This window comes from Schistocerca americana, unplaced genomic scaffold (genome assembly GCF_021461395.2).
Source record: "Schistocerca americana isolate TAMUIC-IGC-003095 unplaced genomic scaffold, iqSchAmer2.1 HiC_scaffold_164, whole genome shotgun sequence".
Lineage (NCBI taxonomy): Eukaryota > Metazoa > Arthropoda > Insecta > Orthoptera > Acrididae > Schistocerca > Schistocerca americana.
Genome location: NW_025725728.1, coordinates 265,750 through 337,838, shown reverse-complemented (window position 1 = coordinate 337,838; position 72,089 = coordinate 265,750). Strand labels below are relative to the sequence as shown.

General features: G+C 56.7%; 1 protein-coding gene across 1 annotated transcript; it reads right to left on the bottom strand.

The window, feature by feature from the left end:
- Nucleotides 1–32,284: 32,284 nt before the first annotated feature.
- On the bottom strand, nt 32,285–60,409 carry LOC124570421 (AF4/FMR2 family member 1-like). The gene is made up of 3 exons (XM_047131106.1): nt 59,591–60,409; nt 33,018–33,865; nt 32,285–32,699 (listed from the first exon to the last, which is right to left on the bottom strand). The coding sequence occupies exons 1-3, from the start codon at nt 60,407–60,409 to the stop codon at nt 32,285–32,287; spliced, it is 2,082 nt and encodes a 693-aa protein (XP_046987062.1).
- Nucleotides 60,410–72,089: the final 11,680 nt, after the last annotated feature.

The window sequence follows — 72,089 nt, the reverse complement described above, 5'->3', positions numbered from 1 at the left end:
CCCCGCCGACTCCTTCCACATCTCAACGTGCCCCCCGTTGCAAAACATAACACACACACACACAAAGGAACAAAACAAAACAAAGACCAGACACGACTAGACAAGACAGACATCCGAGAAGAACGAACGCAGGCAAGCCAACCAACGTATTCAAACAAAACAACGTGACAGAAAACCAACCGTCGGCCGCCGCCACAAACACGGCGACAATCAACCACGACAACAACAACAACAACAACAACACCGCTTACCGCTACCGCCGCCCACACCCGCCACCGACCCCCGCAATCCAACCACCACGGCACGCAAACAGCATCCCCACGGGCATACAGAAACGCCAGACAGACACCCACACCAAACGCAACACGACAATCAAAACCTTCCCCGACGTGCTTTGATGGCCCTGAGAAGGGCCGTTTTGGGCCGCGCGTCTCTTGCGCGCCACTAGACGACGACGGGGGGTGGGGACGACGGAGTCAAGCGCCAAACCCTTCCTTTCCCATCTCTTTCTCCTCTACTCTACTCTACTTCTTCTTCTTGGGCGAAGCCTTCGCCTTAGACGGCGTCGTCGCCTTCTTCGGGCGCGGCGCCTTCGGCTTCTTCGTCGGAACCTTGGCGGCCTTCTTCGCCTTCGACGGCGACTTGGCCTTGGCCGGCTTGGCCGCAGCCGCCTTCTTCGCACCCGCGGGAGCGGCCGACGCCGCAGACGCCTTCTTGGCGGCGCCCGCCTTCCGACCGGTCGCCGCCTTCACGCCACCAGCCTTCTTTGCGCCGGCCGCACGGGCGCCCTTCTTCTCCTTGCTGGCCGGAGCGGCGCGCTTCTTCTTGGCACCGCCAGCACGAGCCTTGCCGCCCTCGGCCGCCCCCCCGCCGCCGGCGCCGGCAAGCTTGAACGAGCCGGACGCGCCCTTCCCCTTCGTCTGCACCAGCTCGCCCGCCACGACGGCCGACTTGAGGTACTTCTTGATAAACGGCGCCAGCTTCTCCGCGTCCAGCTTGTAGTGCGCGGCTATGTACTTCTTGATCGCCTGCAGCGACGACCCGCCGCGCTCCTTCAGACTCTTGATGGCGGCCGTCACCATCTCAGAGGTGCGCGGGTGCGCAGGCTTGGCGCGCGGCTTCTTCGCAGACGACGCAGACTTGGCCTTCTTCGTAGTGCCGGTGGCGGCGGGTGCCGCAGCAGTCTCGTTCGTAGCCGCCTGATCTGCCATTTCGACGACGCGCGTAACACACAGCGAGAGCGAGCGGGACGGCAGGCACGCAAGCACAGCACAGCAGCAGAGCAGAGAATCACAAGGCCCAGCCAGTGTCGCGGGCGGGCGCGGACGGCCGAGAGAGCGGCCGCCACTCTGCGCGCCGCCGCGCCGCGCCTCCCGCGCTTGCTACCGCCCAACGTCCGACAGCCTGTGCGGAGCAGCCCCAAACCTGCGCCACAACCGCCCGCGCCTTTCAAACCACCGAGGATGGGGCTACACACAGCCACACCACAGTCGCCAACCAGTCGCCACGGCAGCGCCGCAAACCACGGCCAAACTGCAGCTACCGCGCGCTACAGCCTGGGTCGGCCCGCCGAGAATCGCCGCCCCCGCCCAAATGCCGCCCCCACAGCCCCAGCCGACGACCCGCCACAATGGCCAAACCTTCGGCAAAACTCCCACACCGTCGCCGCGGCAGCCCGGCCAGCGCGGCCGGCGCCACAGCCACACAAGCCGAGGCGTGCGGCGATGACGGCCGTGCAAACGCGCCTCCGCCGCCCCATCGCCTTCCGTCGCCCTCCCGCCGTTTCCCGATCGGCCCGCAGCCGTCGGGCCACATCGCGCGCCGTCCTCCTCCTCTCGCCCGCCAACATTCACAGCCGTTTCTCAACAATTGCCCGCCGCAAACGGACGCCGCCTGCGCAACAGGCGCCGCCGCCCCTCGCCGCTTCCGACCCAACCCCTCGACCGAGGCAAACCGCAATCCGAATCTACAGACCAACCCAATCTGCCGTCAAGCACACACGACAGCCGACCTTACACGTTACGCGTTACACATTACGTTTACACGTCTACGTTAGGTTAGGTTAGGTTAGGTGGACGTGGGTTAGGTTAAGGGGACTTGGGTTAGGTTAAGCGTCAAACTTAGGTTAAGCATTCAAACACGTCAGGCGTCAGAGGTTAGGTTAGGTTAGGTTAGGTTAGGTTAGGTTACACGTTAGGTTAAGGGGTCAGTGCTAGGTTAAGAAGCGTCAAACGTAGGTTAAAAAAGCGTTCAAACGTGAGGCGTGAGCCGGACAGCTTACCTTACGTAGACGTTAGGGGCTCACAGGCTGAGCTCACCTCGCCACACCACACCACAGGTTAGGTTCGGTTCGGTTCGCTCGGCTCAGCGTAAAGCGCCGAGGTCAGGGTTACGTTCGTTCACCTTCGGGCGCCACACTTTCGGTTGAAAGGTCGCGACGGGACGACGTCGGCAGGCACGCCGCAAACGAACAAAAACGTACAGACGACGTCGAAAACCGCCGACAGACGGGGGAGCAGCACGACCACGACCAGATACCGAGCGCGAACGAGACACACGCGAACCACCCCCACCGGCCAAAGGGCACCACACAACAACCCAGAGCACCACGTGTCGACACCAGAGCAACCCGCCGCTCACGCGACATGGCTGGCACCGAAGGGCAACCGCCCGCAACTGCGCTTTCCGCGCCGGCCCGGATGCACGTCGTGCTACAACAACACCACTACCGTACACAGCCGCTGTTCACAACATCACTATCAATGGCGCGCCCGCGGCTCGCCGCCGTCGCAGTCGCAGCCCCAACGCCAGCACTTTTGCACCACCATTCACACGCACCGCAACACAGCTCGCCGACACAGCCGAACAAAACAAACACCACACAACAACAGCAACAACGCCGCCGCCTCTACTTGTGCCGGCGACCCACCCCGCCGATGGCGCACCTTTCGCCAGCCGGCAATCGACACACACGCACCCACCCACCGGGGCCCAGTGCAAAAAAAAAACACACAAAAACAAAAAAACAAAACAACACAAACGACACGGGAAGCGCACACCGCCACTTCGCGCGCACGCCACCAACCAGTCGTCGTCTCAAAATAACAAACACAAACAAAATAAACTAACAACTAGGGCAACACAAAACAAAAACGCCTCGCACGAACCGCCCACAAAAAGGACAAGCACACGCACAGCCTCTGCTGACGACCACGACGCAGCGGCACGCTGCTCCTGTCCCGCGCCCCGCGCCCCGCGCCACGCGCCCCGCGCCCCACTCGATTCACAACTCACGCGACACCGTCAACGACGGACTCGCTTCCCGCAACCTACCACCTTTCCGCCACGACGCACAGCCCCAGCCCCACCCGACGACTGCACTTTCACCACCGCCTCCCCCTTCCCCCCCCAAAACACACACACACACACACACACACACACACACACACACACACACAGCCAGCCAAAAACGCACTCGCGACCCACACATGCACGTGCATCGGCACACGCCAACCAGTCAACGTCGACAACCACACGCAAGGCTCGAAACGAAAACGAAACCGGCGTCCTTCCACGTTGCCATCAAGCTACGCGACACAAGACACAAGGAACCAACACAACAGCCGGCCCCACTAATTCCCACTCTCACGCCGCAAAAAGCACACCGAAACCGCCAAACACGCACGCACATTCCCCTTCGCACTGACACCACCGACCGGCTCGCTACCACACACCTCTCGGCAGCCGTTTCACGCCAATTCGCCACACCGCCCACACAGTCGACAAGCGCCCGCCCTGTACGGCACACGCAACGACGCAGCGCAGCAAAGGGCGCCCGCAACACATACCTCTCCGCCGCCCGACGCGCCAACCGCCACACCACACCGCCAGCCACTCGCAAATTGTGCACTGCCACCAGCCACACGTCCAACACGCCGCGCCGCCTCCGGCCACCCGCCAGGGGGCGCTCACGTCCGCGACAACAGCGCGGCCCGCCGGGCCGGGCCGAACCGAACCGAGCCGCCGCTGCTCTGCACTCGGCACGGCCACACCCTGCTGCAGACCGGGCTCGTCCCTCTGTACGCGTCTGCCTGCGCATCAACACAACACGACCTCTTTTTTTTTTTCTCTCTCTACCGCCATCCCTTCTTCTCGCGTTTTACTCGTTGTTGCAGCAGCGGCGCACACCTACACATCCACAGCCCCAGCCGAGCCGGCCTCACCTCAGGGCCCGCCGCCAGCGTCTCCTCCTCGGGCACAGGTGCGGTGCTGTGGCCGCCCATCCAACCGCATTGCTGGCCGTCCAGCCACCAGGCGTTCCCACTGCCGCGAGCCACGCCGCGCACCGACCCTGCTGCAGAAAACGAAGCATAGCCAGAGACCGACCGATACACAAAGCAAGCCGTCGCCTCGCCTCTTGTCCTTCCTGCCTTCCTTCCGCCCCCGCCCCCGCCCTTCTCACACCACCGCCTCTCCACTTTCGCCCCCCCCTCCTTTTTTTTTTGTTTTCTTCTTCTTTCTTTCTTTCTTTCTTTCTTTCTTTCTTTCTTTGGCCCTCTCTCCTTCCCGCCATGGCGGTTACGGCACCGCCTGCAGCGGCAGATTTTTTGCGCCCACACGCCTACTCCTACCACCATTAACCTTGCCTTGCCCTGCCCTGCCCTGCCCTGCCCTGCCCTGCCCATCAACGTCGCAGTCGAACCGACGCTTGCCAACACACTGCCCACGTTCCTTTCTCTTTTCGGCCTACGCCCATTACGCGCCGCCGCCACAGCACCTTCCCTTCCCACAACACACCGACGTCATCACACGCACCCAAAACAGGGGCCACGACCGTGTTCCTCGCCCACTCCCATCCCGCACGGTACGCACATTCCCAACTACTACCGCGCACCCTCCCTTTCCAATCTGTGTGTCTCTGTGTCTGTGTCCTGTCCGCGCGTGACGCCTCTCAACATCCGCCGTCCCCCGTCCCGTTTTCGCCCCCATGCCGTCGTCGCGCCGCCTCCGCCCCTGTCCGCCCCGCACCACACCATACACCGCTGCTTGTCCCGGCCGTTGCCACCAAAGGCGCCGACCGCAAACGCGCCACGCCGCAGCCCCCGTGCGTCTCGCGCTCGCTTGCATCTCCGTGCCGACGCTGCCTCTCTTCCCGCTCGCACTCGACCTCGACAACACAGTCTTTGGCTCCGCCACTGCGTGTTCCGGTGGTACGCACGCTGCAACACGTATGTATTCATTACCAGAGCGATGGCGAGGCATGACAGCATCTCTGTCTGACCAGAGAGTTCTTTATCGCTGCTAGTCGGCGCTTGGACCGCGCCAGACGACAGTAGTGGCACGCACCGGGTCGCCAGGAACAGTTGTTATATATATATTGTAGCGCGAGTCGGGAGAGGTAGTAGTCGGTCGACAGTAGTAGCGGGTGGACGGTTGTACTGAGCGGGCGTCGGCGGCGTGCTCTGCTCGTCTCGCGACTCTGGTCACGGTTCGGGACGATGTATAGTCTATTGTGTTATAATCAAAAGGTGGTGTGACGCTGCATTGCGCAAATCTGATAACGTATGTTCATTGTACTTATTTTGTTCAACAACAAAAGCCCCACTATTACTTTTTTTCTAAAGTAACTTTTGTCTCTTAACGAAAAACATTCACTTTTTAAAGACTACTTCCTATGGCATTTCCCTCCAAGGAGTGCAATTAATTACCAGCCAGCACTCATTCATTGCACACAGCTGTGTAAGCGGTATCTACAATTGAGGAGCGGATATAAATGCAATTTTTTGTTTTTTTTTTTTTTGTTTTTTTTTTTTTTTTTTTTTTTTTTGTGTGTGTGTGTGTGTTGTAACCTCCCAGCAAAATTTAAAATAATGGACAATGTTATTTACGGATGCTAATGGACATTGCGCTAATTGTAACCTCGCCCACAATGAGAGGTATTGAAAATGGCAACAAAAATGTGAAATTCGCAATCTGACTCAAATATAAAGTCTTCACACAACATTTAAAAAAGTCCGTTCAGTGACAAGAAACTTCAATTAAACCGAAATATCGGTCTTTGGCCCTGTGCAAAACAATCAGACTTAAAGTCTTACCTCCGAATAAATGGATGTCACATTTCTGCTCTGGTTGTTGCGCAGCGCTTGGAGGAACTGCATTGCAAATAATAATATTCTCTTTTTTTGTGATTTTAGTGACATTTTTCTTCAAAGAAGTGGAATGAAATGTGAAGTGCAACGAACTCTTTAGTTCAATAAAAAATTAAATGTTTGAAAAATGCTTTTGAAATAAAAATTATTATTGGGGAACTTGTTGGAGAATAATTACAATTTTTCATTATCTAATGATTATATTAATTAACAGTATACCTTATTCACCATCTTGACCAGTGTTGCCGACCGCCTACATCACACAACCGCACTCGGCTGCTACTACTGACCGACCGCTCTGCATGACGACTATTAGCGTACTGCACGCGACGACTACTGACAGAGTACAGCCCTCAACTACACAGAGCTACGGACTCGCAACAACTACTGACTGACTGACTGACTGACTGGGAACCGCTCGCAACACTCGCGCAGTCCAGCGCAAACTCTCTGGTCACAGATGCTACAATGTCTCGCCATCGCTACTATGTTACATACGTGTTTCAGTGTCTTTTTCATTGGGGTAACGATCTTTGGCTCTTTTTATTCTGAATACAGGGCCAAAGGTCAACGCTGCTGCCCTTATACAATTTATCAGGTTTCATTATGTCTGTTGCAATGTTACATACGGTTCACTCTTTCATTAATATTATCGTTGGGTTTGTTTTGTAGGGACGTTAACATTCTGGCACATTTTTATTATCATCATCGGACTCTCTGCTATTTGTGCAGGGAGGTCATACCTGGGTCCATTTCCATTTCCATTTACATTTTAATATTGATAGACTTTTTGTTTTCTTGTTGTTTTTCCTTCTTTTTTGTTGTTGTTTTTTTTTTGTTTTGTTTTTCCCGCTCTCACCACCACCGCCGCATCACGCCTTCCGTTTTCTTGGTTTCTTTTCTGTTCTTCAACTGCTTCAACATCACCGCGCCCCATTTCCACACCACAGCCATCAGCCTCCAAGACGGGCGGGCGCAGTGTGCCATTTCCGGCGCACAAGCACACCCGTACGGTACTCTCCTCGCCCCCACGCCACCAACAACACAGCGACCACGCGGCTTTCAGGCACGGCACGGCACCGGCGAAATGCGCCGCCCCCGCCCCTCCGCGCATCCGTCCGTCTCGCCACGTTCACTGACAGCCGCGTCTGCGGCTACACCACGACAACCACAACACAACACCGCTCCCCTCCCTGGCAACTCACATTGTTTTTCTCCTCCTCTTTTGCACAAACCACAACGCCGAGCACAGGCGCAAGCCACCCACACCGCGCCCCTCCCCGTCCCGTCTTTGGCCGCCGCTCCTCGTTTCCTCGTTTGCCCCCTCCCATCTCCCGAAATGCCATGCCAGCAGCGTTACGCATGCCCCTCCCCTGTCCACACAACACTACCGCCTAACGAACAGCCTTCCGGGCCACATGCAGGGCACGCCCACCTCCAAACACTGCCAATTCACGGACGCACGCACACACACACACACACTCACTTTCTCGACACCTTTCTGTACGGAGGGTGCGTCATCTCGACCGTGACAGAGTGACGGCAACTATCGACGATCCATTTCCCCCCACTGGTAAAACATGTCCACTAACACCTACATACATCATTCAAGTACACAGACAATAGCATACACACAATGGGAGGGCACACGAACATGGACGGCACGGCACTGTCATACACTCTTCCTCAGAACCATATCAACAAACGTTACGTACATCCGGGAAAGCGAAAGCGAAAGCGAAAGCAAAAAAAGCAAAGGCAAAGCCCAATGCAGCCGTCAAAGGTAACGTTCACCACGGCAGACACTTGCAGCCGCGCCGCCGTTAAACGCATTTCAGTGCGGCTCCAATACGCCTCCGACACGGGAGCGTTCCGTTGCTCTACGAATGCGTTTCTCCCCTTTTTCCCTTCCTCTCTCTTTTGCCCCCCCTCCTTGCACTCGTGCCTCATTCCTCACGTTCTGCCCAGACATTCGACCGATCAAAGTCAACCTTTCGTTACCGTTCTCAGCGCGACGGTGTACAACAGTATGACGGGTGTGCCCACGACTTCGGTTCAGTTGCGTGACGCCGGTCTATCGCGCCGATCGACAGTTACTCAGGGGGCGACGGATCGGACCACGTCACCGACACACAAAACACTTTCAAACAAACAAATACATACCGGATGGACACAGACAAACACGTGTACAGACATTCGCCAAACAAACGACCGCCGCCGCCGCCGCCGCCGTCGTCGCGCTTACTGTACTGCACTGGACACGCGTGCATCTTGAATGACGACATCGGTGTGCGTGCGTCGTACGCAATCAGTCAGACACGGCTATCAAACATCAGAGTCGAATGGTACATCATCGTGCGTGTCGCCGTACACGTACAGTACAATACAACAACAATGCGTCTTAATGGCACGTTCATTTCAACGTCACTCACACACCTCCACGCTGCAGTTACGTCGCACCATTGTCAAACTCGGCGTACAGCAAAGGGAATAGTGGGCGGCAAAAAAAAAACAAACCAAACGAAAACATTTCACATTTCACCCTCGCCATGTATGATGTGCAAAAAAAAACAAACCCGCAAACGGCCGTCGTTACGGTGACACAAAAGTCGCCGATCGCACTGTCCCCCCTCGCAGACGGGTAACACACACACACACACACACACACACACACACACACACACACACACACACCAACAACACCAATGGGTCAAAAACCACGCCAACGAGGCGTGCCACCATTCCACGCCACGGCGACCAACCTCGTGGCCGTACCCCGCGCAACACGCTTTGACGCGCCCCCCCCACCCACAATCAAAATGCACACATACATCACAGCCGTCCACACAAACAACAACAACAACAACAACAACAACAACAATTCCGCCCTTCCCGCAAAAGGCAAGTTGGTGGCCCTGAAAAGGGCCGTTTTGCCGCTCTCGCAACGGAGGAGCCTTCTCCATCCTTCCTTCCATTCCAGAGCCACCTCCTTACTTGGAGCTCGTGTACTTGGTCACCGCCTTCGTGCCCTCGCTCACGGCGTGCTTGGCCAGCTCGCCAGGCAGCAACAGCCGCACAGCGGTCTGGATCTCGCGGGACGTGATGGTCGAGCGCTTGTTGTAGTGCGCCAGGCGAGAAGCCTCGGCCGCAATGCGCTCGAAAATGTCGTTCACGAAGCTGTTCATGATGCTCATCGCCTTCGACGAGATGCCCGTGTCAGGGTGCACCTGCTTCAGCACCTTGTAGATGTAGATGGCATAGCTCTCCTTCCTCTTGCGCTTCTTCTTCTTGTCGCCCTTCGAAATGTTCTTCTGCGCCTTGCCAGCCTTCTTGGCGGCCTTCCCGCTAGTCTTGGGCGGCATCTCGAACCAACGTACGGCAGCAGCAACACCAGTAGCAAGCGCTCCGCTCTAGTCAGCGTCTCCCCACACAGTGGCACCCGCCGCCAGCCGCCGCCGCACCTTTACCAGCTCGCCCTGTTGCGGCCGCCGACCAATGGGGCGCGCGCGCAACCGGCCGCCGCACCCGAGCCCATAAAGCACCCCCACCCCGGCTGCGCCGGCACTCGCTGAGTAGCTTCTGGAGAGTGCGGACGCGTGTGCAGGGCTGCGCTAGCACTTTCCCTCTTCGTTGCTACTCAGCCATAGGAACCTGCTTGCGGGTTTAGTCGCTGATTGTCCTAGCGCTTTTGCTGGACGGTTCGGCACTAAGGCTTCCGAGCTCCTGATTTTTTCAAATTTGGAGCGGAGTAGCGTGAAGATTACGGCGCGGGCGGCTGATTTGACAGCTGCTTGTGAGCATAATTGTCGTTGCGGGTTGCGGGCTGTGGGTTGGCGCGCGTTGGTGCGCGTCCTCTTGCTGCCGCTGGCCGCTTTTCCGGCTACGTCGAGCACCTCAGTCGTCACAAGAACTCCTGCTGCCGCAGAGGCTAGCTCTGCCCCCCCTAGCTTAGGGAAATCTGCACGCCAGGGCCTGGTCGCTGGCCAGTTACCCGCGCGTGATAGGCCGATTAGGGTCGGACTCGCCTGCTTGAGACCTAACGGTGCCAACCAAGGCAGCGACCGACACTCCCTTGGCAGCCACTCTCACCGTTTCGGACATGGCACTACCACCGGTCTTACTAACAATAACGAGGCAAGAAAATTCCCCTGGCAGTTACGAGGTCCACAGGACTGACCAGACGGACAGCCAAGGTGAAATAAGCCCCAAATCTCGCCTCTTACTAGCGAACGCGATAGCGGGATTAACGGGGAAGGATAGAAAAAAGTACGAGCGACGTCTCGAGAGGGCACTCAAACCACGCCCAGAGAGCGAAACTACACCAACTCGTCCACGCCCACTAAAAGCGAGCCCCAAGTCAAACAAGAAAAAGACCCCCATGAAAAAGCGAAAGTCGCCGCTGAGGAAAACTTCGTCAAAGACGAGGAAAACTCAGCGCGCGGAAAGACCGGCTAGCCCGAACGAGGCACAGCCGACCGAGTCAGCGCAGGACGCGCCCGAGCAGACAAAGGCCACCACGCGCCCAGGTAACGGAGCGGGCGGCCCCGCGCAGGTACAATGCGCCGAGGCGCGAGGCGAGCACAATGGCCCGGCCGCGTCACCCGGCCCGTCGCGGGAACAAAGCCGCGACGCAGGTACCTCGCCAGCACCGGCGGCCGCCGTGCAGCGCGCTGCTGCGGGCACGCCGCGGCATGAGAATGCAACGGCGGGCGGGCAGCAATGCGCGGACGTGGCTGACGCCGAAGCTACCACACCACACGACGATGACGGTTTCCAGAGGCCCAAAAGAACCGCCGGCCGCTCCCCTGTGCTGCACACAACCTCCCCGGTAGCAACAAGTAACAGGTTCTCCCCCATAGAAGACCCCCCTCACACACAGGACAACACCATCCAGCCAACCGACACAGAAGGAGACACGGAGGAGAGACGATATAGGATCCCTCCTCTTATAATCCATTACAATAAATCGTACTCGGAGTTGTATAACGACATCAATGAAACTCTCGGCGAAAACAAATTCACTGCAAAAACAACCGGGGAGGACCAACTCAAGATCACACTAAAGACAGTCGACGATTACAAAGCGGTGAAGGCCATGCTAAAAGAAAAGCAAACTCACTTCTATACCTTCCCCATAGCGGCCAAAAAGCCAATAAAAATAGTGTTCAGGGGCATGCCGCACAAGACGGACACAGAGGAAATAAAACAATACTTGGAAAGGGAAGGTTTCGAAGTGAGCTCGGTCGTCAAGACAAACCCTAGACGACCGTGGCCGCTACACACAGTCACCCTACCAGACTCCGCCCAGAATCGAAAGATATGGGAAGTGACAATGATCATGCGAGTAACAGTCACGCCGGAGAAACTGAAGAAAAGATCGGGCCCAGGGCGATGTTTCAATTGCCAAAAAGTAGGGCACATGGCTAGGGACTGCGACATGCCTATGAGGTGTGTCAGGTGCGGTGAAAAGCACAAGTATGAGGAATGCCCGGTACCGCAGGGGGAGGGCAAGGAGAAGTGCTGCAATTGTGCAGGCGCGCATCCTGCCAGCTACCTGGGGTGCCCGGAATTCCGCAAAGCTAGGGACCGCCTAAGGGGAAAGCAACCACAGACAGCAGGGGCAAAGCATCGCACCGCACCTCCACCACCGCCACCAAGCCGATATCCAAGATCCACAGCGACAAGGGTGTTTCAATCCAGAACATACTCGTCAGCTGTCAGTGCCCCAACTCGCCCTCCACCACACAACCAGGTTCCTGTCAACGGAGAATCGCCTAGGGAAGCCCCCCCCTACTCACTAGAGCCCAGTCTGCGTGACACGACACAGAACGTCTCGGTAGAACACCTAGCAGCGACCATAAAGGCCCTTCAGGCTCAGGTGAACCAACTGGCAAACATCTTGGCCACCATGACCCAACACCCCGCCGAGCACTTATCGGCAGCAAAGCAGGCGCCGTCATCGGCGATGACTTCAGGAAACCCCACCCCCCGACATGGATAGACGACCTAACATACAAGGTCTAAAAATGTGCGTCTTCAACGCAAACGGTCTATTCCAGCAAGCCCTCGAATTCAGGGAATTCATAAAAGAGGAAGACATTGACATATGCTTAGTGGCCGAAACACACCTGAAGCCAGGTGTAAGAGCATCTGTAGCTAACTACAACTGCTACAGACGCGATCGGCCTACCGCTGGAGGCGGGGTTGCAGTATATGTCAAACGAGGTATTAGACACCATCAAGTGTACCCACCAGCAACTCGCCAAATTGAAACAGTCGCAATAGAAATTGCCACTGTAACAGGGCCCCTCACAGTCGTTGCAGCCTACCGCCCCCCTTCCCAAACGTTAGAAGAAGAGGACATAGCTGCACTAGGGAGAATAAGAGGCAAACTCCTAATAGGAGGAGACCTCAATGCCAAGCACGCAGACTGGCACTCACGAGTAAGCAACAGAGCTGGTCGACAACTGCAACGACTCGCGCGCACCCACCAGTTTCAGGTATGGGGCCCCGAGGAGCCCACCCACTTCCCAAACAACGGAAACAGGGCGGACGTCCTCGACATCGCACTCACGAAACACGTCACGGGTTTCGTGTCTGCCAGTTCGATAAACAGGATGTCGTCGGACCACAATCCAGTTATCCTAGAGGTCGACATGGGAGAATGGCTCTCGCTCCCACAGCGCACCACAAATTACAAACGAACAAACTGGGAACAGTTCAGCAACGGAATAGCTGCTGAACTTGCCCAAGCCCCGCCTCCAACAGCAGAGACTGCTGAACAAGCGCTGGACGACTTCACTAAAGCGATCCTGCAAGCAGCTGAGGAAGCAACGCCTGCGCCAGCGGGAGCCCCCCGCTCCAGGCAGCTCCCACAGCACCTGCTTGCCCAAATAAGACACAAAAATAGGATCGCCAAAGAATGGAAACTTACTAGGAACAAAACCACAAGGAGGCTGCTCAACAGACTACAAAGAGAGTTGAAAGTTACACTCACTGAGTATCGCAACCAGCAATGGTCAGAACGACTATCAACTCTCAAACTAGATGACCACAGCTTGTGGCAAGCCACAAAGCAGTTCACGAGAAGACGCGCAAAAATGCCCCCTCTGCATGGTGAACGTGGACTGCAATTCAGCACTGAAGACAAAGCAAATGCGCTAGCAGACGTGTTCGAAAAACAATTTACGCCAGCAGAGGTACAAGACAGAGAACACGTCGCAATCGTCCGCAGACAACTGGCCACCTTTTTAGAGGCAGACGACGATGAGGAATACACGCCGATCTTCAGTTCCGAAGACGTGGCGAGTGTCATCAAATCGCTGCCAACAAAAAAGGCACCAGGCCACGACCAGCTCACCAACGAACTATTAAAACATATCCCGCCCATGGCAATAACACACTTAACAGATATACTTAACGAAATTACGCGATCGCTAAAATTCCCGACACAGTGGAAACACGCTGAAGTAGTCTCGATCGCAAAACCTGGAAAAGACCCGGTGTTCCCGCAACACTACAGACCAATTAGTCTACTGCCTACCCTCAGTAAACTATATGAGCGCCTCCTCTTAGTACCGATACAGGATCACATCAGTAGAGAGCAAATCCTGCCCAAATTCCAGTTTGGGTTTCGCCCACATCATTCGGCCCCCCAACAAATAATGAGGGTGGTTGAAGCAGCCACAGAAAGCTTCAACCGCAAAGGCTACTGCGGGATAGTCTTACTAGACGTGGCAAAAGCCTTTGATTCTGTTTGGCACACCGGGCTACTCCACAAAATGTACACCCAGGGCTTCCCCGGAAAGATTGTGAAACTTATAAAAAGCTATCTCTCCGGTAGGACATTCTCCGTAAAAGTAGAAACATCACTGTCAAGCAGGAGAAGAATACATGCAGGGGTACCACAGGGTTCGGTTCTTGGACCAACCCTGTACAGTCTCTACACTGCAGACATACCAACCACACTACACGTACAAACAGCACAGTATGCTGATGACACTGCATTCTTCTCCTGCTCAACAAACAGGAACCTGGTCACGAGACGTCTTCAAACCGCCCTGAACAAGACAGACGAATGGGCCAAACAATGGCGAATCTCACTTAACTCCGAGAAAACACAAGCCATGCTGATGACTAGACGTCTCGGTAAACGCCGCCCCCCCAGAAGACCCTACCAAATGCTGCACCTGCAGGGCCAAAACCTCCCCTGGAGAAACTCTGCGAGGTACCTCGGTGTGACACTAGACAAGCGTCTGACTTGGAAGTGCCACATCGAGGAGGTTCGCAAAAAGGCCCTAGGCAGGATGCAGATCCTTTACCCAATACTCAACAGTACAAGTTCCCTTGACCCGAGCACAGGAGTAGCCGTATATCGAAGTCTAATTAGACCGATACTGGAGTATGCGTGCCCAGTATGGGGTTACGCTGCTAGATCGACGGTAGAACGGCTACAAAAAATTCAAAACAGAGCGCTCAGAAGAGCCCTACACACACCGCCGCGCTTCCCGACGGAAGACCTCCACATAGCGGCCGACATTGTAAAATTAAACACGCGATTCCGTACCCTGGCGGAGCAGTTCTACGCCAACGCGGAAAGGTCGCCAAACGATTTAATAAACTCACTTGGTCGGTACAATAACGTACCAGACCGATACAAAAGACCAAAGGCATTACTCGTAGCTTAAAATAAAAAAAAAAAAAAAAATATATATAAATAAATAAATAGAAAACAAAAAAGCCGTCACCACTAGAGTGACAGAAGAGAAACACATAATACTCTAAAGAACAGAATTAACAAAAGATAGGCACATCCAAAAACTAACCAAAAATTGAAGGAAATGTCCGAATAGGACAAAAACCTTCGCAGTAAACATCCTCTCTCTAAAGACAGAGGAAGAAATTAGAGTGTGCTGTGTGCTGCGCCGGCACGCACTCCGCTGCTCGACTCGCTGCCGCTCGCACCGGTCGTTTTCGTTTCCGTTTCGTGTGCACCGTCGCTAGCCCATCGCCATGTCCGGACGCGGAAAGGGAGGCAAAGTCAAGGGCAAGTCAAAGTCCCGCTCAAGCAGGGCTGGGCTCCAGTTCCCGGTCGGCAGAATCCACCGCCTCCTGCGCAAGGGAAACTACGCAGAGCGCGTCGGCGCCGGGGCGCCCGTCTACCTCGCCGCCGTCATGGAGTACCTCGCGGCTGAGGTGCTCGAGCTGGCCGGAAACGCGGCCCGCGACAACAAGAAGACGCGCATCATCCCGCGCCACCTGCAGCTTGCCATCCGCAACGACGAGGAGCTCAACAAGCTCCTGTCGGGCGTCACCATCGCACAGGGTGGTGTCCTGCCCAACATCCAGGCCGTCCTGCTGCCAAAGAAGACCGAGAAGAAGGCCTAAAGGAGGCCAGGCAATCGCAGCGCCGCGTGCTCCCCTGCACGTAACGCGCTTTGCCGGCTCGGCCCACAACAATCGGCCCTTTTCAGGGCCACCACACAAACCTACGTCCAAAGCAAAATTTCAGTCGTCCTCGCCGCACCTTGTTTTGTTTTTTAACTTTGCACTGTCACAGCACAGCCGCCGCCGGCGCACGTCCGCCATCTTGTCGTCCACACAGCCCGTGTGGCCCAACACACACACATTTTGCACGGTCGCAGTCGCCTTCCAAACCGACAACGGCAGCAATAATGACCATTGTTAAAGGGAGGCGTGTCGACACACCGCCCTCCACTCCCGCGCGCAACGGCCGTCGACACGAACGAAACAGCTGATCCGGCCGCCTATGCCCACACGCCTTGCCTCGGAAACCCCAACGCCGCCGCAAACAAACACACAGAGCCAAACCACGCAAGCAAATAATCACCGCCTCTCGCACAACAACACACAGCCCGCCATCTCCGTCGCGATCGATACAAAGACACACAATAACAAACACACAAACGAAGCAGCTCCACACACAGCCAGCCACATGACACGTTTCCTTTCCTTCTCCCCTCCCAGTCACATCACGTCGCTCAAACGGAAAGAAAGAAAGAAAGAAACAAACAAACAAACACACGCAGCAACAACACAGACTCTTTCGCACTTTTCAACTTCCGAACAGTGTGGTGGCCCTGAAAAGGGCCGTTTTCTAGTCTCTCCCACCCACAAGCACGGCCGCGGGAAGGCCAGCGCCCGCTGCGACGCAGCCTAACCGCCGAAACCGTACAGGGTGCGCCCCTGCCTCTTCAGGGCGTACACCACGTCCATGGCCGTCACAGTCTTGCGCTTGGCGTGCTCAGTGTACGTCACCGCGTCGCGGATCACGTTCTCCAGGAACACCTTCAGCACCCCGCGGGTCTCCTCGTAGATCAGACCAGAGATGCGCTTCACGCCGCCCCTGCGAGCCAGGCGGCGGATGGCGGGCTTCGTGATGCCCTGGATGTTGTCGCGCAACACCTTGCGGTGCCGCTTGGCGCCACCCTTGCCGAGCCCCTTTCCTCCCTTGCCGCGGCCTGTCATCCTTCCTTCCTCGGGCAAAGCAAAACGTGCACAAACAGCAGCTGCAGCGGCTGGCGAGTCGGCTACGGTCTGCGCCCAGCGCGCCCGCCGCCCCCCTATATAGACTCTGGCCCGCCCTCCCCCCACCACGCGCAACCGAGGGCATATAAGCGCAGCACGGAGGCGCGCGGGCCCGTTGTCAAGGCAGCACCGGACGCCGCGCCGCACCTAACCTCCACGCACGCCGCTCCGCTACCGCTACCGCCATGGCCCGCACAAAGCAAACGGCCCGCAAGTCCACCGGCGGAAAGGCGCCGCGCAAACAGCTCGCCACCAAGGCGGCGAGGAAGAGCGCGCCCGCCACCGGAGGCGTCAAGAAGCCCCACCGCTACAGGCCGGGCACCGTCGCCCTGCGAGAAATCAGGCGCTACCAGAAGAGCACAGAGCTGCTCATCCGCAAGCTGCCATTCCAGCGCCTAGTGCGCGAGATCGCCCAGGACTTCAAGACCGACCTGCGCTTCCAGAGCTCCGCAGTCATGGCCCTGCAGGAGGCCAGCGAGGCCTACCTCGTCGGCCTCTTCGAAGACACCAACCTGTGCGCAATCCACGCCAAGCGCGTCACCATCATGCCCAAGGACATCCAGCTCGCGCGCCGCATCCGCGGCGAGCGCGCCTAAACCGCGCCGCGGCACCGCACCGCACAAACAAAAACGGCCCTTTTCAGGGCCACTAACATCTCTCCGTCGCGAGCAAACTTTGTCGGTCGCCTGCCTCTCGCCCCGCAACCCAAAAACAAAAACCACCACTTCCCGTCCGTCCGTCCGCCACACCCGCTCACTCTGCCTGCCTGCTACCAGCGCGCAACAATCACACATCATCCCTCCCCGGCGCTCAAAGCGCACAATACCCAACGGCCGACGTCACACCGCACGGGTGGCTGGCTGGCCGGCCGCCGCTTTCGTTTCGAAAACAAAAAAAAAAAAAACCCGCACTCCACTCCGACGGCCAACGGCCAGGCAGGCGCGCTCGCTCGCTCTACACGCCACCGAAATCCCCGCCGACTCCTTCCACATCTCAACGTGCCCCCCGTTGCAAAACATAACACACACACACACAAAGGAACAAAACAAAACAAAGACCAGACACGACTAGACAAGACAGACATCCGAGAAGAACGAACGCAGGCAAGCCAACCAACGTATTCAAACAAAACAACGTGACAGAAAACCAACCGTCGGCCGCCGCCACAAACACGGCGACAATCAACCACGACAACAACAACAACAACAACAACACCGCTTACCGCTACCGCCGCCCACACCCGCCACCGACCCCCGCAATCCAACCACCACGGCACGCAAACAGCATCCCCACGGGCATACAGAAACGCCAGACAGACACCCACACCAAACGCAACACGACAATCAAAACCTTCCCCGACGTGCTTTGATGGCCCTGAGAAGGGCCGTTTTGGGCCGCGCGTCTCTTGCGCGCCACTAGACGACGACGGGGGGTGGGGACGACGGAGTCAAGCGCCAAACCCTTCCTTTCCCATCTCTTTCTCCTCTACTCTACTCTACTTCTTCTTCTTGGGCGAAGCCTTCGCCTTAGACGGCGTCGTCGCCTTCTTCGGGCGCGGCGCCTTCGGCTTCTTCGTCGGAACCTTGGCGGCCTTCTTCGCCTTCGACGGCGACTTGGCCTTGGCCGGCTTGGCCGCAGCCGCCTTCTTCGCACCCGCGGGAGCGGCCGACGCCGCAGACGCCTTCTTGGCGGCGCCCGCCTTCCGACCGGTCGCCGCCTTCACGCCACCAGCCTTCTTTGCGCCGGCCGCACGGGCGCCCTTCTTCTCCTTGCTGGCCGGAGCGGCGCGCTTCTTCTTGGCACCGCCAGCACGAGCCTTGCCGCCCTCGGCCGCCCCCCCGCCGCCGGCGCCGGCAAGCTTGAACGAGCCGGACGCGCCCTTCCCCTTCGTCTGCACCAGCTCGCCCGCCACGACGGCCGACTTGAGGTACTTCTTGATAAACGGCGCCAGCTTCTCCGCGTCCAGCTTGTAGTGCGCGGCTATGTACTTCTTGATCGCCTGCAGCGACGACCCGCCGCGCTCCTTCAGACTCTTGATGGCGGCCGTCACCATCTCAGAGGTGCGCGGGTGCGCAGGCTTGGCGCGCGGCTTCTTCGCAGACGACGCAGACTTGGCCTTCTTCGTAGTGCCGGTGGCGGCGGGTGCCGCAGCAGTCTCGTTCGTAGCCGCCTGATCTGCCATTTCGACGACGCGCGTAACACACAGCGAGAGCGAGCGGGACGGCAGGCACGCAAGCACAGCACAGCAGCAGAGCAGAGAATCACAAGGCCCAGCCAGTGTCGCGGGCGGGCGCGGACGGCCGAGAGAGCGGCCGCCACTCTGCGCGCCGCCGCGCCGCGCCTCCCGCGCTTGCTACCGCCCAACGTCCGACAGCCTGTGCGGAGCAGCCCCAAACCTGCGCCACAACCGCCCGCGCCTTTCAAACCACCGAGGATGGGGCTACACACAGCCACACCACAGTCGCCAACCAGTCGCCACGGCAGCGCCGCAAACCACGGCCAAACTGCAGCTACCGCGCGCTACAGCCTGGGTCGGCCCGCCGAGAATCGCCGCCCCCGCCCAAATGCCGCCCCCACAGCCCCAGCCGACGACCCGCCACAATGGCCAAACCTTCGGCAAAACTCCCACACCGTCGCCGCGGCAGCCCGGCCAGCGCGGCCGGCGCCACAGCCACACAAGCCGAGGCGTGCGGCGATGACGGCCGTGCAAACGCGCCTCCGCCGCCCCATCGCCTTCCGTCGCCCTCCCGCCGTTTCCCGATCGGCCCGCAGCCGTCGGGCCACATCGCGCGCCGTCCTCCTCCTCTCGCCCGCCAACATTCACAGCCGTTTCTCAACAATTGCCCGCCGCAAACGGACGCCGCCTGCGCAACAGGCGCCGCCGCCCCTCGCCGCTTCCGACCCAACCCCTCGACCGAGGCAAACCGCAATCCGAATCTACAGACCAACCCAATCTGCCGTCAAGCACACACGACAGCCGACCTTACACGTTACGCGTTACACATTACGTTTACACGTCTACGTTAGGTTAGGTTAGGTTAGGTGGACGTGGGTTAGGTTAAGGGGACTTGGGTTAGGTTAAGCGTCAAACTTAGGTTAAGCATTCAAACACGTCAGGCGTCAGAGGTTAGGTTAGGTTAGGTTAGGTTAGGTTAGGTTACACGTTAGGTTAAGGGGTCAGTGCTAGGTTAAGAAGCGTCAAACGTAGGTTAAAAAAGCGTTCAAACGTGAGGCGTGAGCCGGACAGCTTACCTTACGTAGACGTTAGGGGCTCACAGGCTGAGCTCACCTCGCCACACCACACCACAGGTTAGGTTCGGTTCGGTTCGCTCGGCTCAGCGTAAAGCGCCGAGGTCAGGGTTACGTTCGTTCACCTTCGGGCGCCACACTTTCGGTTGAAAGGTCGCGACGGGACGACGTCGGCAGGCACGCCGCAAACGAACAAAAACGTACAGACGACGTCGAAAACCGCCGACAGACGGGGGAGCAGCACGACCACGACCAGATACCGAGCGCGAACGAGACACACGCGAACCACCCCCACCGGCCAAAGGGCACCACACAACAACCCAGAGCACCACGTGTCGACACCAGAGCAACCCGCCGCTCACGCGACATGGCTGGCACCGAAGGGCAACCGCCCGCAACTGCGCTTTCCGCGCCGGCCCGGATGCACGTCGTGCTACAACAACACCACTACCGTACACAGCCGCTGTTCACAACATCACTATCAATGGCGCGCCCGCGGCTCGCCGCCGTCGCAGTCGCAGCCCCAACGCCAGCACTTTTGCACCACCATTCACACGCACCGCAACACAGCTCGCCGACACAGCCGAACAAAACAAACACCACACAACAACAGCAACAACGCCGCCGCCTCTACTTGTGCCGGCGACCCACCCCGCCGATGGCGCACCTTTCGCCAGCCGGCAATCGACACACACGCACCCACCCACCGGGGCCCAGTGCAAAAAAAAAACACACAAAAACAAAAAAACAAAACAACACAAACGACACGGGAAGCGCACACCGCCACTTCGCGCGCACGCCACCAACCAGTCGTCGTCTCAAAATAACAAACACAAACAAAATAAACTAACAACTAGGGCAACACAAAACAAAAACGCCTCGCACGAACCGCCCACAAAAAGGACAAGCACACGCACAGCCTCTGCTGACGACCACGACGCAGCGGCACGCTGCTCCTGTCCCGCGCCCCGCGCCCCGCGCCACGCGCCCCGCGCCCCACTCGATTCACAACTCACGCGACACCGTCAACGACGGGCTCGCTTCCCGCAACCTACCACCTTTCCGCCACGACGCACAGCCCCAGCCCCACCCGACGACTGCACTTTCACCACCGCCTCCCCCTTCCCCCCCCAAAACACACACACACACACACACACACACACACACACACACACACACAGCCAGCCAAAAACGCACTCGCGACCCACACATGCACGTGCATCGGCACACGCCAACCAGTCAACGTCGACAACCACACGCAAGGCTCGAAACGAAAACGAAACCGGCGTCCTTCCACGTTGCCATCAAGCTACGCGACACAAGACACAAGGAACCAACACAACAGCCGGCCCCACTAATTCCCACTCTCACGCCGCAAAAAGCACACCGAAACCGCCAAACACGCACGCACATTCCCCTTCGCACTGACACCACCGACCGGCTCGCTACCACACACCTCTCGGCAGCCGTTTCACGCCAATTCGCCACACCGCCCACACAGTCGACAAGCGCCCGCCCTGTACGGCACACGCAACGACGCAGCGCAGCAAAGGGCGCCCGCAACACATACCTCTCCGCCGCCCGACGCGCCAACCGCCACACCACACCGCCAGCCACTCGCAAATTGTGCACTGCCACCAGCCACACGTCCAACACGCCGCGCCGCCTCCGGCCACCCGCCAGGGGGCGCTCACGTCCGCGACAACAGCGCGGCCCGCCGGGCCGGGCCGAACCGAACCGAGCCGCCGCTGCTCTGCACTCGGCACGGCCACACCCTGCTGCAGACCGGGCTCGTCCCTCTGTACGCGTCTGCCTGCGCATCAACACAACACGACCTCTTTTTTTTTTTCTCTCTCTACCGCCATCCCTTCTTCTCGCGTTTTACTCGTTGTTGCAGCAGCGGCGCACACCTACACATCCACAGCCCCAGCCGAGCCGGCCTCACCTCAGGGCCCGCCGCCAGCGTCTCCTCCTCGGGCACAGGTGCGGTGCTGTGGCCGCCCATCCAACCGCATTGCTGGCCGTCCAGCCACCAGGCGTTCCCACTGCCGCGAGCCACGCCGCGCACCGACCCTGCTGCAGAAAACGAAGCATAGCCAGAGACCGACCGATACACAAAGCAAGCCGTCGCCTCGCCTCTTGTCCTTCCTGCCTTCCTTCCGCCCCCGCCCCCGCCCTTCTCACACCACCGCCTCTCCACTTTCGCCCCCCCCTCCTTTTTTTTTTGTTTTCTTCTTCTTTCTTTCTTTCTTTCTTTCTTTCTTTCTTTCTTTGGCCCTCTCTCCTTCCCGCCATGGCGGTTACGGCACCGCCTGCAGCGGCAGATTTTTTGCGCCCACACGCCTACTCCTACCACCATTAACCTTGCCTTGCCCTGCCCTGCCCTGCCCTGCCCTGCCCTGCCCATCAACGTCGCAGTCGAACCGACGCTTGCCAACACACTGCCCACGTTCCTTTCTCTTTTCGGCCTACGCCCATTACGCGCCGCCGCCACAGCACCTTCCCTTCCCACAACACACCGACGTCATCACACGCACCCAAAACAGGGGCCACGACCGTGTTCCTCGCCCACTCCCATCCCGCACGGTACGCACATTCCCAACTACTACCGCGCACCCTCCCTTTCCAATCTGTGTGTCTCTGTGTCTGTGTCCTGTCCGCGCGTGACGCCTCTCAACATCCGCCGTCCCCCGTCCCGTTTTCGCCCCCATGCCGTCGTCGCGCCGCCTCCGCCCCTGTCCGCCCCGCACCACACCATACACCGCTGCTTGTCCCGGCCGTTGCCACCAAAGGCGCCGACCGCAAACGCGCCACGCCGCAGCCCCCGTGCGTCTCGCGCTCGCTTGCATCTCCGTGCCGACGCTGCCTCTCTTCCCGCTCGCACTCGACCTCGACAACACAGTCTTTGGCTCCGCCACTGCGTGTTCCGGTGGTACGCACGCTGCAACACGTATGTATTCATTACCAGAGCGATGGCGAGGCATGACAGCATCTCTGTCTGACCAGAGAGTTCTTTATCGCTGCTAGTCGGCGCTTGGACCGCGCCAGACGACAGTAGTGGCACGCACCGGGTCGCCAGGAACAGTTGTTATATATATATTGTAGCGCGAGTCGGGAGAGGTAGTAGTCGGTCGACAGTAGTAGCGGGTGGACGGTTGTACTGAGCGGGCGTCGGCGGCGTGCTCTGCTCGTCTCGCGACTCTGGTCACGGTTCGGGACGATGTATAGTCTATTGTGTTATAATCAAAAGGTGGTGTGACGCTGCATTGCGCAAATCTGATAACGTATGTTCATTGTACTTATTTTGTTCAACAACAAAAGCCCCACTATTACTTTTTTTCTAAAGTAACTTTTGTCTCTTAACGAAAAACATTCACTTTTTAAAGACTACTTCCTATGGCATTTCCCTCCAAGGAGTGCAATTAATTACCAGCCAGCACTCATTCATTGCACACAGCTGTGTAAGCGGTATCTACAATTGAGGAGCGGATATAAATGCAATTTTTTGTTTTTTTTTTTTTTGTTTTTTTTTTTTTTTTTTTTTTTTTTGTGTGTGTGTGTGTGTTGTAACCTCCCAGCAAAATTTAAAATAATGGACAATGTTATTTACGGATGCTAATGGACATTGCGCTAATTGTAACCTCGCCCACAATGAGAGGTATTGAAAATGGCAACAAAAATGTGAAATTCGCAATCTGACTCAAATATAAAGTCTTCACACAACATTTAAAAAAGTCCGTTCAGTGACAAGAAACTTCAATTAAACCGAAATATCGGTCTTTGGCCCTGTGCAAAACAATCAGACTTAAAGTCTTACCTCCGAATAAATGGATGTCACATTTCTGCTCTGGTTGTTGCGCAGCGCTTGGAGGAACTGCATTGCAAATAATAATATTCTCTTTTTTTGTGATTTTAGTGACATTTTTCTTCAAAGAAGTGGAATGAAATGTGAAGTGCAACGAACTCTTTAGTTCAATAAAAAATTAAATGTTTGAAAAATGCTTTTGAAATAAAAATTATTATTGGGGAACTTGTTGGAGAATAATTACAATTTTTCATTATCTAATGATTATATTAATTAACAGTATACCTTATTCACCATCTTGACCAGTGTTGCCGACCGCCTACATCACACAACCGCACTCGGCTGCTACTACTGACCGACCGCTCTGCATGACGACTATTAGCGTACTGCACGCGACGACTACTGACAGAGTACAGCCCTCAACTACACAGAGCTACGGACTCGCAACAACTACTGACTGACTGACTGACTGACTGGGAACCGCTCGCAACACTCGCGCAGTCCAGCGCAAACTCTCTGGTCACAGATGCTACAATGTCTCGCCATCGCTACTATGTTACATACGTGTTTCAGTGTCTTTTTCATTGGGGTAACGATCTTTGGCTCTTTTTATTCTGAATACAGGGCCAAAGGTCAACGCTGCTGCCCTTATACAATTTATCAGGTTTCATTATGTCTGTTGCAATGTTACATACGGTTCACTCTTTCATTAATATTATCGTTGGGTTTGTTTTGTAGGGACGTTAACATTCTGGCACATTTTTATTATCATCATCGGACTCTCTGCTATTTGTGCAGGGAGGTCATACCTGGGTCCATTTCCATTTCCATTTACATTTTAATATTGATAGACTTTTTGTTTTCTTGTTGTTTTTCCTTCTTTTTTGTTGTTGTTTTTTTTTTGTTTTGTTTTTCCCGCTCTCACCACCACCGCCGCATCACGCCTTCCGTTTTCTTGGTTTCTTTTCTGTTCTTCAACTGCTTCAACATCACCGCGCCCCATTTCCACACCACAGCCATCAGCCTCCAAGACGGGCGGGCGCAGTGTGCCATTTCCGGCGCACAAGCACACCCGTACGGTACTCTCCTCGCCCCCACGCCACCAACAACACAGCGACCACGCGGCTTTCAGGCACGGCACGGCACCGGCGAAATGCGCCGCCCCCGCCCCTCCGCGCATCCGTCCGTCTCGCCACGTTCACTGACAGCCGCGTCTGCGGCTACACCACGACAACCACAACACAACACCGCTCCCCTCCCTGGCAACTCACATTGTTTTTCTCCTCCTCTTTTGCACAAACCACAACGCCGAGCACAGGCGCAAGCCACCCACACCGCGCCCCTCCCCGTCCCGTCTTTGGCCGCCGCTCCTCGTTTCCTCGTTTGCCCCCTCCCATCTCCCGAAATGCCATGCCAGCAGCGTTACGCATGCCCCTCCCCTGTCCACACAACACTACCGCCTAACGAACAGCCTTCCGGGCCACATGCAGGGCACGCCCACCTCCAAACACTGCCAATTCACGGACGCACGCACACACACACACACACTCACTTTCTCGACACCTTTCTGTACGGAGGGTGCGTCATCTCGACCGTGACAGAGTGACGGCAACTATCGACGATCCATTTCCCCCCACTGGTAAAACATGTCCACTAACACCTACATACATCATTCAAGTACACAGACAATAGCATACACACAATGGGAGGGCACACGAACATGGACGGCACGGCACTGTCATACACTCTTCCTCAGAACCATATCAACAAACGTTACGTACATCCGGGAAAGCGAAAGCGAAAGCAAAAAAAGCAAAGGCAAAGCCCAATGCAGCCGTCAAAGGTAACGTTCACCACGGCAGACACTTGCAGCCGCGCCGCCGTTAAACGCATTTCAGTGCGGCTCCAATACGCCTCCGACACGGGAGCGTTCCGTTGCTCTACGAATGCGTTTCTCCCCTTTTTCCCTTCCTCTCTCTTTTGCCCCCCCTCCTTGCACTCGTGCCTCATTCCTCACGTTCTGCCCAGACATTCGACCGATCAAAGTCAACCTTTCGTTACCGTTCTCAGCGCGACGGTGTACAACAGTATGACGGGTGTGCCCACGACTTCGGTTCAGTTGCGTGACGCCGGTCTATCGCGCCGATCGACAGTTACTCAGGGGGCGACGGATCGGACCACGTCACCGACACACAAAACACTTTCAAACAAACAAATACATACCGGATGGACACAGACAAACACGTGTACAGACATTCGCCAAACAAACGACCGCCGCCGCCGCCGCCGCCGTCGTCGCGCTTACTGTACTGCACTGGACACGCGTGCATCTTGAATGACGACATCGGTGTGCGTGCGTCGTACGCAATCAGTCAGACACGGCTATCAAACATCAGAGTCGAATGGTACATCATCGTGCGTGTCGCCGTACACGTACAGTACAATACAACAACAATGCGTCTTAATGGCACGTTCATTTCAACGTCACTCACACACCTCCACGCTGCAGTTACGTCGCACCATTGTCAAACTCGGCGTACAGCAAAGGGAATAGTGGGCGGCAAAAAAAAAACAAACCAAACGAAAACATTTCACATTTCACCCTCGCCATGTATGATGTGCAAAAAAAAACAAACCCGCAAACGGCCGTCGTTACGGTGACACAAAAGTCGCCGATCGCACTGTCCCCCCTCGCAGACGGGTAACACACACACACACACACACACACACACACACACACACACACACACACACCAACAACACCAATGGGTCAAAAACCACGCCAACGAGGCGTGCCACCATTCCACGCCACGGCGACCAACCTCGTGGCCGTACCCCGCGCAACACGCTTTGACGCGCCCCCCCCACCCACAATCAAAATGCACACATACATCACAGCCGTCCACACAAACAACAACAACAACAACAACAACAACAACAATTCCGCCCTTCCCGCAAAAGGCAAGTTGGTGGCCCTGAAAAGGGCCGTTTTGCCGCTCTCGCAACGGAGGAGCCTTCTCCATCCTTCCTTCCATTCCAGAGCCACCTCCTTACTTGGAGCTCGTGTACTTGGTCACCGCCTTCGTGCCCTCGCTCACGGCGTGCTTGGCCAGCTCGCCAGGCAGCAACAGCCGCACAGCGGTCTGGATCTCGCGGGACGTGATGGTCGAGCGCTTGTTGTAGTGCGCCAGGCGAGAAGCCTCGGCCGCAATGCGCTCGAAAATGTCGTTCACGAAGCTGTTCATGATGCTCATCGCCTTCGACGAGATGCCCGTGTCAGGGTGCACCTGCTTCAGCACCTTGTAGATGTAGATGGCATAGCTCTCCTTCCTCTTGCGCTTCTTCTTCTTGTCGCCCTTCGAAATGTTCTTCTGCGCCTTGCCAGCCTTCTTGGCGGCCTTCCCGCTAGTCTTGGGCGGCATCTCGAACCAACGTACGGCAGCAGCAACACCAGTAGCAAGCGCTCCGCTCTAGTCAGCGTCTCCCCACACAGTGGCACCCGCCGCCTTTTTTTTTTTTTTTTTTATTTTTTTTTTTTTTTTTTTTTTTTTTTTAACGTTTTCATTCCCACACCTGAGTGGTGGTGGGCGGGCCACTGGAGAGCTCTTGGCTCTATTTGGCCTTAGCTTAAGGTAATTCTGTTTGGACACTATTTATTTTATTGGTTTGGGGTATGATGGGGGGCTTGTTTCTCCCATTTGGGAATTTATTTGCAGGAACTTTTGGGAACAGCTCCGGTATTCACCTTACAGCCTAAGGAAAACCTGCAAAACCCGGCTGGAGCTGCTGGTTGTATTGCAACCTTGTGCCTTGATTTGTTTCTATCTCGGCCTCCATTGTTTGATGTACTCGAACTCCCTCGAGCACGTAGGTCGTCTTTGTGGCACGGCCGGAGTTGTCCTGGGGCCACGGTCTTGGGCGTCACCTAGAATTCGTCTTATTCCGAGATCTTCTACCTCTGGAGAGGGAGATCTCGGAATGGGAGGTTTGCTGCTCGTTGCCTCGACCCTGTGCAGCTTCCATGGAGACCTAGTGGGCTCCATGGCTGCCACTTCGGTCTGCGTGCCGATGGACTCCGCATCCGCCGTCTCGGTTTGGGCGCCACGATGGCGCTTGTACCGTTTGGACGACGTCTGGGTGCCCTCATCGACACGCACGGTGGTTTCTGTGTGGAAGGATGAGGCGCCGTCGGTGGTCTGGCTGGCGCGGTTGATCACCATCCTCTTCTTCTTGGTGGTTTCTTCAGTCTGCGTGGCTGCGGACGCGCTGGTGTGTGCCGTCGGCCCGTCACGTTGAAGGCGGAGAGCCAATGCTTCCCTCAGCAGGTGGCAGGCCGCCTCCATCTCCGCGTGGAGGGCCATCCGGAAGCGTGACTCCGCTTCCTCCATCAGCGCGTCGATGTTGCCCACACCGCTGCTGCTTGCTGAGTGGCGTCCCTCCTGCTCGCGCGAGGGCCCCCCCCCACCACCTCTGCCACTGGCGGGTGGAGGGGCCGGCCGCGCGTTGTGGCGAGGCGCCGCTGCTTTGTCTGCCTGCTCTGAGGCTTGAGCGCTGGCGCGTTTGCGCCTCCTCCTCCTCCTCCTCTTCTTCGATGTCGTCGGCTTCTCGCGGCGGCCATCTTCTGTGTGGGCAGAAAATGCCCGGCAGCCTCTCCAGCTGGCAACATGGTCGCCGCCACAGCGAACACATGTTGGCTTGTCTTCTCGAAGCAAAGTGCACTCGCGGGTGTCGTGTCCAACACCGCATTTGGCGCACTTCGCTTCGAAACGACAGTGCTTCGCCACGTGGCCCTCCCTCTGACACTTAAAACACTGAGGTTTCGTGTCGAGGTCAGGCGGAAGTGGCTCGATCGTCACGTCGAAACCTGCTAGGGTGGTTAACCCGCAGATTCCAACGTCTTGGCTTCCTTCCTGGCTGGAGTCTACTTGGGGCGACTCGACAGCCAGGATGAACAGTGGCGGCCTTTTCTTGTTCGTCCTGTTGTGCAGCTTAACTATGGCATCATAGTTGTGCTGCAACAGGACTTTGCGCACCGCGTCCGTCGTCATGACCCACGGTAGCCCCCTCAGTAGGACCTTAAGAAGCGGCTTCCTCTTCTTTGGTCCACTGTAGGTGGTCGGTGGGTCAATTAGGTACGCTTTCAGACGGTCACAGAGGATCTTCCGATCCTCCTGTGAACGTGGCTGGATGGACAGCGCGGCTTCGTTGTCCAGCATCTGCACTTGTGGAGGGTAGCGCAGGTCCATTGCCACCTCGTCGTATGTCTCCACCCAGTCTCGACCCGTGTAGCGTATGCACACAGGGAGAACTTGGGCGGAGGGCCGACAAGGTGTTGGCGCTACCATCTCTTCTTCTGTAGGGGCAGACGGTGCGACGGAGCCGCTGCGTCGATCTGACGAGACTCTGCGCTTGTTGCCGTCCGCCCGGAGAAAGTCTTCTCGAGTTGGCCTCTTTGCGGGTGAGTTGCCCTTCCCGCGTTTACCTTTACCCATGGCGAGTGCGGCGTCTCTTCACGACAATTTGCTTTCGGTAAACACGACAATTATGCCGAGACGCACGCACTCACCACGAAACCGACCTCTCCTATTCTTCACGCGGCAGTTGCGGAGCGCCCGACTAAGCACAACCGCTCGCCACCGCTGCCTAACTCGGAATGACCCGCCGCACGGCACGGCACGGCAAAACTTGACGGGACTTTCGTCCGCTTATGTGCTGAAGGATCGCTCTTGGCCTGCCTTCAGAATGAGTGATTAGGTTCGAAATGGCTTTGTTATGTTTCTAGGTCGGTATAAATGGTAAAAATTGATAGGTTAAAAGATCAGGAGTGACCCAACTGCGGTGAAACCGTCAGTTGGTACGGTATCGGCGCTGGAGTATCAGCGTCGGATGGGCGTAGGGAATATCTCCAACAGGACGACGAAGGACTGTGAGGTGATCATGTGGTGAATTTTGTAGGAAGGCGAGGGTGTTTGAGGCGCGAAGGCGAATTTGCTGGACCAGCGGAGGAATGTGGAGAAGTCTACGGATATCGTTGTTGGAGACATATCGTGGAGCGTTTGATATGATCCTAAGTGATTTGCTTTGTACTATTTGTACCTGGAGAACATGTGTGTCAGCTGCTAGTCCCCACAGTTCACAGCCATATAGTAGGAGTGAGAGGACACAGGACGTCCAGATGAGTAGCTTAGATTGTGTCGAAAGGCCTGGGCTCTTCAACAGAGGGTAGAGTTTGTGTGTCATTCCGTAAGCCTTGTGGCAGACGCCATCAACATGGGGTTTCCATGTGAGGCGGCTGTCGAAGGTGAGACCAAGGTAGGTTACTGTCTGAGACCATGGTATGCGTCGGCCTTCCAGCTCTACCAGGCGAGCCGGCGGCGTTCGTTTGTTTGTAAAGAGGATGGCCTGTGTCTTGTCGGCATTAATTTTTATTTTCCATATGTTGCTCCATTGAGTGATCTGTTCTAGGTGACGTGTGAGGTTCAGAGCGATAAATTGGAGGTTTCGGTGCGAGTTGAATACTGCAGTGTCATCCGCGTATAACGCGAGATGGTTGTTGACACGGGATGGGATGTCATTTGTGTATACTGCGTACAGAATTGGGGAGAGTAAAGACCCCTGAGGTACACCAGCTTCCACGGGCCGGATTGAGCTTCGGTTTCGGCCTTGCATGACATAAAAGGAACGCCTGGTTAAGAAGCGTTTGAGAATGTGAATTATGTGGAGAGGGCAGCCGTATTCTGCAAGTTTATATAGTAAACCGTCGTGCCATACTCTGTCAAACGCTTTTTCTATGTCCAGCAGGACCATGCCTGTACTTTTGCGCTCCAGTTGCGCTGTACGGATGGTGTCGTGGAGGCGGATGAGTTGGTGGACCGTGCCATGGCCCGCCCGAAACCCAAACTGTTGTGGAATGAGGACTGAGTGTGCGTCGAGAAAGGATTGGAGGTGGGAGAGGATAATACGTTCGAGAATCTTGCCAAGGAAGTTGAGGAGGGAAATGGGGCGGTAGTTCTGTGGGAAGAGTGGATCTTTTCGAGGTTTCGGGAGGGCAATGACACGGGCCAGCTTCCATACAGGAGGGAAGTAGTTGTAAGAAAGGCAGCTATTGTATAGATTGACCAGATAGGAAAGCGCAGTTGGAGAGAGGTGGTGAAGGAGGGCCGGCCGGATACCATCGGGACCGGGGGCTTTTCGGGATGGTATGTTGCTGATGTATGTCGCCACCTCCGGTAGAGTGACCGGTGGAAAGATGGTGTCAGTATGACGGCGAAGGAGCTGACGGACCCGGCGATGGACGCGGGTCTCGTGGGCGTCAGCTTCGTCGTCGTCGACCTCGTTTAGGCGAAATTGGCGCTCGAGGGTATGTGCGAGGGCCTCCGCCTTGTCCTGAGGTGAGTACACCAGGCCTTGGGGACCATGGAGGGGCTGAGAAGGAGGAGGAGTGGATGTGGTCTCTTTTACTATGCGCCATAGACGGTCGGGGCGGTCAGCGGCGTCACGGAGGCGCCGATTCCATGTTTGATCGTGGACCTCTTGTAATCGAGCTCGAAGCTCTTGAGCTAATGCTTGCCAAATCCGCTTGTCGACTGGGTCGCGGAGGCGTTGCCACCGGCGACGAAATCGACGTTTTGTGCGGATTAATTCCTGGACGTCTGGCGGAAGGTCCAGGCGACGAGGAGGCTGAAGGACTCGTCGGGAAGAGGTGCGATAACATTCAGTGAAGATTTTTGCTAATCGGTCCGCCGTCGGATTAATGTGGCTGCGGCGGGTGATGGGCGGAAGCTCAAGGACATGGAGGTCAACGAGTTGTTGGTAGCGTTCCCAGTTTGTATTGATAACGTAAGCCGGACGGAGCTGGTCTTGTGGACGTGCGTCAAGAAATTCGAGGGTCACCGGATTGTGATCAGAGTCAAGCTCTGAGATCACAGAGATGCGGTGGACCCACGGAATATCCCGAGCCAGAAAGATGTCAAGGATATCAGGACGGTAGCGAGCTGTTTTGTGGAAGTGAGTGGGTGAATCTGGAGCAATGACTCGGATAGCGGCATTCAGTTCGAGGTACTGAAATAGCCGACGTCCATTTGCGTTGGTAGAACGGCATCCCCACGTCCCGTGCTTGGAGTTGAAGTCCCCTCCCACGAGGACCTTGGGGCCCAGGTGGAAGAGGATATCCAAGTCGGTCGGGACTATAGCGCGAGCGGGGGAGTTGTAAGCTGCGGCAAGGGTCAACGGCAGTCCATATAGCTGTATATCTATAGCTGTGGCTTCCAGGTGTTGCATGTTCGGTATCTGCCGGAGTCGGTGCGTAATGCACTGTTTAACTAGGATAAGAGTGCCGCCGTGTGGCCGATCCGCGCGGTCGGATCGATATGCAAAGTAATTGGGAACGGAAAACTGTTGGTGAGGTTTTAGGTGCGTTTCGCAAATAAGGGCTATGTCGACACCTCTGTCTTCCAGAAAGGCTTCAAGGGAATGACGTTGGCGTAGAATACCATCGGCGTTCCAACTGATTATACGAAATGGGCGGTGTTGATTAGGGTCCATCTGAGAAGTAGGAGATGAAGGCAGAAAGGATTATCATTAGTTTACTGAATGGGTCAGAAGCAGAATTGAGTTGTTGGATAGTAGAACGAACAAGAGAGATGATTTTGGGAATGTTGAACTGCTGCAACAAGGCAGCAAGGTCAGCAAGGTGGTTGGAAAAGGGGAAGGAGAAAGTAGGGGGCGGGGGTGCAGAGGGCTCTGGAGAGGGGTTTGCAGTTCCCCAAGCTGAGTGGGGAGCAGTCGCCGGTCGTGAGGCAGGACGTCGCGGTGGCGTCGGCCCCGTGCCGGCAGCAGAGGAAGATGGTGGAGTAGGGGCGCGACGTGCTCGCAGTTGTGGAAAATTTTCAGTATTAACTGGTGGAGCAGCTGGCGTCGAAGGCGCCGAGGCTGCATGAGTGGAGGAGCTGCGAGATTTCACCAGCGCTTTTTGATATGCTGAACATTTTCTGTAATTGGCTGGGTGAGCCTGTCCGCAATTGCAGCATTTGGGCGGGTCGGTAGGTTTCTTTTGACAAAGTCGTGTGAGGTGGTCAGCGCCACACTTGACGCAACGCGGCAGGCGGCCGCAGTTGCGGGAGCCGTGTCCAAAACGCTGGCAATTGAAACATTGTGTCAAGCCAGATTCGTTACGGTATGATTCCACATCCACCTTCATGTGAAGGAGGAATTTAATTTTATAGACGTCGTATACATTTGGTGTGCAATGGAGTACAGCAACAAACAGGGGCCATTTAATATCTGTAAGTTTTCCTTGTGCGTCTGGCACCTGCTGGTGCATAACTGTGACAGATTGTACTGTGAAGCCCAGTTCCTCCAGCGCTTCCTTGACGTCAGCGGGAGGGGTCGTGGGTTCGAGGTGCCTGACGACGACCTTCAATATTTTGAGGGGGTCGAGGTCGTAAGTATGGTATTGAATGGCACGTGCTTTTAGGTACTCAATCATATACCGATAATCGGAAGGATTTTCGAATTCATATCGGATATTGCCCCTTTTGTACTGACAGGAAAAGGAACCCTTTAGGTGCCCCTTCAGTTCCTTTATTCGATCGAGGTAATTGGTTGTATCATGAACAATGATAGGTGGCACCTTTGGGGTTTTGAGAGGAGTAGGAGCCGGGAGATTGTCAGAGTTTTGTTCAGCTGGTGTGATATCATCTAAACTTTCGTATCTGTTTGACGTCGGTACTGTAACCTCGTAAGCCTCAACCATGTCGACCTGACTGGTATCAGTCGGCGCATGGGAAGCGGAGGTATTCTGAGGCGGAGCAGGGTCCTGACGGTCGGTTGATTGTTTCTTTCTGTCAGGTGCCCTGGATTCTGTTGATTCAGAATCGGTAACCGAAGGGGGATGCGCGTGCTTGCGAGAGGCATGTGAGTACGGCGCATCCCGCGCCTTCGTTGTTGATTTCATTGATTTACGACGTGTAGCGGGAGCTGCAGCGTCAGCGGAGCCGGGTGTAGGGGCGGCCAGGACGGCTTCGTTGTCACCGTTAGGTATCCCGCCGGAGCCTGACCCCACGCTACTCGGCCCTGGGCCGGTCGAACCCAGCTCAATGCTGTCAAGCTGCGTCTGCTCAACCGCTTGATTGATATTTTCTTTAGTAATTTGAGTTATCGGATCCGACAGCCGCCGGTGATCTGATCGACTGGAAGATAGACAAGATTCGGACGAATACGACAATAACTCGGCGCATGACATGATATTCTTGCCAGACGAGGGAAACAACCCACGAGAACCGGCAGAGGGAGCGGCCATCGTGGCCTTTGACTCCGCCGCGGACGACGAAATCAACGCGCGCGACGACCGATAGTAACGCAGAAAATAACCGCCTCGATTGAAAGACGATGCGGAACAACGCAGAAAGCGAACGTCCGACTAACGCCGAACACAGAAAAACGCGCGGAAAATACACTCAACTATCACGTAACACAGCAAGCGCTCCGCTCTAGTCAGCGTCTCCCCACACAGTGGCACCCGCCGCCAGCCGCCGCCGCACCTTTACCAGCTCGCCCTGTTGCGGCCGCCGACCAATGGGGCGCGCGCGCAACCGGCCGCCGCACCCGAGCCCATAAAGCACCCCCACCCCAACCGCTTCCACACCCTCTGAGGAGCCAGCGCCCCCGACAGCACCTGTCGTCGCACTGGGAGGGGACCAGGAAACACTGGTACTGGAAGGGAACCACGTAACCGGGCAGGATGCGGATGGTTTCGTGCTGGCGAAGAAAACGTTTCGTCAGCCGAAGCTTCCGCCAGCCCGGGGATTGGAACCCACCCCGAACAGATTTCAGGCGGTTGCTGATGAACCTGAGACAACAGAAACCACCACAACGCAAACACAGAACCAAGTCGCCCACCACCTCCCCCCGATTGTTGCTGAGTTTCCCCACAGCTATGAGGAGCTCTTCGAGCTGTTGAAGGCAGAAATCGGGGGAGGCAGTTTCCAGGCAAAACCTGCTGGTGGAGACAAAATAAAAATCACACTGCACACACTAGAACACTACACAACAGTCAAAACACTTTTCACAAATAAAAACATACCACACTACACGTTCCCCACAACAAAAACAAGGAACAGAAACATCGTGATACGAGACCTCCCAAGACGAGTGTCCCCCCAGGCAATCAAAACAGATTTGACTGCCCAGGGGTACGTCGTCAAGGGGGTCCAACAGATGGGCAACATAAACAGTAAGTGGCCACTTTACCAGGCCACACTCCCGGACATCCCCCAGAACAAAAGGGAGATAAAGATGGTTCTGGCAGTGCCTGTCACCACCGAACCGCTGCGCCGTAAGAACAAGACGGTGCAGTGCTTCAGGTGTCAGGGCCTTAACCACATCGCCGCCTACTGCACCATGCCAGTAAGGTGCAGGAAGTGCGCCGAGGCCCACGACACGAGAACATGCACACTTCACCACACGGACCCACAAATAAGGTGCGCGCTGTGTGGCAAAAACCACACGGCGGGCTACCAAGGTTGTGAGGTCCACAAACGACACACACAACAGGCAAAGGGCGCAAAGGCCGCCCCCCACACACACAAACAAAACACCATAAACCCACAGAGACACACAAGAAAACAAACCATGGCAACACACACGGACAAGGCCTGGGTAAAACCAAGGCCGGACACACCGAGGGCGACTTATGCGGAAGTGGTTTCTCCACCGGGGAACCATGAAAGCGTAGCCCAACCATCACAACACCAGACACTATCACGAGAACAACACCGGGAAACACACAGCAACAACGACCAGGTCCACCATGACGGAGGAAGGCCCAGGGAACCCCACACACACTCTCCCCCCATGGATCAGTTGTTAGGCGTAATGGTGCAGACCATGAACCTCGTCATGGAAATGATGAAGGAATTCAGGGAAGCCCAGAAGCAGAACACACAGATCCTCGTCGCCCTTCAGGCAACAGTCCAGCAGTCGCTCCCCTCTGCGACTTCCTCAGTAGTATCTACACCCCATCATGAATAGACGACCAAATATTCAAGGCCTGACAATGTGCGTCTTTAACGCAGACGGCATTGTTAATCAAGAGGTCGAATTCCGAGAACTCATGAAGGAGTTCTCCATCGACATATGCATGATGGGGGAAACCCACCTGAAACCGGGAGTAAAAGCGACAGTTCCCAACTACATTAGCTACCGTAAAGACAGGCCAACCCAAGGCGGAGGAGTGGCCATATATGTAAAAAGAGGGATCCCCCACCACCAGGTATTCTTACCAGCTACCAACAAAATCGAAGCAGTGGCGGTGGAAGTAACCACTGCCACTGGACCCCTAACAATTGTTGCAGTCTACCGACCCCCACACGACCAGATAGATGAGGGAGACATAGCTGCTCTAGGGCAAATTGAAGGCAAACTCATAATAGGGGGAGACTTCAATGCCAAACATCCTGATTGGAATTCTAGAGTAACCTCCAGAGCAGGCGCCAAACTGCAACAACTAGCGCGCGCCCACCACTTCGAAACATGGGGTCCAGTCGAGCCAACACATTTTCCGAAAAACGGAAGCAGGCCCGATGTGTTAGACATAGCTCTCACCAGGAGGATCGCAGGGTTCGTGGCCGCAAGGACAATCAACAGAATGTCCTCCGACCACAACCCAGTGATTCTGGAGGTCGATGTGGGAGAATGGGTAGCACTCCCACGGTACCAGACGTCGTACAAACGTACAGACTGGGAGCGATACCAAGAAACTGTCGCCACTGATATCGCTCGCGCTCCGCCACCCACTGCTGAAACAGTGGAACAAGCGCTACAAGACCTAACAGGCACCATCTTGCAGGCAGCGGAAGAAGCCACCCCTCCACAAAGGGAGGGCCCACCGCCGCAAATACAGCTCCCAGAACACTTGCTAGCTCAAATTCGACACAAGAACAGAGTGGCAAAAGAGTGGAAGATCACCAGAAATCAGGCCACCAGGAGGCTGCTCAATCGTCTACAGAGAGAGCTGAAGGTAGCGCTCAATGAGCACAGAAACCAGCAATGGCAAAACCGCCTCACATCTCTCAAAGTAGACGATCACACACTATGGCAAGCGACCAAACAGTTTACAAAACGACGCGCTAGGATGCCGCCACTGCATGGCGAGCGGGGACTGGTCTACAGCCATGCTGGAAAGGCCAACGCCCTCGCCGACTCCTTTGAGAAGCAGTTCCAAGCGGCAGAACCTCAGGATGAAGAACATGAAGAGGTAGTCAGTCGTCAACTGGCCGTCTTCCTCAATGCCGAGGAGGACCCAGAGGACGAACCCATACTTTTTGCCCCCGAGGACGTGGCAAGAGTAATCAGGTCCCTCCCTACAAAAAAGGCGCCAGGGCACGACAGTGTCACAAACCAGTTAGTCAAAAAACTCCCACCCACAGCGATCACACACCTCGCGAACGTCCTCAACGAGATTACTCGTTCCCGTGTTTTCCCAGCTTGCTGGAAACATGCGGAAGTGGTCGCGATACACAAACCAGGGAAAGACCCTCTATTCCCGCAGCACTACAGGCCGATTAGCCTCTTGCCAACACTCAGCAAGATCTATGAGCGCCTCCTGCTAAGACCCATACAAGAACACATTACCAGAGAGCAAATTCTGCCGGATTTCCAATTTGGGTTCCGGCAGAACCACTCTGCCCCACAGCAGGTCATGAGAATGGTTGAAGCAGCCACAGAAGGCTTCAACCACAGAGGCTACTGCGGGATAGTGCTACTAGACGTAGCCAAAGCCTTTGATTCAGTATGGCATAGAGGGCTACTCTACAAGTTGTACACACAAGGGTTTCCCGGGAGCATAGTTCAGCTCATTAAGAGCTATCTCACGAATAGGACTTTCTCCGTCAAAGTAGAAACTGCCACCTCCACCAGAAGGCGTATTCGTGCCGGGGTGCCACAGGGATCGGTCCTGGGGCCCGTATTGTACAGTTTGTACACTGCGGATACTCCGACGGCCCCCCTGGTGCACACTGCGCAGTACGCTGATGACACAGCCTTCTACACGAGAAATGCGAACAAGGACCTGGTCATCCGTAGGCTACAAAAGGTTTTAGATGACACAGAAACTTGGGCCCGTCGCTGGCGCATCACGATCAACTCCGAGAAGACGCAGGCAATGCTGATTACCCGCAGGCTCGGAAGGCGCGAACCTCCTCAACGTCCCCCCCTCCACCTTCACCTAAATGGAATCCAACTCCCCTGGCGCAGAACCGCCAAGTACCTTGGCGTAACCTTGGACTCTCGTCTTACGTGGAAACCCCACATAGACGAGGTCCACAGGAAGGTCTGCGCCAGAATGTCCATTCTATACCCTATCCTGAACACAAACAGCTCCCTTCCCTTCCCAGTAGCAGTAAATGTTTATCAGGCCCTGATCCGGCCAGTTATGGAGTATGCGTGCCCTGTCTGGGGATACGCGGCAAAGCAGCACCTGGACAAACTCCAGAGGCTGCAGAACCGCGCCCTCAGAAGGGCACTGCGTCTACCACTCGGATTCCCCATAGACGACCTGCACGCCGCAGCCGAAATCCCACTCCTGAGAGAGCGTTTCCAGGATCTGGCAAGGGCCTTCTATGAGGGTTCTTCCAGATCCGGAAACGCGCTCATCCACTCCCTAGGTCGGTATGACATGTCCCGCGACAAGCATAAGCGCCCTATGACGATCTTCGACGACTAAGTCGAAGAGAAAATCCCAAAACCCAATCCCTAATCCAGTTCCTTCCCATATAACACCAATCTTTTCGCCTACCTCAGGCAAGTACTAGACTCACTCACAACAAACATCACAAGTCACAGACACCAAAAAACTATAGAAAAATCACACACACACGTTCACAGGGGAGTAAAAGCCGAAAGGCTACAAACTCCCCCACACACACTTCCCCAAAGAGGGGAAAGTAAAAGATGTGAGCAGCAGGCTGCGCCGGCACGCACTCCGCTGCTCGACTCGCTGCCGCTCGCACCGGTCGTTTTCGTTTCCGTTTCGTGTGCACCGTCGCTAGCCCATCGCCATGTCCGGACGCGGAAAGGGAGGCAAAGTCAAGGGCAAGTCAAAGTCCCGCTCAAGCAGGGCTGGGCTCCAGTTCCCGGTCGGCAGAATCCACCGCCTCCTGCGCAAGGGAAACTACGCAGAGCGCGTCGGCGCCGGGGCGCCCGTCTACCTCGCCGCCGTCATGGAGTACCTCGCGGCTGAGGTGCTCGAGCTGGCCGGAAACGCGGCCCGCGACAACAAGAAGACGCGCATCATCCCGCGCCACCTGCAGCTTGCCATCCGCAACGACGAGGAGCTCAACAAGCTCCTGTCGGGCGTCACCATCGCACAGGGTGGTGTCCTGCCCAACATCCAGGCCGTCCTGCTGCCAAAGAAGACCGAGAAGAAGGCCTAAAGGAGGCCAGGCAATCGCAGCGCCGCGTGCTCCCCTGCACGCAACGCGCTTTGCCGGCTCGGCCCACAACAATCGGCCCTTTTCAGGGCCACCACACAAACCTACGTCCAAAGCAAAATTTCAGTCGTCCTCGCCGCACCTTGTTTTGTTTTTTAACTTTGCACTGTCACAGCACAGCCGCCGCCGGCGCACGTCCGCCATCTTGTCGTCCACACAGCCCGTGTGGCCCAACACACACACATTTTGCACGGTCGCAGTCGCCTTCCAAACCGACAACGGCAGCAATAATGACCATTGTTAAAGGGAGGCGTGTCGACACACCGCCCTCCACTCCCGCGCGCAACGGCCGTCGACACGAACGAAACAGCTGATCCGGCCGCCTATGCCCACACGCCTTGCCTCGGAAACCCCAACGCCGCCGCAAACAAACACACAGAGCCAAACCACGCAAGCAAATAATCACCGCCTCTCGCACAACAACACACAGCCCGCCATCTCCGTCGCGATCGATACAAAGACACACAATAACAAACACACAAACGAAGCAGCTCCACACACAGCCAGCCACATGACACGTTTCCTTTCCTTCTCCCCTCCCAGTCACATCACGTCGCTCAAACGGAAAGAAACAAACAAACAACACAGCGCACACACGCAGCAGCAACAACACAGACTCTTTCGCACTTTTCAACTTCCGAACAGTGTGGTGGCCCTGAAAAGGGCCGTTTTCTAGTCTCTCCCACCCACAAGCACGGCCGCGGGAAGGCCAGCGCCCGCTGCGACGCAGCCTAACCGCCGAAACCGTACAGGGTGCGCCCCTGCCTCTTCAGGGCGTACACCACGTCCATGGCCGTCACAGTCTTGCGCTTGGCGTGCTCAGTGTACGTCACCGCGTCGCGGATCACGTTCTCCAGGAACACCTTCAGCACCCCGCGGGTCTCCTCGTAGATCAGACCAGAGATGCGCTTCACGCCGCCCCTGCGAGCCAGGCGGCGGATGGCGGGCTTCGTGATGCCCTGGATGTTGTCGCGCAACACCTTGCGGTGCCGCTTGGCGCCACCCTTGCCGAGCCCCTTTCCTCCCTTGCCGCGGCCTGTCATCCTTCCTTCCTCGGGCAAAGCAAAACGTGCACAAACAGCAGCTGCAGCGGCTGGCGAGTCGGCTACGGTCTGCGCCCAGCGCGCCCGCCGCCCCCCTATATAGACTCTGGCCCGCCCTCCCCCCACCACGCGCAACCGAGGGCATATAAGCGCAGCACGGAGGCGCGCGGGCCCGTTGTCAAGGCAGCACCGGACGCCGCGCCGCACCTAACCTCCACGCACGCCGCTCCGCTACCGCTACCGCTACCGCCATGGCCCGCACAAAGCAAACGGCCCGCAAGTCCACCGGCGGAAAGGCGCCGCGCAAACAGCTCGCCACCAAGGCGGCGAGGAAGAGCGCGCCCGCCACCGGAGGCGTCAAGAAGCCCCACCGCTACAGGCCGGGCACCGTCGCCCTGCGAGAAATCAGGCGCTACCAGAAGAGCACAGAGCTGCTCATCCGCAAGCTGCCATTCCAGCGCCTAGTGCGCGAGATCGCCCAGGACTTCAAGACCGACCTGCGCTTCCAGAGCTCCGCAGTCATGGCCCTGCAGGAGGCCAGCGAGGCCTACCTCGTCGGCCTCTTCGAAGACACCAACCTGTGCGCAATCCACGCCAAGCGCGTCACCATCATGCCCAAGGACATCCAGCTCGCGCGCCGCATCCGCGGCGAGCGCGCCTAAACCGCGCCGCGGCACCGCACCGCACAAACAAAAACGGCCCTTTTCAGGGCCACTAACATCTCTCCGTCGCGAGCAAACTTTGTCGGTCGCCTGCCTCTCGCCCCGCAACCCAAAAACAAAAACCACCACTTCCCGTCCGTCCGTCCGCCACACCCGCTCACTCTGCCTGCCTGCTACCAGCGCGCAACAATCACACATCATCCCTCCCCGGCGCTCAAAGCGCACAATACCCAACGGCCGACGTCACACCGCACGGGTGGCTGGCTGGCCGGCCGCCGCTTTCGTTTCGAAAACAAAAAAAAAAAAAACCCGCACTCCACTCCGACGGCCAACGGCCAGGCAGGCGCGCTCGCTCGCTCTACACGCCACCGAAATCCCCGCCGACTCCTTCCACATCTCAACGTGCCCCCCGTTGCAAAACATAACACACACACACACAAAGGAACAAAACAAAACAAAGACCAGACACGACTAGACAAGACAGACATCCGAGAAGAACGAACGCAGGCAAGCCAACCAACGTATTCAAACAAAACAACGTGACAGAAAACCAACCGTCGGCCGCCGCCACAAACACGGCGACAATCAACCACGACAACAACAACAACAACAACAACACCGCTTACCGCTACCGCCGCCCACACCCGCCACCGACCCCCGCAATCCAACCACCACGGCACGCAAACAGCATCCCCACGGGCATACAGAAACGCCAGACAGACACCCACACCAAACGCAACACGACAATCAAAACCTTCCCCGACGTGCTTTGATGGCCCTGAGAAGGGCCGTTTTGGGCCGCGCGTCTCTTGCGCGCCACTAGACGACGACGGGGGGTGGGGACGACGGAGTCAAGCGCCAAACCCTTCCTTTCCCATCTCTTTCTCCTCTACTCTACTCTACTTCTTCTTCTTGGGCGAAGCCTTCGCCTTAGACGGCGTCGTCGCCTTCTTCGGGCGCGGCGCCTTCGGCTTCTTCGTCGGAACCTTGGCGGCCTTCTTCGCCTTCGACGGCGACTTGGCCTTGGCCGGCTTGGCCGCAGCCGCCTTCTTCGCACCCGCGGGAGCGGCCGACGCCGCAGACGCCTTCTTGGCGGCGCCCGCCTTCCGACCGGTCGCCGCCTTCACGCCACCAGCCTTCTTTGCGCCGGCCGCACGGGCGCCCTTCTTCTCCTTGCTGGCCGGAGCGGCGCGCTTCTTCTTGGCACCGCCAGCACGAGCCTTGCCGCCCTCGGCCGCCCCCCCGCCGCCGGCGCCGGCAAGCTTGAACGAGCCGGACGCGCCCTTCCCCTTCGTCTGCACCAGCTCGCCCGCCACGACGGCCGACTTGAGGTACTTCTTGATAAACGGCGCCAGCTTCTCCGCGTCCAGCTTGTAGTGCGCGGCTATGTACTTCTTGATCGCCTGCAGCGACGACCCGCCGCGCTCCTTCAGACTCTTGATGGCGGCCGTCACCATCTCAGAGGTGCGCGGGTGCGCAGGCTTGGCGCGCGGCTTCTTCGCAGACGACGCAGACTTGGCCTTCTTCGTAGTGCCGGTGGCGGCGGGTGCCGCAGCAGTCTCGTTCGTAGCCGCCTGATCTGCCATTTCGACGACGCGCGTAACACACAGCGAGAGCGAGCGGGACGGCAGGCACGCAAGCACAGCACAGCAGCAGAGCAGAGAATCACAAGGCCCAGCCAGTGTCGCGGGCGGGCGCGGACGGCCGAGAGAGCGGCCGCCACTCTGCGCGCCGCCGCGCCGCGCCTCCCGCGCTTGCTACCGCCCAACGTCCGACAGCCTGTGCGGAGCAGCCCCAAACCTGCGCCACAACCGCCCGCGCCTTTCAAACCACCGAGGATGGGGCTACACACAGCCACACCACAGTCGCCAACCAGTCGCCACGGCAGCGCCGCAAACCACGGCCAAACTGCAGCTACCGCGCGCTACAGCCTGGGTCGGCCCGCCGAGAATCGCCGCCCCCGCCCAAATGCCGCCCCCACAGCCCCAGCCGACGACCCGCCACAATGGCCAAACCTTCGGCAAAACTCCCACACCGTCGCCGCGGCAGCCCGGCCAGCGCGGCCGGCGCCACAGCCACACAAGCCGAGGCGTGCGGCGATGACGGCCGTGCAAACGCGCCTCCGCCGCCCCATCGCCTTCCGTCGCCCTCCCGCCGTTTCCCGATCGGCCCGCAGCCGTCGGGCCACATCGCGCGCCGTCCTCCTCCTCTCGCCCGCCAACATTCACAGCCGTTTCTCAACAATTGCCCGCAGCAAACGGACGCCGCCTGCGCAACAGGCGCCGCCGCCCCTCGCCGCTTCCGACCCAACCCCTCGACCGAGGCAAACCGCAATCCGAATCTACAGACCAACCCAATCTGCCGTCAAGCACACACGACAGCCGACCTTACACGTTACGCGTTACACATTACGTTTACACGTCTACGTTAGGTTAGGTTAGGTTAGGTGGACGTGGGTTAGGTTAAGGGGACTTGGGTTAGGTTAAGCGTCAAACTTAGGTTAAGCATTCAAACACGTCAGGCGTCAGAGGTTAGGTTAGGTTAGGTTAGGTTAGGTTAGGTTACACGTTAGGTTAAGGGGTCAGTGCTAGGTTAAGAAGCGTCAAACGTAGGTTAAAAAAGCGTTCAAACGTGAGGCGTGAGCCGGACAGCTTACCTTACGTAGACGTTAGGGGCTCACAGGCTGAGCTCACCTCGCCACACCACACCACAGGTTAGGTTCGGTTCGGTTCGCTCGGCTCAGCGTAAAGCGCCGAGGTCAGGGTTACGTTCGTTCACCTTCGGGCGCCACACTTTCGGTTGAAAGGTCGCGACGGGACGACGTCGGCAGGCACGCCGCAAACGAACAAAAACGTACAGACGACGTCGAAAACCGCCGACAGACGGGGGAGCAGCACGACCACGACCAGATACCGAGCGCGAACGAGACACACGCGAACCACCCCCACCGGCCAAAGGGCACCACACAACAACCCAGAGCACCACGTGTCGACACCAGAGCAACCCGCCGCTCACGCGACATGGCTGGCACCGAAGGGCAACCGCCCGCAACTGCGCTTTCCGCGCCGGCCCGGATGCACGTCGTGCTACAACAACACCACTACCGTACACAGCCGCTGTTCACAACATCACTATCAATGGCGCGCCCGCGGCTCGCCGCCGTCGCAGTCGCAGCCCCAACGCCAGCACTTTTGCACCACCATTCACACGCACCGCAACACAGCTCGCCGACACAGCCGAACAAAACAAACACCACACAACAACAGCAACAACGCCGCCGCCTCTACTTGTGCCGGCGACCCACCCCGCCGATGGCGCACCTTTCGCCAGCCGGCAATCGACACACACGCACCCACCCACCGGGGCCCAGTGCAAAAAAAAAACACACAAAAACAAAAAAACAAAACAACACAAACGACACGGGAAGCGCACACCGCCACTTCGCGCGCACGCCACCAACCAGTCGTCGTCTCAAAATAACAAACACAAACAAAATAAACTAACAACTAGGGCAACACAAAACAAAAACGCCTCGCACGAACCGCCCACAAAAAGGACAAGCACACGCACAGCCTCTGCTGACGACCACGACGCAGCGGCACGCTGCTCCTGTCCCGCGCCCCGCGCCCCGCGCCACGCGCCCCGCGCCCCACTCGATTCACAACTCACGCGACACCGTCAACGACGGGCTCGCTTCCCGCAACCTACCACCTTTCCGCCACGACGCACAGCCCCAGCCCCACCCGACGACTGCACTTTCACCACCGCCTCCCCCTTCCCCCCCCAAAACACACACACACACACACACACACACACACACACACACACACAGCCAGCCAAAAACGCACTCGCGACCCACACATGCACGTGCATCGGCACACGCCAACCAGTCAACGTCGACAACCACACGCAAGGCTCGAAACGAAAACGAAACCGGCGTCCTTCCACGTTGCCATCAAGCTACGCGACACAAGACACAAGGAACCAACACAACAGCCGGCCCCACTAATTCCCACTCTCACGCCGCAAAAAGCACACCGAAACCGCCAAACACGCACGCACATTCCCCTTCGCACTGACACCACCGACCGGCTCGCTACCACACACCTCTCGGCAGCCGTTTCACGCCAATTCGCCACACCGCCCACACAGTCGACAAGCGCCCGCCCTGTACGGCACACGCAACGACGCAGCGCAGCAAAGGGCGCCCGCAACACATACCTCTCCGCCGCCCGACGCGCCAACCGCCACACCACACCGCCAGCCACTCGCAAATTGTGCACTGCCACCAGCCACACGTCCAACACGCCGCGCCGCCTCCGGCCACCCGCCAGGGGGCGCTCACGTCCGCGACAACAGCGCGGCCCGCCGGGCCGGGCCGAACCGAACCGAGCCGCCGCTGCTCTGCACTCGGCACGGCCACACCCTGCTGCAGACCGGGCTCGTCCCTCTGTACGCGTCTGCCTGCGCATCAACACAACACGACCTCTTTTTTTTTTTCTCTCTCTACCGCCATCCCTTCTTCTCGCGTTTTACTCGTTGTTGCAGCAGCGGCGCACACCTACACATCCACAGCCCCAGCCGAGCCGGCCTCACCTCAGGGCCCGCCGCCAGCGTCTCCTCCTCGGGCACAGGTGCGGTGCTGTGGCCGCCCATCCAACCGCATTGCTGGCCGTCCAGCCACCAGGCGTTCCCACTGCCGCGAGCCACGCCGCGCACCGACCCTGCTGCAGAAAACGAAGCATAGCCAGAGACCGACCGATACACAAAGCAAGCCGTCGCCTCGCCTCTTGTCCTTCCTGCCTTCCTTCCGCCCCCGCCCCCGCCCTTCTCACACCACCGCCTCTCCACTTTCGCCCCCCCCTCCTTTTTTTTTTGTTTTCTTCTTCTTTCTTTCTTTCTTTCTTTCTTTCTTTCTTTCTTTGGCCCTCTCTCCTTCCCGCCATGGCGGTTACGGCACCGCCTGCAGCGGCAGATTTTTTGCGCCCACACGCCTACTCCTACCACCATTAACCTTGCCTTGCCCTGCCCTGCCCTGCCCTGCCCTGCCCTGCCCATCAACGTCGCAGTCGAACCGACGCTTGCCAACACACTGCCCACGTTCCTTTCTCTTTTCGGCCTACGCCCATTACGCGCCGCCGCCACAGCACCTTCCCTTCCCACAACACACCGACGTCATCACACGCACCCAAAACAGGGGCCACGACCGTGTTCCTCGCCCACTCCCATCCCGCACGGTACGCACATTCCCAACTACTACCGCGCACCCTCCCTTTCCAATCTGTGTGTCTCTGTGTCTGTGTCCTGTCCGCGCGTGACGCCTCTCAACATCCGCCGTCCCCCGTCCCGTTTTCGCCCCCATGCCGTCGTCGCGCCGCCTCCGCCCCTGTCCGCCCCGCACCACACCATACACCGCTGCTTGTCCCGGCCGTTGCCACCAAAGGCGCCGACCGCAAACGCGCCACGCCGCAGCCCCCGTGCGTCTCGCGCTCGCTTGCATCTCCGTGCCGACGCTGCCTCTCTTCCCGCTCGCACTCGACCTCGACAACACAGTCTTTGGCTCCGCCACTGCGTGTTCCGGTGGTACGCACGCTGCAACACGTATGTATTCATTACCAGAGCGATGGCGAGGCATGACAGCATCTCTGTCTGACCAGAGAGTTCTTTATCGCTGCTAGTCGGCGCTTGGACCGCGCCAGACGACAGTAGTGGCACGCACCGGGTCGCCAGGAACAGTTGTTATATATATATTGTAGCGCGAGTCGGGAGAGGTAGTAGTCGGTCGACAGTAGTAGCGGGTGGACGGTTGTACTGAGCGGGCGTCGGCGGCGTGCTCTGCTCGTCTCGCGACTCTGGTCACGGTTCGGGACGATGTATAGTCTATTGTGTTATAATCAAAAGGTGGTGTGACGCTGCATTGCGCAAATCTGATAACGTATGTTCATTGTACTTATTTTGTTCAACAACAAAAGCCCCACTATTACTTTTTTTCTAAAGTAACTTTTGTCTCTTAACGAAAAACATTCACTTTTTAAAGACTACTTCCTATGGCATTTCCCTCCAAGGAGTGCAATTAATTACCAGCCAGCACTCATTCATTGCACACAGCTGTGTAAGCGGTATCTACAATTGAGGAGCGGATATAAATGCAATTTTTTGTTTTTTTTTTTTTGTTTTTTTTTTTTTTTTTTTTTTTTGTGTGTGTGTGTGTGTTGTAACCTCCCAGCAAAATTTAAAATAATGGACAATGTTATTTACGGATGCTAATGGACATTGCGCTAATTGTAACCTCGCCCACAATGAGAGGTATTGAAAATGGCAACAAAAATGTGAAATTCGCAATCTGACTCAAATATAAAGTCTTCACACAACATTTAAAAAAGTCCGTTCAGTGACAAGAAACTTCAATTAAACCGAAATATCGGTCTTTGGCCCTGTGCAAAACAATCAGACTTAAAGTCTTACCTCCGAATAAATGGATGTCACATTTCTGCTCTGGTTGTTGCGCAGCGCTTGGAGGAACTGCATTGCAAATAATAATATTCTCTTTTTTTGTGATTTTAGTGACATTTTTCTTCAAAGAAGTGGAATGAAATGTGAAGTGCAACGAACTCTTTAGTTCAATAAAAAATTAAATGTTTGAAAAATGCTTTTGAAATAAAAATTATTATTGGGGAACTTGTTGGAGAATAATTACAATTTTTCATTATCTAATGATTATATTAATTAACAGTATACCTTATTCACCATCTTGACCAGTGTTGCCGACCGCCTACATCACACAACCGCACTCGGCTGCTACTACTGACCGACCGCTCTGCATGACGACTATTAGCGTACTGCACGCGACGACTACTGACAGAGTACAGCCCTCAACTACACAGAGCTACGGACTCGCAACAACTACTGACTGACTGACTGACTGACTGGGAACCGCTCGCAACACTCGCGCAGTCCAGCGCAAACTCTCTGGTCACAGATGCTACAATGTCTCGCCATCGCTACTATGTTACATACGTGTTTCAGTGTCTTTTTCATTGGGGTAACGATCTTTGGCTCTTTTTATTCTGAATACAGGGCCAAAGGTCAACGCTGCTGCCCTTATACAATTTATCAGGTTTCATTATGTCTGTTGCAATGTTACATACGGTTCACTCTTTCATTAATATTATCGTTGGGTTTGTTTTGTAGGGACGTTAACATTCTGGCACATTTTTATTATCATCATCGGACTCTCTGCTATTTGTGCAGGGAGGTCATACCTGGGTCCATTTCCATTTCCATTTACATTTTAATATTGATAGACTTTTTGTTTTCTTGTTGTTTTTCCTTCTTTTTTGTTGTTGTTTTTTTTTTGTTTTGTTTTTCCCGCTCTCACCACCACCGCCGCATCACGCCTTCCGTTTTCTTGGTTTCTTTTCTGTTCTTCAACTGCTTCAACATCACCGCGCCCCATTTCCACACCACAGCCATCAGCCTCCAAGACGGGCGGGCGCAGTGTGCCATTTCCGGCGCACAAGCACACCCGTACGGTACTCTCCTCGCCCCCACGCCACCAACAACACAGCGACCACGCGGCTTTCAGGCACGGCACGGCACCGGCGAAATGCGCCGCCCCCGCCCCTCCGCGCATCCGTCCGTCTCGCCACGTTCACTGACAGCCGCGTCTGCGGCTACACCACGACAACCACAACACAACACCGCTCCCCTCCCTGGCAACTCACATTGTTTTTCTCCTCCTCTTTTGCACAAACCACAACGCCGAGCACAGGCGCAAGCCACCCACACCGCGCCCCTCCCCGTCCCGTCTTTGGCCGCCGCTCCTCGTTTCCTCGTTTGCCCCCTCCCATCTCCCGAAATGCCATGCCAGCAGCGTTACGCATGCCCCTCCCCTGTCCACACAACACTACCGCCTAACGAACAGCCTTCCGGGCCACATGCAGGGCACGCCCACCTCCAAACACTGCCAATTCACGGACGCACGCACACACACACACACACTCACTTTCTCGACACCTTTCTGTACGGAGGGTGCGTCATCTCGACCGTGACAGAGTGACGGCAACTATCGACGATCCATTTCCCCCCACTGGTAAAACATGTCCACTAACACCTACATACATCATTCAAGTACACAGACAATAGCATACACACAATGGGAGGGCACACGAACATGGACGGCACGGCACTGTCATACACTCTTCCTCAGAACCATATCAACAAACGTTACGTACATCCGGGAAAGCGAAAGCGAAAGCGAAAGCAAAAAAAGCAAAGGCAAAGCCCAATGCAGCCGTCAAAGGTAACGTTCACCACGGCAGACACTTGCAGCCGCGCCGCCGTTAAACGCATTTCAGTGCGGCTCCAATACGCCTCCGACACGGGAGCGTTCCGTTGCTCTACGAATGCGTTTCTCCCCTTTTTCCCTTCCTCTCTCTTTTGCCCCCCCTCCTTGCACTCGTGCCTCATTCCTCACGTTCTGCCCAGACATTCGACCGATCAAAGTCAACCTTTCGTTACCGTTCTCAGCGCGACGGTGTACAACAGTATGACGGGTGTGCCCACGACTTCGGTTCAGTTGCGTGACGCCGGTCTATCGCGCCGATCGACAGTTACTCAGGGGGCGACGGATCGGACCACGTCACCGACACACAAAACACTTTCAAACAAACAAATACATACCGGATGGACACAGACAAACACGTGTACAGACATTCGCCAAACAAACGACCGCCGCCGCCGCCGCCGCCGTCGTCGCGCTTACTGTACTGCACTGGACACGCGTGCATCTTGAATGACGACATCGGTGTGCGTGCGTCGTACGCAATCAGTCAGACACGGCTATCAAACATCAGAGTCGAATGGTACATCATCGTGCGTGTCGCCGTACACGTACAGTACAATACAACAACAATGCGTCTTAATGGCACGTTCATTTCAACGTCACTCACACACCTCCACGCTGCAGTTACGTCGCACCATTGTCAAACTCGGCGTACAGCAAAGGGAATAGTGGGCGGCAAAAAAAAAACAAACCAAACGAAAACATTTCACATTTCACCCTCGCCATGTATGATGTGCAAAAAAAAACAAACCCGCAAACGGCCGTCGTTACGGTGACACAAAAGTCGCCGATCGCACTGTCCCCCCTCGCAGACGGGTAACACACACACACACACACACACACACACACACACACACACACACACACACCAACAACACCAATGGGTCAAAAACCACGCCAACGAGGCGTGCCACCATTCCACGCCACGGCGACCAACCTCGTGGCCGTACCCCGCGCAACACGCTTTGACGCGCCCCCCCCACCCACAATCAAAATGCACACATACATCACAGCCGTCCACACAAACAACAACAACAACAACAATTCCGCCCTTCCCGCAAAAGGCAAGTTGGTGGCCCTGAAAAGGGCCGTTTTGCCGCTCTCGCAACGGAGGAGCCTTCTCCATCCTTCCTTCCATTCCAGAGCCACCTCCTTACTTGGAGCTCGTGTACTTGGTCACCGCCTTCGTGCCCTCGCTCACGGCGTGCTTGGCCAGCTCGCCAGGCAGCAACAGCCGCACAGCGGTCTGGATCTCGCGGGACGTGATGGTCGAGCGCTTGTTGTAGTGCGCCAGGCGAGAAGCCTCGGCCGCAATGCGCTCGAAAATGTCGTTCACGAAGCTGTTCATGATGCTCATCGCCTTCGACGAGATGCCCGTGTCAGGGTGCACCTGCTTCAGCACCTTGTAGATGTAGATGGCATAGCTCTCCTTCCTCTTGCGCTTCTTCTTCTTGTCGCCCTTCGAAATGTTCTTCTGCGCCTTGCCAGCCTTCTTGGCGGCCTTCCCGCTAGTCTTGGGCGGCATCTCGAACCAACGTACGGCAGCAGCAACACCAGTAGCAAGCGCTCCGCTCTAGTCAGCGTCTCCCCACACAGTGGCACCCGCCGCCAGCCGCCGCCGCACCTTTACCAGCTCGCCCTGTTGCGGCCGCCGACCAATGGGGCGCGCGCGCAACCGGCCGCCGCACCCGAGCCCATAAAGCACCCCCACCCCGGCTGCGCCGGCACGCACTCCGCTGCTCGACTCGCTGCCGCTCGCACCGGTCGTTTTCGTTTCCGTTTCGTGTGCACCGTCGCTAGCCCATCGCCATGTCCGGACGCGGAAAGGGAGGCAAAGTCAAGGGCAAGTCAAAGTCCCGCTCAAGCAGGGCTGGGCTCCAGTTCCCGGTCGGCAGAATCCACCGCCTCCTGCGCAAGGGAAACTACGCAGAGCGCGTCGGCGCCGGGGCGCCCGTCTACCTCGCCGCCGTCATGGAGTACCTCGCGGCTGAGGTGCTCGAGCTGGCCGGAAACGCGGCCCGCGACAACAAGAAGACGCGCATCATCCCGCGCCACCTGCAGCTTGCCATCCGCAACGACGAGGAGCTCAACAAGCTCCTGTCGGGCGTCACCATCGCACAGGGTGGTGTCCTGCCCAACATCCAGGCCGTCCTGCTGCCAAAGAAGACCGAGAAGAAGGCCTAAAGGAGGCCAGGCAATCGCAGCGCCGCGTGCTCCCCTGCACGCAACGCGCTTTGCCGGCTCGGCCCACAACAATCGGCCCTTTTCAGGGCCACCACACAAACCTACGTCCAAAGCAAAATTTCAGTCGTCCTCGCCGCACCTTGTTTTGTTTTTTAACTTTGCACTGTCACAGCACAGCCGCCGCCGGCGCACGTCCGCCATCTTGTCGTCCACACAGCCCGTGTGGCCCAACACACACACATTTTGCACGGTCGCAGTCGCCTTCCAAACCGACAACGGCAGCAATAATGACCATTGTTAAAGGGAGGCGTGTCGACACACCGCCCTCCACTCCCGCGCGCAACGGCCGTCGACACGAACGAAACAGCTGATCCGGCCGCCTATGCCCACACGCCTTGCCTCGGAAACCCCAACGCCGCCGCAAACAAACACACAGAGCCAAACCACGCAAGCAAATAATCACCGCCTCTCGCACAACAACACACAGCCCGCCATCTCCGTCGCGATCGATACAAAGACACACAATAACAAACACACAAACGAAGCAGCTCCACACACAGCCAGCCACATGACACGTTTCCTTTCCTTCTCCCCTCCCAGTCACATCACGTCGCTCAAACGGAAAGAAAGAAAGAAAGAAACAAACAAACAAACACACGCAGCAACAACACAGACTCTTTCGCACTTTTCAACTTCCGAACAGTGTGGTGGCCCTGAAAAGGGCCGTTTTCTAGTCTCTCCCACCCACAAGCACGGCCGCGGGAAGGCCAGCGCCCGCTGCGACGCAGCCTAACCGCCGAAACCGTACAGGGTGCGCCCCTGCCTCTTCAGGGCGTACACCACGTCCATGGCCGTCACAGTCTTGCGCTTGGCGTGCTCAGTGTACGTCACCGCGTCGCGGATCACGTTCTCCAGGAACACCTTCAGCACCCCGCGGGTCTCCTCGTAGATCAGACCAGAGATGCGCTTCACGCCGCCCCTGCGAGCCAGGCGGCGGATGGCGGGCTTCGTGATGCCCTGGATGTTGTCGCGCAACACCTTGCGGTGCCGCTTGGCGCCACCCTTGCCGAGCCCCTTTCCTCCCTTGCCGCGGCCTGTCATCCTTCCTTCCTCGGGCAAAGCAAAACGTGCACAAACAGCAGCTGCAGCGGCTGGCGAGTCGGCTACGGTCTGCGCCCAGCGCGCCCGCCGCCCCCCTATATAGACTCTGGCCCGCCCTCCCCCCACCACGCGCAACCGAGGGCATATAAGCGCAGCACGGAGGCGCGCGGGCCCGTTGTCAAGGCAGCACCGGACGCCGCGCCGCACCTAACCTCCACGCACGCCGCTCCGCTACCGCTACCGCTACCGCCATGGCCCGCACAAAGCAAACGGCCCGCAAGTCCACCGGCGGAAAGGCGCCGCGCAAACAGCTCGCCACCAAGGCGGCGAGGAAGAGCGCGCCCGCCACCGGAGGCGTCAAGAAGCCCCACCGCTACAGGCCGGGCACCGTCGCCCTGCGAGAAATCAGGCGCTACCAGAAGAGCACAGAGCTGCTCATCCGCAAGCTGCCATTCCAGCGCCTAGTGCGCGAGATCGCCCAGGACTTCAAGACCGACCTGCGCTTCCAGAGCTCCGCAGTCATGGCCCTGCAGGAGGCCAGCGAGGCCTACCTCGTCGGCCTCTTCGAAGACACCAACCTGTGCGCAATCCACGCCAAGCGCGTCACCATCATGCCCAAGGACATCCAGCTCGCGCGCCGCATCCGCGGCGAGCGCGCCTAAACCGCGCCGCGGCACCGCACCGCACAAACAAAAACGGCCCTTTTCAGGGCCACTAACATCTCTCCGTCGCGAGCAAACTTTGTCGGTCGCCTGCCTCTCGCCCCGCAACCCAAAAACAAAAACCACCACTTCCCGTCCGTCCGTCCGCCACACCCGCTCACTCTGCCTGCCTGCTACCAGCGCGCAACAATCACACATCATCCCTCCCCGGCGCTCAAAGCGCACAATACCCAACGGCCGACGTCACACCGCACGGGTGGCTGGCTGGCCGGCCGCCGCTTTCGTTTCGAAAACAAAAAAAAAAAAAACCCGCACTCCACTCCGACGGCCAACGGCCAGGCAGGCGCGCTCGCTCGCTCTACACGCCACCGAAATCCCCGCCGACTCCTTCCACATCTCAACGTGCCCCCCGTTGCAAAACATAACACACACACACACAAAGGAACAAAACAAAACAAAGACCAGACACGACTAGACAAGACAGACATCCGAGAAGAACGAACGCAGGCAAGCCAACCAACGTATTCAAACAAAACAACGTGACAGAAAACCAACCGTCGGCCGCCGCCACAAACACGGCGACAATCAACCACGACAACAACAACAACAACAACAACACCGCTTACCGCTACCGCCGCCCACACCCGCCACCGACCCCCGCAATCCAACCACCACGGCACGCAAACAGCATCCCCACGGGCATACAGAAACGCCAGACAGACACCCACACCAAACGCAACACGACAATCAAAACCTTCCCCGACGTGCTTTGATGGCCCTGAGAAGGGCCGTTTTGGGCCGCGCGTCTCTTGCGCGCCACTAGACGACGACGGGGGGTGGGGACGACGGAGTCAAGCGCCAAACCCTTCCTTTCCCATCTCTTTCTCCTCTACTCTACTCTACTTCTTCTTCTTGGGCGAAGCCTTCGCCTTAGACGGCGTCGTCGCCTTCTTCGGGCGCGGCGCCTTCGGCTTCTTCGTCGGAACCTTGGCGGCCTTCTTCGCCTTCGACGGCGACTTGGCCTTGGCCGGCTTGGCCGCAGCCGCCTTCTTCGCACCCGCGGGAGCGGCCGACGCCGCAGACGCCTTCTTGGCGGCGCCCGCCTTCCGACCGGTCGCCGCCTTCACGCCACCAGCCTTCTTTGCGCCGGCCGCACGGGCGCCCTTCTTCTCCTTGCTGGCCGGAGCGGCGCGCTTCTTCTTGGCACCGCCAGCACGAGCCTTGCCGCCCTCGGCCGCCCCCCCGCCGCCGGCGCCGGCAAGCTTGAACGAGCCGGACGCGCCCTTCCCCTTCGTCTGCACCAGCTCGCCCGCCACGACGGCCGACTTGAGGTACTTCTTGATAAACGGCGCCAGCTTCTCCGCGTCCAGCTTGTAGTGCGCGGCTATGTACTTCTTGATCGCCTGCAGCGACGACCCGCCGCGCTCCTTCAGACTCTTGATGGCGGCCGTCACCATCTCAGAGGTGCGCGGGTGCGCAGGCTTGGCGCGCGGCTTCTTCGCAGACGACGCAGACTTGGCCTTCTTCGTAGTGCCGGTGGCGGCGGGTGCCGCAGCAGTCTCGTTCGTAGCCGCCTGATCTGCCATTTCGACGACGCGCGTAACACACAGCGAGAGCGAGCGGGACGGCAGGCACGCAAGCACAGCACAGCAGCAGAGCAGAGAATCATTTTTTTTTTTTTTTTTTTTTTTTTTTTTTTTTTTTTTTTTTTTTTTTTTTTTTTTTTTTTTGTGTCACGTGGTGTTCTACAGTTCCTTCGGCTTTGCCGAATCTACGTGTATTTGTATGGTATGGTTTGTTGTTCTCTGTGATTAAATATTTTATTTACAAAAACAAAATCGTAGGCATTGGAGGGCATGGTCGGTAACAATAAGGCCTTGCGGCCCCCGACCATCCTCGATTTTTGAGGCGTGGGTTCTGTGCAGTGGGTGCAGCGGGTGCTGCTTCCCACTGCTTTCCTTTTGTGAAGTTTGCCAGTCGGCCGCTCGGCGAGATGAGGTCGTCGTTCCGTGGCGGCCGCTGTGCCCGTTGTTCCGCCGCTTGCCCACTGGGTACGGCGTCGTACATTTGAGGATCTGCGTCTTACTTTAACATTAATTTTTTACAACATTTGTCAAGTGGTTAACTCTAGTTTATTCTATATAGCTAAGGGTGGTCGTGCAGCCGACAGAGAGTGGGGGAGGGGCTTGGTGATTACATCTTAGACTTAGTTCTGGTCCTACGCTAATAATCAGCAAGAAAATTTAAAACTAACAATTAATGCACAAATAATAGACATGTTCCTATTTCCTATTGGTTCCTACCACGGGAGCATGGATTTTTAAGGACAATTACAGTGTATTATGTTAAACTAAAACGACATCTTATTAACTATTGTGTTTTTACTATTGCTTACTACTTCCTTACTAGTCTACGGGGGCTTCTATGATTCGGCGTGGCACTCTCTGCCTGTGCCACGTTCGGGGTATCACAGTACCTGTGCCCCTGAGTTGTCTGCAGTTTTCTCTGGTTTGTTCAAGTTTGTCAAACAGTGTCGTTACCAGTCTTTGCACTGTGTCTTGTATCCTCTCGACTTCCACTGTTTCATGGAGTTCTTGTACGGGTGTCCACGGTGGGGCGTCCAGAATCCACCTTAGCACTTTATTTTGCACCCTTTGCAATTTTTTGTGGTTTGTCTGGCACGTGATTCCCCATGCAGAACACCCGTACGTTAGTGCTGGGAGGACGGTTGTTTTGTACAGTGTTCGTTTAGTTTCCATCCACATCTCCCTGCTGAGGAAGAAGGGCAGGAGGGCTTTTGCGAGGTTTATACCTCTCTCTCGCTTTTCCCCGATGTGAAGGTGAAACAACATCTTTTTGTCTAATGTTACGCCCAGGTATTTCACGGAGTCTCTCCACGGTAGTTCCTGGGCGTTTAGGGACAGCTGGTTTCTGAGTACCGGCCGCTTCCTTGTGAAGTAGACAGCTGTAGTTTTGTCTGCGTTTAATGTCATTTTGTTTCCCCTACACCAGTCTTCTACCATGTCTAGCTGCCTTTGGAGGCGTGCTATGTTTGAGTGATGCTGCCTGCCACTCGTGTAGAAGGCTGTGTCATCCGCGAATTGGGCTATCCTGGCATGCGGTGACAGGGGGATGTCGTTTGCGTATATGTTGAAAAGTGTAGGTGATAGCACCGACCCCTGGGGTATGCCGGCCCTCAGGGTCTTTCTTGAGGAGCGTTTTCCGTCTACCTCAACAAGGAACGTCCGGTCTGTCAGAAAGCTGTCTATTAGTTTTGTGTACACATCGGGGATCGTCGTGTTGTGGTGTATCTTATAGGTTAAGTTGTCATGCCAAACCTTGTCGTAAGCCTTTTCCCAATCGAGGAATACTGCTGCTGTTGAATTTGTGTAGTTGAAATTGTGTGTGATATGTTCTGTTAGTCGAAGGACTTGTAGCTCTGCAGAGACCTTTTTCTGGAACCCAAATTGTTCCGGTCTGATGGTTTCATCGTCTATGAGACATTTGTTGATCCTGTCCAATACTACCCTTTCAAGTGTTTTCCCCATTGTGGAGAGTAAACTGATTGGGCGGTGGTTCGCCGGTAGTTTTGGGTCTTTCCCTGCCTTTGGGATTGTAATGACTTTTGCTGCCTTCCAGGCCGCAGGGAATTTTTGTAGCAGCATGCAGCTATTTATTATGCGTGTTAGCAGGACTAGTGGTTTCCTAGAGAGGTTCTTTAGATGCAAATTTGAAATTTTGTCTAGTCCTGGTGCGGATCTGCCCTTTCTGCAGGCTATTATTTTCTTTATGTGTGTCGGTGTTGTGAGTTCTGGTGCTGTTTGTGTCGGTGTGTCTCGGAGATTTTGAACTGTTTGTGTGACATTCTCTTCCTCAAGTTGTTCTGCAGCTGTGAGGTCGATCTGTGGTGTTGTGTTTTGCTCCTCGTACGTGTCCGCAAACAGTTCGGCTTTCGACAAGGCATCAAACACGGTTCCCTGGGGTCCTAGCATAGCCCTTTTAGCTGGTCGCTGCTGTCGAATGTGTTTGACTAGTTGCCACTCGTCCTGGGTTTGGAGGCAGAGTGTCTCCATCCTGTCTTCCCAGGTTTCCGCGCGCCATTCTTTCAGCCGCTTTTCAAGCTCACGAGACAGTCTGTTCATTTCTCTCCGCTCCCGCGGGTCCCTGCTTCTTTGCCACAGCTTTCTGTGTCTGTTTTTCTGGCATCGAAGTTCCCGCAGTAGCGGAGGGAGTTCTGTTTCGTGTCTATCCGGTAGTGTTGTGGTTATCCTGGTCTGTTTTATGGCTTTTTGTATCTTGGTAGTCAGGTATTCGACAGCGTCGTCCAGCTTTTCCTCTGACGACAGGTCCAGTGTTGGGTCTATTGTGTCTGTGAGGACCCTGCGATACTGTTCCCAGTTCATGTCTATAACTCTTCTCGGAATGTCCGGGATAGAGTTTAGCCTGCGGAGTTTCACTAGTACCGGATTGTGGTCCGACGTTAGGTCCTGGATCGTATCTAGCGTGACGTCGTCTCCAATGTTTTTCGTCAGCAGTACGTCCAGGACGTCCGGTCTTTGTCCGGCTATGAGTGGGACGTGTGTCGCGTCGTCTGGGCCGCGGACGATGTAGTGGTACGCGTCCTCCAGTTGCAGGAGTTTTGTTCCTTTGGGGTTCGTTGTGCGGGAATTCCACGCTGGATTTTTAGCGTTTAGGTCCCCGCCCAACGCCACCCTTTGGTGTCTGTCGAAGATCACTCTGAGGTCTTCTTCCAGTAGCTGGCGGTTTGGGGCTAGGTATGCTGCCCCCACCGTCAGTTTCCCTCTTTCTGTGTTTATTGTGACCAGAGTGACCTCGATGTCCTGCACTGGCGGCGCGTCCACCACATCGTGTGGGATTTTCCGTTTTAGGAACACGGCCGTACCGCCTCCTCGTTGGTTTTGTCTGTCTGTGCGGTATCCCGTCATGTTCCGCAGTTTAAAAGTATCGCAGGGCCGGAGGTGTGTTTCGGAGACTAACAGGACGTCCACATTGTGTTCCGAAATGAACGTCTGTAGCTCCGTCTTTTTGTTTTTGATACCGTTTGCATTCCATATGCAGAGTGTTGTGTCAGTGTTTTGTCTGCCTCGTTGCGCCATCTTTACATGAACGCACTAAGCAGACCCTGTAGTATTATTTGTGTCTTTTCCGTCCTGTCCGATGTTTGACGGAGCGCGTTTGCCGTGTGTAGTATTGTTGTGACGATGTTTGTGTCCTGCTCGAGGGAACGGATTGTGTTTATGATCACCCATAGGGCGTCCACGAGCAGTCCTTTTTCATTTGTGTGTGGTGTGTCGGTGGTTTCCTGTTTATTTTGTGTTGTCTCTTTTTGTATTTGTGTTTGTTTTCTCGTGTTTGTCTGGGTGTGATTTGGTGTAGTGTCGGTCGGTGGTGATGTTAGTGCCTCTCTGAAGGAGCGGCGGCGAGGTGTTGGCGTGTTCTTGTCTGTGTCTGCCACCTCCGCGTGTGCGGCTGCGGCAATGTCCGGATGGACCTGTCGTCGCGCAGGGAGAGGTGGAAACTGTGGTCTTGTTTGTTGTGAGCGTGGGGGGCGTGGGGAGCGTGCGCCCTCTGCTGTGTGTGTGTCTGGTCTGTCTGCTCTGTGTGTCGCTTTTTCTGTTTCGTCAGTTGTCGACTGTTGTATTGTTTCCCCTGTAGTGGGGACTCTTTCTGGGAGGGTTTCCCTGTTTGTTTGGTCGTCATGTTTCGTCTGTGGTGTGTCTCTTAACACCTGGTTGGGGTCTGTCCTCGTTTTTCTTCCGTCCTTTCTTTTGTCTTGTCGGGGTTGTCTGTTTTTCGAGGGCGCACGCTGATTCTGCTGTCCCTCTGTCGGCTGTCTGGGGCGGTGTATGTACTTTTGGTGTTCCGGGCAGCCTTTCCAAGATGCTGGGTGGTCTCCGGAGCACAGTACACATTTTGGCGGTTCGCTCTCTGGCTTCCGGCAGTCTTTTGTGGCGTGAAGGCCCGCGCACTTTACGCACCTCGCCGGCATATTGCAATAATTTGCCGTGTGCGTTAGGCGCTGGCAGCGGTGGCACTGCGCGCGACCTTCCTTGGGACGGTAGGTTTCTACCGTCACCTTCGTGTGGAGGATGTACCGCACTTCGTATATCCTCTCACCGCCCGAGCCGCTGGGAAGGGAGACTTTGTACGTTGGCTCGCGGATGAGCCTTCGTGAATTGCGTGCTCGTTTTTTAAATTGGTGCACGTAAGTAGGTCTGAAGCCTATTTCTACAAGAGCCTCTCGTAGTTCCTCCTCTAGTACTTGGGCTGGTAGGCCGTGGACGACCACGTGTAAATCCCTTTTCTCGGGCGGTTGGTGGTTGTAGTGCGGTACCTCCCTTTCTCTTAGAAAGGCTGCCGCGGCGTAGTAGTCACTTAGGGACTCGAAATTGTACTTTACTGAGTCACCCCGGAAAATGGCCTTTAGGGGGCCTGATATCTTGTCTTTTATCGCTTTGTTAAGTTTTGTGTATCCCTCTAGTTGGTACACCCCTATTGGTGGGACATTTCTGGGATTTGTCTCGTCCTCTCCGCTGTCGGTGGACTGTTGCTGACCCTCGGCGGCGGGAGTCGAGTTGTCGTCGTGCGACGTAGCGGTTGGAGCTGTTGATGTTTCCCTTTGTGGAGTTTGTTGTGGTGGCGGCGGCGGGTTGACGTCTGGGGTGGCGGTTGTCTCGCCTTCCTCATCCGAGTCCCCCAAGGCATCAAAACGGTTGGGACTCTCGAAACTGTGCGGTAGTTTTGTGGGGATTTGTGATTTCCTTCTCCCTGCCCCTTGCTGTTGTCGTGGGGTGGAGTTAACTGAGGTGTTTGTCATCGTCGGTCTGCTCGCAGATGCGGAAGTCGACGCGACGCGGTTGTTTGGGCTTTTACGCGTGGGTTTCGTGATGCCGACGCGGGTGCCTTTTATGTTCTTTGGTGGTGCGGACAGAGCGCTATTTTGGCGGCTCTGTCGGGCTGTGTAGTACTTTGCGCTTGCCGGTTTGGCAAGCTTCTTTTTAGCCATTTCTTTCGCTAAAAATTCAGTCTCCTTTTCACGTCCCCGCTGTTCAGCCGGGGAGAGGAGTTGTGGTGTTGTGTTGTTTAATTGGGTCTTTTCCCCGTCTGGTGTTTTGTTTTGTGCCAGTTTTGGCTGGGGTCCAATTTTCCCCATTTTCTGGCTGGTGGAGGGGGTAGTTAGTATAGCTCACGGAGACACAAGGCCCAGCCAGTGTCGCGGGCGGGCGCGGACGGCCGAGAGAGCGGCCGCCACTCTGCGCGCCGCCGCGCCGCGCCTCCCGCGCTTGCTACCGCCCAACGTCCGACAGCCTGTGCGGAGCAGCCCCAAACCTGCGCCACAACCGCCCGCGCCTTTCAAACCACCGAGGATGGGGCTACACACAGCCACACCACAGTCGCCAACCAGTCGCCACGGCAGCGCCGCAAACCACGGCCAAACTGCAGCTACCGCGCGCTACAGCCTGGGTCGGCCCGCCGAGAATCGCCGCCCCCGCCCAAATGCCGCCCCCACAGCCCCAGCCGACGACCCGCCACAATGGCCAAACCTTCGGCAAAACTCCCACACCGTCGCCGCGGCAGCCCGGCCAGCGCGGCCGGCGCCACAGCCACACAAGCCGAGGCGTGCGGCGATGACGGCCGTGCAAACGCGCCTCCGCCGCCCCATCGCCTTCCGTCGCCCTCCCGCCGTTTCCCGATCGGCCCGCAGCCGTCGGGCCACATCGCGCGCCGTCCTCCTCCTCTCGCCCGCCAACATTCACAGCCGTTTCTCAACAATTGCCCGCCGCAAACGGACGCCGCCTGCGCAACAGGCGCCGCCGCCCCTCGCCGCTTCCGACCCAACCCCTCGACCGAGGCAAACCGCAATCCGAATCTACAGACCAACCCAATCTGCCGTCAAGCACACACGACAGCCGACCTTACACGTTACGCGTTACACATTACGTTTACACGTCTACGTTAGGTTAGGTTAGGTTAGGTTAGGTGGACGTGGGTTAGGTTAAGGGGACTTGGGTTAGGTTAAGCGTCAAACTTAGGTTAAGCATTCAAACACGTCAGGCGTCAGAGGTTAGGTTAGGTTAGGTTAGGTTAGGTTAGGTTACACGTTAGGTTAAGGGGTCAGTGCTAGGTTAAGAAGCGTCAAACGTAGGTTAAAAAAGCGTTCAAACGTGAGGCGTGAGCCGGACAGCTTACCTTACGTAGACGTTAGGGGCTCACAGGCTGAGCTCACCTCGCCACACCACACCACAGGTTAGGTTCGGTTCGGTTCGCTCGGCTCAGCGTAAAGCGCCGAGGTCAGGGTTACGTTCGTTCACCTTCGGGCGCCACACTTTCGGTTGAAAGGTCGCGACGGGACGACGTCGGCAGGCACGCCGCAAACGAACAAAAACGTACAGACGACGTCGAAAACCGCCGACAGACGGGGGAGCAGCACGACCACGACCAGATACCGAGCGCGAACGAGACACACGCGAACCACCCCCACCGGCCAAAGGGCACCACACAACAACCCAGAGCACCACGTGTCGACACCAGAGCAACCCGCCGCTCACGCGACATGGCTGGCACCGAAGGGCAACCGCCCGCAACTGCGCTTTCCGCGCCGGCCCGGATGCACGTCGTGCTACAACAACACCACTACCGTACACAGCCGCTGTTCACAACATCACTATCAATGGCGCGCCCGCGGCTCGCCGCCGTCGCAGTCGCAGCCCCAACGCCAGCACTTTTGCACCACCATTCACACGCACCGCAACACAGCTCGCCGACACAGCCGAACAAAACAAACACCACACAACAACAGCAACAACGCCGCCGCCTCTACTTGTGCCGGCGACCCACCCCGCCGATGGCGCACCTTTCGCCAGCCGGCAATCGACACACACGCACCCACCCACCGGGGCCCAGTGCAAAAAAAAAACACACAAAAACAAAAAAACAAAACAACACAAACGACACGGGAAGCGCACACCGCCACTTCGCGCGCACGCCACCAACCAGTCGTCGTCTCAAAATAACAAACACAAACAAAATAAACTAACAACTAGGGCAACACAAAACAAAAACGCCTCGCACGAACCGCCCACAAAAAGGACAAGCACACGCACAGCCTCTGCTGACGACCACGACGCAGCGGCACGCTGCTCCTGTCCCGCGCCCCGCGCCCCGCGCCACGCGCCCCGCGCCCCACTCGATTCACAACTCACGCGACACCGTCAACGACGGGCTCGCTTCCCGCAACCTACCACCTTTCCGCCACGACGCACAGCCCCAGCCCCACCCGACGACTGCACTTTCACCACCGCCTCCCCCTTCCCCCCCCAAAACACACACACACACACACACACACACACACACACACACACACAGCCAGCCAAAAACGCACTCGCGACCCACACATGCACGTGCATCGGCACACGCCAACCAGTCAACGTCGACAACCACACGCAAGGCTCGAAACGAAAACGAAACCGGCGTCCTTCCACGTTGCCATCAAGCTACGCGACACAAGACACAAGGAACCAACACAACAGCCGGCCCCACTAATTCCCACTCTCACGCCGCAAAAAGCACACCGAAACCGCCAAACACGCACGCACATTCCCCTTCGCACTGACACCACCGACCGGCTCGCTACCACACACCTCTCGGCAGCCGTTTCACGCCAATTCGCCACACCGCCCACACAGTCGACAAGCGCCCGCCCTGTACGGCACACGCAACGACGCAGCGCAGCAAAGGGCGCCCGCAACACATACCTCTCCGCCGCCCGACGCGCCAACCGCCACACCACACCGCCAGCCACTCGCAAATTGTGCACTGCCACCAGCCACACGTCCAACACGCCGCGCCGCCTCCGGCCACCCGCCAGGGGGCGCTCACGTCCGCGACAACAGCGCGGCCCGCCGGGCCGGGCCGAACCGAACCGAGCCGCCGCTGCTCTGCACTCGGCACGGCCACACCCTGCTGCAGACCGGGCTCGTCCCTCTGTACGCGTCTGCCTGCGCATCAACACAACACGACCTCTTTTTTTTTTTCTCTCTCTACCGCCATCCCTTCTTCTCGCGTTTTACTCGTTGTTGCAGCAGCGGCGCACACCTACACATCCACAGCCCCAGCCGAGCCGGCCTCACCTCAGGGCCCGCCGCCAGCGTCTCCTCCTCGGGCACAGGTGCGGTGCTGTGGCCGCCCATCCAACCGCATTGCTGGCCGTCCAGCCACCAGGCGTTCCCACTGCCGCGAGCCACGCCGCGCACCGACCCTGCTGCAGAAAACGAAGCATAGCCAGAGACCGACCGATACACAAAGCAAGCCGTCGCCTCGCCTCTTGTCCTTCCTGCCTTCCTTCCGCCCCCGCCCCCGCCCTTCTCACACCACCGCCTCTCCACTTTCGCCCCCCCCTCCTTTTTTTTTTGTTTTCTTCTTCTTTCTTTCTTTCTTTCTTTCTTTCTTTCTTTCTTTGGCCCTCTCTCCTTCCCGCCATGGCGGTTACGGCACCGCCTGCAGCGGCAGATTTTTTGCGCCCACACGCCTACTCCTACCACCATTAACCTTGCCTTGCCCTGCCCTGCCCTGCCCTGCCCTGCCCTGCCCATCAACGTCGCAGTCGAACCGACGCTTGCCAACACACTGCCCACGTTCCTTTCTCTTTTCGGCCTACGCCCATTACGCGCCGCCGCCACAGCACCTTCCCTTCCCACAACACACCGACGTCATCACACGCACCCAAAACAGGGGCCACGACCGTGTTCCTCGCCCACTCCCATCCCGCACGGTACGCACATTCCCAACTACTACCGCGCACCCTCCCTTTCCAATCTGTGTGTCTCTGTGTCTGTGTCCTGTCCGCGCGTGACGCCTCTCAACATCCGCCGTCCCCCGTCCCGTTTTCGCCCCCATGCCGTCGTCGCGCCGCCTCCGCCCCTGTCCGCCCCGCACCACACCATACACCGCTGCTTGTCCCGGCCGTTGCCACCAAAGGCGCCGACCGCAAACGCGCCACGCCGCAGCCCCCGTGCGTCTCGCGCTCGCTTGCATCTCCGTGCCGACGCTGCCTCTCTTCCCGCTCGCACTCGACCTCGACAACACAGTCTTTGGCTCCGCCACTGCGTGTTCCGGTGGTACGCACGCTGCAACACGTATGTATTCATTACCAGAGCGATGGCGAGGCATGACAGCATCTCTGTCTGACCAGAGAGTTCTTTATCGCTGCTAGTCGGCGCTTGGACCGCGCCAGACGACAGTAGTGGCACGCACCGGGTCGCCAGGAACAGTTGTTATATATATATTGTAGCGCGAGTCGGGAGAGGTAGTAGTCGGTCGACAGTAGTAGCGGGTGGACGGTTGTACTGAGCGGGCGTCGGCGGCGTGCTCTGCTCGTCTCGCGACTCTGGTCACGGTTCGGGACGATGTATAGTCTATTGTGTTATAATCAAAAGGTGGTGTGACGCTGCATTGCGCAAATCTGATAACGTATGTTCATTGTACTTATTTTGTTCAACAACAAAAGCCCCACTATTACTTTTTTTCTAAAGTAACTTTTGTCTCTTAACGAAAAACATTCACTTTTTAAAGACTACTTCCTATGGCATTTCCCTCCAAGGAGTGCAATTAATTACCAGCCAGCACTCATTCATTGCACACAGCTGTGTAAGCGGTATCTACAATTGAGGAGCGGATATAAATGCAATTTTTTGTTTTTTTTTTTTTTGTTTTTTTTTTTTTTTTTTTTTTTTTTGTGTGTGTGTGTGTGTTGTAACCTCCCAGCAAAATTTAAAATAATGGACAATGTTATTTACGGATGCTAATGGACATTGCGCTAATTGTAACCTCGCCCACAATGAGAGGTATTGAAAATGGCAACAAAAATGTGAAATTCGCAATCTGACTCAAATATAAAGTCTTCACACAACATTTAAAAAAGTCCGTTCAGTGACAAGAAACTTCAATTAAACCGAAATATCGGTCTTTGGCCCTGTGCAAAACAATCAGACTTAAAGTCTTACCTCCGAATAAATGGATGTCACATTTCTGCTCTGGTTGTTGCGCAGCGCTTGGAGGAACTGCATTGCAAATAATAATATTCTCTTTTTTTGTGATTTTAGTGACATTTTTCTTCAAAGAAGTGGAATGAAATGTGAAGTGCAACGAACTCTTTAGTTCAATAAAAAATTAAATGTTTGAAAAATGCTTTTGAAATAAAAATTATTATTGGGGAACTTGTTGGAGAATAATTACAATTTTTCATTATCTAATGATTATATTAATTAACAGTATACCTTATTCACCATCTTGACCAGTGTTGCCGACCGCCTACATCACACAACCGCACTCGGCTGCTACTACTGACCGACCGCTCTGCATGACGACTATTAGCGTACTGCACGCGACGACTACTGACAGAGTACAGCCCTCAACTACACAGAGCTACGGACTCGCAACAACTACTGACTGACTGACTGACTGACTGGGAACCGCTCGCAACACTCGCGCAGTCCAGCGCAAACTCTCTGGTCACAGATGCTACAATGTCTCGCCATCGCTACTATGTTACATACGTGTTTCAGTGTCTTTTTCATTGGGGTAACGATCTTTGGCTCTTTTTATTCTGAATACAGGGCCAAAGGTCAACGCTGCTGCCCTTATACAATTTATCAGGTTTCATTATGTCTGTTGCAATGTTACATACGGTTCACTCTTTCATTAATATTATCGTTGGGTTTGTTTTGTAGGGACGTTAACATTCTGGCACATTTTTATTATCATCATCGGACTCTCTGCTATTTGTGCAGGGAGGTCATACCTGGGTCCATTTCCATTTCCATTTACATTTTAATATTGATAGACTTTTTGTTTTCTTGTTGTTTTTCCTTCTTTTTTGTTGTTGTTTTTTTTTTGTTTTGTTTTTCCCGCTCTCACCACCACCGCCGCATCACGCCTTCCGTTTTCTTGGTTTCTTTTCTGTTCTTCAACTGCTTCAACATCACCGCGCCCCATTTCCACACCACAGCCATCAGCCTCCAAGACGGGCGGGCGCAGTGTGCCATTTCCGGCGCACAAGCACACCCGTACGGTACTCTCCTCGCCCCCACGCCACCAACAACACAGCGACCACGCGGCTTTCAGGCACGGCACGGCACCGGCGAAATGCGCCGCCCCCGCCCCTCCGCGCATCCGTCCGTCTCGCCACGTTCACTGACAGCCGCGTCTGCGGCTACACCACGACAACCACAACACAACACCGCTCCCCTCCCTGGCAACTCACATTGTTTTTCTCCTCCTCTTTTGCACAAACCACAACGCCGAGCACAGGCGCAAGCCACCCACACCGCGCCCCTCCCCGTCCCGTCTTTGGCCGCCGCTCCTCGTTTCCTCGTTTGCCCCCTCCCATCTCCCGAAATGCCATGCCAGCAGCGTTACGCATGCCCCTCCCCTGTCCACACAACACTACCGCCTAACGAACAGCCTTCCGGGCCACATGCAGGGCACGCCCACCTCCAAACACTGCCAATTCACGGACGCACGCACACACACACACACACTCACTTTCTCGACACCTTTCTGTACGGAGGGTGCGTCATCTCGACCGTGACAGAGTGACGGCAACTATCGACGATCCATTTCCCCCCACTGGTAAAACATGTCCACTAACACCTACATACATCATTCAAGTACACAGACAATAGCATACACACAATGGGAGGGCACACGAACATGGACGGCACGGCACTGTCATACACTCTTCCTCAGAACCATATCAACAAACGTTACGTACATCCGGGAAAGCGAAAGCGAAAGCGAAAGCAAAAAAAGCAAAGGCAAAGCCCAATGCAGCCGTCAAAGGTAACGTTCACCACGGCAGACACTTGCAGCCGCGCCGCCGTTAAACGCATTTCAGTGCGGCTCCAATACGCCTCCGACACGGGAGCGTTCCGTTGCTCTACGAATGCGTTTCTCCCCTTTTTCCCTTCCTCTCTCTTTTGCCCCCCCTCCTTGCACTCGTGCCTCATTCCTCACGTTCTGCCCAGACATTCGACCGATCAAAGTCAACCTTTCGTTACCGTTCTCAGCGCGACGGTGTACAACAGTATGACGGGTGTGCCCACGACTTCGGTTCAGTTGCGTGACGCCGGTCTATCGCGCCGATCGACAGTTACTCAGGGGGCGACGGATCGGACCACGTCACCGACACACAAAACACTTTCAAACAAACAAATACATACCGGATGGACACAGACAAACACGTGTACAGACATTCGCCAAACAAACGACCGCCGCCGCCGCCGCCGCCGTCGTCGCGCTTACTGTACTGCACTGGACACGCGTGCATCTTGAATGACGACATCGGTGTGCGTGCGTCGTACGCAATCAGTCAGACACGGCTATCAAACATCAGAGTCGAATGGTACATCATCGTGCGTGTCGCCGTACACGTACAGTACAATACAACAACAATGCGTCTTAATGGCACGTTCATTTCAACGTCACTCACACACCTCCACGCTGCAGTTACGTCGCACCATTGTCAAACTCGGCGTACAGCAAAGGGAATAGTGGGCGGCAAAAAAAAAACAAACCAAACGAAAACATTTCACATTTCACCCTCGCCATGTATGATGTGCAAAAAAAAACAAACCCGCAAACGGCCGTCGTTACGGTGACACAAAAGTCGCCGATCGCACTGTCCCCCCTCGCAGACGGGTAACACACACACACACACACACACACACACACACACACACACACACACACACCAACAACACCAATGGGTCAAAAACCACGCCAACGAGGCGTGCCACCATTCCACGCCACGGCGACCAACCTCGTGGCCGTACCCCGCGCAACACGCTTTGACGCGCCCCCCCCACCCACAATCAAAATGCACACATACATCACAGCCGTCCACACAAACAACAACAACAACAACAACAACAACAACAATTCCGCCCTTCCCGCAAAAGGCAAGTTGGTGGCCCTGAAAAGGGCCGTTTTGCCGCTCTCGCAACGGAGGAGCCTTCTCCATCCTTCCTTCCATTCCAGAGCCACCTCCTTACTTGGAGCTCGTGTACTTGGTCACCGCCTTCGTGCCCTCGCTCACGGCGTGCTTGGCCAGCTCGCCAGGCAGCAACAGCCGCACAGCGGTCTGGATCTCGCGGGACGTGATGGTCGAGCGCTTGTTGTAGTGCGCCAGGCGAGAAGCCTCGGCCGCAATGCGCTCGAAAATGTCGTTCACGAAGCTGTTCATGATGCTCATCGCCTTCGACGAGATGCCCGTGTCAGGGTGCACCTGCTTCAGCACCTTGTAGATGTAGATGGCATAGCTCTCCTTCCTCTTGCGCTTCTTCTTCTTGTCGCCCTTCGAAATGTTCTTCTGCGCCTTGCCAGCCTTCTTGGCGGCCTTCCCGCTAGTCTTGGGCGGCATCTCGAACCAACGTACGGCAGCAGCAACACCAGTAGCAAGCGCTCCGCTCTAGTCAGCGTCTCCCCACACAGTGGCACCCGCCGCCAGCCGCCGCCGCACCTTTACCAGCTCGCCCTGTTGCGGCCGCCGACCAATGGGGCGCGCGCGCAACCGGCCGCCGCACCCGAGCCCATAAAGCACCCCCACCCCGGCTGCGCCGGCACGCACTCCGCTGCTCGACTCGCTGCCGCTCGCACCGGTCGTTTTCGTTTCCGTTTCGTGTGCACCGTCGCTAGCCCATCGCCATGTCCGGACGCGGAAAGGGAGGCAAAGTCAAGGGCAAGTCAAAGTCCCGCTCAAGCAGGGCTGGGCTCCAGTTCCCGGTCGGCAGAATCCACCGCCTCCTGCGCAAGGGAAACTACGCAGAGCGCGTCGGCGCCGGGGCGCCCGTCTACCTCGCCGCCGTCATGGAGTACCTCGCGGCTGAGGTGCTCGAGCTGGCCGGAAACGCGGCCCGCGACAACAAGAAGACGCGCATCATCCCGCGCCACCTGCAGCTTGCCATCCGCAACGACGAGGAGCTCAACAAGCTCCTGTCGGGCGTCACCATCGCACAGGGTGGTGTCCTGCCCAACATCCAGGCCGTCCTGCTGCCAAAGAAGACCGAGAAGAAGGCCTAAAGGAGGCCAGGCAATCGCAGCGCCGCGTGCTCCCCTGCACGCAACGCGCTTTGCCGGCTCGGCCCACAACAATCGGCCCTTTTCAGGGCCACCACACAAACCTACGTCCAAAGCAAAATTTCAGTCGTCCTCGCCGCACCTTGTTTTGTTTTTTAACTTTGCACTGTCACAGCACAGCCGCCGCCGGCGCACGTCCGCCATCTTGTCGTCCACACAGCCCGTGTGGCCCAACACACACACATTTTGCACGGTCGCAGTCGCCTTCCAAACCGACAACGGCAGCAATAATGACCATTGTTAAAGGGAGGCGTGTCGACACACCGCCCTCCACTCCCGCGCGCAACGGCCGTCGACACGAACGAAACAGCTGATCCGGCCGCCTATGCCCACACGCCTTGCCTCGGAAACCCCAACGCCGCCGCAAACAAACACACAGAGCCAAACCACGCAAGCAAATAATCACCGCCTCTCGCACAACAACACACAGCCCGCCATCTCCGTCGCGATCGATACAAAGACACACAATAACAAACACACAAACGAAGCAGCTCCACACACAGCCAGCCACATGACACGTTTCCTTTCCTTCTCCCCTCCCAGTCACATCACGTCGCTCAAACGGAAAGAAAGAAAGAAAGAAACAAACAAACAAACACACGCAGCAACAACACAGACTCTTTCGCACTTTTCAACTTCCGAACAGTGTGGTGGCCCTGAAAAGGGCCGTTTTCTAGTCTCTCCCACCCACAAGCACGGCCGCGGGAAGGCCAGCGCCCGCTGCGACGCAGCCTAACCGCCGAAACCGTACAGGGTGCGCCCCTGCCTCTTCAGGGCGTACACCACGTCCATGGCCGTCACAGTCTTGCGCTTGGCGTGCTCAGTGTACGTCACCGCGTCGCGGATCACGTTCTCCAGGAACACCTTCAGCACCCCGCGGGTCTCCTCGTAGATCAGACCAGAGATGCGCTTCACGCCGCCCCTGCGAGCCAGGCGGCGGATGGCGGGCTTCGTGATGCCCTGGATGTTGTCGCGCAACACCTTGCGGTGCCGCTTGGCGCCACCCTTGCCGAGCCCCTTTCCTCCCTTGCCGCGGCCTGTCATCCTTCCTTCCTCGGGCAAAGCAAAACGTGCACAAACAGCAGCTGCAGCGGCTGGCGAGTCGGCTACGGTCTGCGCCCAGCGCGCCCGCCGCCCCCCTATATAGACTCTGGCCCGCCCTCCCCCCACCACGCGCAACCGAGGGCATATAAGCGCAGCACGGAGGCGCGCGGGCCCGTTGTCAAGGCAGCACCGGACGCCGCGCCGCACCTAACCTCCACGCACGCCGCTCCGCTACCGCTACCGCTACCGCCATGGCCCGCACAAAGCAAACGGCCCGCAAGTCCACCGGCGGAAAGGCGCCGCGCAAACAGCTCGCCACCAAGGCGGCGAGGAAGAGCGCGCCCGCCACCGGAGGCGTCAAGAAGCCCCACCGCTACAGGCCGGGCACCGTCGCCCTGCGAGAAATCAGGCGCTACCAGAAGAGCACAGAGCTGCTCATCCGCAAGCTGCCATTCCAGCGCCTAGTGCGCGAGATCGCCCAGGACTTCAAGACCGACCTGCGCTTCCAGAGCTCCGCAGTCATGGCCCTGCAGGAGGCCAGCGAGGCCTACCTCGTCGGCCTCTTCGAAGACACCAACCTGTGCGCAATCCACGCCAAGCGCGTCACCATCATGCCCAAGGACATCCAGCTCGCGCGCCGCATCCGCGGCGAGCGCGCCTAAACCGCGCCGCGGCACCGCACCGCACAAACAAAAACGGCCCTTTTCAGGGCCACTAACATCTCTCCGTCGCGAGCAAACTTTGTCGGTCGCCTGCCTCTCGCCCCGCAACCCAAAAACAAAAACCACCACTTCCCGTCCGTCCGTCCGCCACACCCGCTCACTCTGCCTGCCTGCTACCAGCGCGCAACAATCACACATCATCCCTCCCCGGCGCTCAAAGCGCACAATACCCAACGGCCGACGTCACACCGCACGGGTGGCTGGCTGGCCGGCCGCCGCTTTCGTTTCGAAAACAAAAAAAAAAAAAAACCCGCACTCCACTCCGACGGCCAACGGCCAGGCAGGCGCGCTCGCTCGCTCTACACGCCACCGAAATCCCCGCCGACTCCTTCCACATCTCAACGTGCCCCCCGTTGCAAAACATAACACACACACACACAAAGGAACAAAACAAAACAAAGACCAGACACGACTAGACAAGACAGACATCCGAGAAGAACGAACGCAGGCAAGCCAACCAACGTATTCAAACAAAACAACGTGACAGAAAACCAACCGTCGGCCGCCGCCACAAACACGGCGACAATCAACCACGACAACAACAACAACAACAACAACACCGCTTACCGCTACCGCCGCCCACACCCGCCACCGACCCCCGCAATCCAACCACCACGGCACGCAAACAGCATCCCCACGGGCATACAGAAACGCCAGACAGACACCCACACCAAACGCAACACGACAATCAAAACCTTCCCCGACGTGCTTTGATGGCCCTGAGAAGGGCCGTTTTGGGCCGCGCGTCTCTTGCGCGCCACTAGACGACGACGGGGGGTGGGGACGACGGAGTCAAGCGCCAAACCCTTCCTTTCCCATCTCTTTCTCCTCTACTCTACTCTACTTCTTCTTCTTGGGCGAAGCCTTCGCCTTAGACGGCGTCGTCGCCTTCTTCGGGCGCGGCGCCTTCGGCTTCTTCGTCGGAACCTTGGC

Excerpts from the sequence above, each read along its gene's own strand:
- LOC124570421 (XM_047131106.1), bottom strand. The coding sequence starts at position 60,409 with ATGGGGAAAATTGGACCCCAGCCAAAACTGGCACAAAACAAAACACCA. Across the intron at positions 33,866-59,590 it reads CCTTTCTAAGAGAAAGGGAG|ACGCAGCTTGACAGCATTGA; the intron begins GTACCGCACTAC and ends GCGGTTGAGCAG. Across the intron at positions 32,700-33,017 it reads ACAGATATTAAATGGCCCCT|CTCCTCCACTCATGCAGCCT; the intron begins GTTTGTTGCTGT and ends GAAATCTCGCAG.